The sequence below is a fragment of the Lygodium microphyllum genome, chromosome 6 (genome assembly GCF_053477565.2).
Source record: "Lygodium microphyllum isolate KBCC chromosome 6, Lygodium_microphyllum_v1.1.10, whole genome shotgun sequence".
In the NCBI taxonomy this organism is placed as follows: Eukaryota; Viridiplantae; Streptophyta; class Polypodiopsida; order Schizaeales; family Lygodiaceae; genus Lygodium; species Lygodium microphyllum.
Genome location: NC_141140.1, coordinates 103591382 through 103663470, shown reverse-complemented (window position 1 = coordinate 103663470; position 72089 = coordinate 103591382). Strand labels below are relative to the sequence as shown.

Here is a 72089-nt window from a genome sequence, read left to right as displayed (position 1 = left end):
TAGTCAGTATCAGAGCGAACCAATAAGATCTAAAGATTATAAGGGAACTTAATGGAGGAAGAATAAAGGGAATAAGGGAATAAGCAGGGGATGGTGAGTAGAATAGAGCAGTGTTTTCTATTGAAAACATTTCTTTACTCACTTATGGATGCTGGGTTGCAAAATTGCGAAGCATAGAGCAAGTTCTTGGTGTTCCAGGTCATGTTCATGATTGCAATGCATGCTTCGAATTATTGTCAGAGGCTTGGCATGATGAATATTCTTGACCGCATCTATAATCCTTCGCCTCTGTATTAGGAGCGGAGATGGACAAGAGACTAAGGAATATACTACATAGCAGCCCACCTACTCTAGCATCAAATCAAGGGGAGGAAGACTTGGACTTGCAAGATCTTGTTGCAAGATCTTGAAGATCCCAAGTTCAAAGGGTATACTAAGTCGCCAAATCACCTAGTATCTCTTAATACTAATCACATAGTGCTTCTTGGCAATTGTGCTCAACTAAAATTTGGATTTTTTGGAGCTATTTTGCTACTGATCTTGCAACCTCAACATGGGCAAGGATTCACTGACATCCCGATTCAATGGTGTCGGATTCCATACATGGAAAACTAGGATCAAACTGATCCTAATGAAGAAAGGCTTGTGGTCAATCACAAGTGGTCAAGAAAAGAAACCAAGGGAAGCTACACTTTCATTTGTATGGGATAAAAATGATGATAAGGCTCAAGCTATTATCAAGCTCGAACTTGATGACAGCTACATTCATCATGTTGATGATTGTGAAACCTCTCACACGACATGGGATAGATTAGAAACCCTATTTGGAGCTCATTCAAAATCTTCCAAATATGGCTTACTAATTGAATTTTTTAGGCTTTCCATGCAAAGTAGTACCTCACTTGCAACTCATTTGAATTATGTGGAAAGCTTGTTGACACAACTTGTAGGAATCAACTTGAAGATGGATGAAGTCATTTGCATTAGAGTGCTTCTCAAGAGTCTTCCACCTGAGTTTGATAATGTGTCTACCACATTAATCAACATGCCAAAGCTGAAGCTTCTGGATATCAAAGCCTCTCTCCTAGAAGAGGAAAAGAAGATCAAGAACAAGGGAGAAACAAGCATCCCAAGAGGAGACCAACAACTCCTCTATGTGAAAGGGAAGAAGAGCATAGTTTGTGACTTTTGTAAGAAAACTAGGCATATTGAGAAATTTTTCTATGCTAAGAAAATGTCTCAAAGAGCATATCTTGCTACATTCAAAGAAGATGAAGAAAACATTGAAGAAGAAAGAGAAGAAGAACCCCAAGAAAAAAAGGATAGGACTCACCATTCCCTCTTTTGTAGCTCATTTTCTAATAGACTTTTTGAAGTTTAACATGTGGACTTGCCTAATATTCCCACCATAAGCTCCTATACTCCTCATGTAACCTCTGCCTCTACACACTTAGTGAGGCCTTGTAACAGCCTCTAGCTTTGTATGGTTGGTTCTTTCCATGTCTACACTTAGCAAGGTTCTACTCATGATAGCCTCTGTATACTCAATGTCTTTTCTTGGTTGTGATTAAGGAGGAGTGTTGAGAAATGTGCAATCACATCCACCAAGCCTCTCAGTATGGAACAAACAAGGCAAAGAAACACATTGTAAATAAAGTCTTAGACTAAGTCATGTATGCATGGTTTATTAAAACCACAATTGGTGAATACCATGGTCCCTTTCCACTTTTTTCCACCTACCAATACCACCTACTGTAAACCTATTAAAGGCACTCATCCCCACACTCATTACATCAGTCATTCTCATCAGTTGTACTTGCATTATGCTTGGATAATATCAGTTTTTCTTCTTTGTCAATGTTTATGTCTCATTATGATAGTTTATTTGCTCATCATAGTGATCCTCCTTAGCATGCATCCTCAATATTTTAACAACCACCTCAGTAGCTCTAAGCCTAGGAGATCTACATCCGACGTTATGGCAAGAACTGAAGCAGTGAGTTGAAGGACCAATGGAGCAAGGGGCAACTAATCTACACAATCATGATGCGGTAACCGAGATACCCAACTTGACACTGCACTCAATGACAAAGTCCTTATATGTTAATTCTTTTTGGGAAGGCACCGAAACACATGTAGTCTTATCAGTCCTAGCTCTAGGAGACACCACAAGAAAGGGAATTGTGGATACGGGAGCATGAGTTAGTGTGATGAGCCACGCAGTACTCCAGGACTAGGGTAACCCATCTATTGAGAATTCTAGGTTCAATGTCACCCTAGCCAATGGAATGAAAGTGCGGCCATTTGGAGTATTAAAGAACTAGCCATTGAAGATCGCAGGGATCCAATTCACTATTGACTTTGTAATCATGAAGGGAGTGGACTATAACATCCTATTAGACCGGCCCTAAATGCGCAATGCATAAATCATAGAAGACTAAAGCAACGGTTTGATCTTCTTAGAAATTGAACAAAGGAAATAAGAGTAGAGATGGATACATGAAAGACCACACCAATTGACATGGATGCCATCTCCACCATGCTGAAAGGTGATGCACAGATTAGGAAATCTTACAGGCCATTGACCAAATATATCCCTGTCCCGAGGATGAGCGAGATTGGATGCACGTGCTTGCCACGATAGATCTTTCATTCTCAGACCATGAGGAGTACAAGCAAGTTGATAAGCCTAGAGATCCACCCTTAGTGCCAATTTGCACGATGGCCAAAAGCTCACATAGACAACCCAACCCTATCAACGTACGAGTGACCACCATCACAGAAACAGAAGATGAAGATGAGAAAGTGGTGGCACCTGCCTACGTACGCTTATCAGTGATGACTGACCAGAAGATGCGCGTCTTCAACATGCTCATTGATGAGGGAGTGACTTTAATATATTGACTCACAATCATTGGACTCAAATCAGCAAACCATAGTTACAACACACTAATGCCAAACTCGGCCCATTTGGGGGCCAATTATATGCACTTCTGGGAAAGTGCAAAGTTGCAATCTCTATCAAGTCTAAAAGCTTGCCCATGGTCTTTTATGTGTTTCCAAACACAAAATATGCAGGCACGAAATCATTGTTTAGGATGCAAACCTTTAAGAAGTAGGCTCACTATAATGTCGACTACCAGCCACAGCGTATTCACCTAGCCATCGGCAATGTGTGAATCGTCACAACCTTTAACAAGGGCTGCATGACTCCATCATAGTCTACCAAGCCACTAGTAGAGAAACCCACCATCAAACCTAAGGAGGGTGGTCGTGATTCATCACACCCCGCCAAACCTCAGTACCACCAAAAGTCAACCACAAAGCTAAAATCTTTGAACACCAATTCAAATGGGTACTGAAACATCCAAGATTGCTGCCTAGGAGTACCCAACCATGAACTCACAAGGCTAGGAACCTTCTCTCAAAACCTAGGAGGCCTAGAAGAAACTACAGGCATCGATGAATGGTCAAGCCACGATGAAATGAAACGCACGGATGAACCATCCATCAATGTCCAAGAGCGAAAGAGAGAATAAAAATAAATGACTGAGGGAAAAGTTGTAAAGTTTTGGAATGAATGGACTGCTTGAAGGAAAAAATGCTCTTTTTGTATTTTAACATGTTATTCTTCCTAATAAAGCATAATCAATTCTTACTTACTTTCCAATAAGAAGTTACCTCAAGGACACTAATGGCGAACTATGGCATCATAATAGGTACCCACAATGGTAGGTCAAGAGAAAAGCAGCAAACTTCCATTCTCAAAGGAAGAGCATGCAAAGTACAGCCTCATTAAAAACAAGGGCTTACAATCAATTTAGATTCCGGCATATTCTAAATTTAGAAGACCTAGTCATGGAGGAGCCCGCTATCGCACAATTGGTAAAGTAGTGCAAGCTGCACAAGTACGTGGAGAAGGTGGTCCAAGCCATTGACTATGAGAAGTGTGTAGAGTTCCTTCGGACCTTCAAGAAAAACCACGAAACTGACATGATGCTCCTAGAAAAAGAAGCCTGCCAAGTAGAAATTGAGCTGAGACCTGAGTAGGTACAAAAAGCACTGTGTCTACCAAAAAAAGTGGAAAAATGGCCAAAACGAGATGTGTACACATGTTGGGGATGGACAAAGTGATAGTCCACACCAACGATGACATCAACTTAGCAGACATCCCCAACCCTGAGGTTCAAATTTAGGCCAAAAATGGTGCATTCTTTGTCGATGGTATAATGCTTTGACGAAAAAAATCAACGTACCAATGCTGAAGAGCATTGCTACTTGGTAAGGTAAACCTTAATGGCTTTGTGAGAAAGACGATAGAGACATCAACAAAAGCATTAGCCACTAGCAAAAGACCCACAGGGGGAGAGTCCCCGACCTCCAAAACTAGGAAATCATCATCCTCAAAGGCCTTCACCATTGGCTTCGGAGGAATCTTGACAGCCATCATTTGAGGCACTAGGGAAAGCATAAGAAGACGAGGCAGTCAGTGGGATGCCAGACAAGTTTCCTCCGCACCAAGGACATGAGCAGGACTGTGAGTCAAGAAAGAACGATGAAAGAAAGAAGAAAGGGACAAGGCAAAGAGAATAAAGGAAGAATCCAGAAGAGCTAAGGAAGAAAGAAAGAGAAGAGTTGAATAGGAAGAGGCGAAGCTTAGGAAGGAGGAAGACGACATAGCTCTCGCTATCCACCTCTCAGTGGAGTAACCTTCAAGACAAGAAGAGTTGGCAGCCATGAGCCTACCCCAATATGAAGATCAAAGCACCAACTCTAAGACACCCAAAAGCCTACCACCCCCAGTGACAGAGGGAAATGGCAAGGGTTTGATCCACCTATCCTACTACATGCCACCCCAGTCACTGCACCCACTCAAGACTCCTCCACCATGGTAGATGCTAGCAATCTTATGGATTGGGTGCAGTTCCTAGTCAACAAAGAGGAAACTCAAGGCACAAGTGCAGGAACCCCTGTGACATGTGCAAGAAGACAGGCAGCTACTTCAGAACACGAAATCTAGATGAGACCTCAAACAATTGAAGATAGAGGCATCTACAACCATTGGTCCCTTTGCACTCCCGTTGTCCATAACCTACGATGCCTATGTGCAGGAACTCTTGTCACAACTAGAACGGGCAAAGGAAGATAAGAAGATAGTCATAGCTGAGCTCGAGGCCAAAAGGGAGACAATGGCAATCTCTTAGCTAGAGAGAACCCGTCAAGTGGCCATCTATCAAAGAGAGATCAAGGAGCTAAAAGTGAAGCTATAGTTTTTGTATAGAATACAAAGGTCCTTTCTTTATAGAGAACTATCATGAAGAGTCATGTCAATGAAAGGTCAAGAAGTGAGTGCCTTAGTGTGTCGACTAGCCCTTGCAAAAGGTGACAAGGTGCTAGCAAAGAGCAAGGTAGAGACCACACAGGTGACCTTGGAAGCCCAACAATGCACCTTCCTCTACATTCTCCTAGATGCCACGCAAATTTGAGGAAGAGAAGGCCATTGAGTCCTTAAGGAAAAAGTTGGCAATCACCACAGGGCCCTACAGCATGGACTCCACATCCAAACGCAAATTGCCAGGCCCATAGAAGCAGAGCTACTAGAGCATAGGGAGAAGAGAAGAAAAGGCCCCAACTGAAGACACAAGACCAAGTTTTGAAAGGGGGAAGCAAGCCGTCGCTCCTTAGTGGGAGGTTTTACAACCAGGATGCTGCCCCTTCCCCTCTTTTTGATCTCAAGCAGATATCTGTGCAATGACTAGATCAATGTGTGGCAAAAAAAAAAGTTAGCTCCACATGTCATAGTCACTGCACCTAGGGGTTCTCAAGTAAGGTGCGTCTTGTGGCTTCAGTCGGTCGGCTTTGTCTCTAACCCCCTAGCCCATTTTGATGCACCACTTCATGCTTAGGGAACCTCAAGGGCAAGACTTCCATGCCTATATCCCTAAGTTGTGCATTGCTTTTCCAATGTTGCATGAACTGGGTCCTTAAGTGTGGGACAACACCCAAGTGACCCAACTCCCAGTTACACTCGCACGAGCACTATGCCCTGAACGATAAGGCAGACACACGTCCAAGTAGTGCACCTTCTTTTCTTTTCAAGTAAAAACCAATTTTGCAACCCACCAACTTCGAAGGCCCCATCATCGATGCAATATACTCTCGACCCCCACCACTTCAACCGGTTGATTAGTTTCCTCCAAAGACCAATCCTCCCACAACCACATCGTCATCAACTTACACTATCATTGTTGCACATGTCACCATGCAGCCAAAACGAAGCAAAGGAAGATTAAGGAAGCCCCAATCAAAAAGTGAATGAAGAAGCTCATTAGGAACATTGTAGGAAATGGCAATCTCAGAAACAATGTGGTGGAGCTCTGACTACTTTGGTGAGGTCCTCTCAAGGATGAGGGAGGTCCTATCAAGGATGAAGGATGCTCTTTCAAGGATGAAAGAAAGCGCTGGATATTCTAGCAAGGCCCTCTTAAGGATGAGGGAGAGCCTCCAAAGGCTTCGGCGCAAGGAAAGCGTAAGGTGCAATGTAATTTATTTTTTAAAGTGCCAACTTTCCTCGTGTGCTAGTGGTAAAGTCTAAATGGACATAAGTGAAGGGATAAAGCAACTTGAAGGGCATCTGAAAAAGCTACGCCTAGGAGGGTGAGGGGAAGGATCTGTCCAACACGATCTTCAATTTCAAGGACAAATTCGTCCCTTCGCTATTCTCCACACAGGATCCATCCAACACCATCTACAATTTCAAAGGACCAATCCACCTACTGTCAGCATCAGCAAGGACCAAGCCCAACATCATCTTCAATTTCAAGGGCCGATCCACCCAATGCCATCCCCGCAAGGGCTTGTATACAGACTCAAAAAAGCCATCTGGCTACACCTATCCCACCTTCCAATTACTTCCCATCAATTCATGGGACTGGCACTAGACTAGGAGGGGAGTAATGTTAACCACAACTAAGGTGGCCTAGAAGGAAATCGGACACAATGGAAGAAGTAGGAAGGGAAACGGCCAAAAGCACAAGGGCGGCCTCAAAAGCTAAGGCAAATGCAAAAGTACTTTTAAATGCAAGGTGCCCCTAAAACTTTTTGTAAAAGAGTGCCAAGCTCCCTCCTGTGCAAACTATAAAGGTAGACGGGCAGTAGGAAGGAAGCTAGGAAGATAGGAGGACAATGGGAAAAAAGGCCTAATGGCCGGCCATGTAAAAAAGGGGATAAGGGGCCCAAAAGGGATTTAGGGTTTTGTATATAAAGTTGAAAAGTGAATGAGGAGCTCGTTCTTTGGTGTGTGGTAATCTGGACTCACATCTTCTTCTCTCCTTCTTACTTGCTTGTGTGTGCTTGAGAGAGGGAGTGTGAGAGTATAAGGGAGTGAGTGTGTGAGGGTGAGGGATCAAGAAAAAGAAGCTCTCCATCATCTCCTCTCTTCTTCTCTTCTCTTCTCTTCTATTGTCTCATGCGTGGCTATGGAGGATGGAGCTTGCAGGTGGAGGCTTGAGGTTGCTTGAGCTTGCATCACGAATCGTAGAGCTACCGATGTGCTTGAGGGAGGAGGCAACTCGTTTGGGCATCAAGGTAAGCTTACTACACCCCAGTAGGATCGAATGTGCATCGGTTAGGTGAGAGATAGCCATAGGTGTTTACTTGAAACACTTGAAAGAATAAGTGATCCGTGGGCCTTGGCAATTGAGCTTGCCTCTACAAAACCACTTAAGGACCTTCTGGATGTACTCCTTCTGTGATAAGTAGAGGAGTCCCTTAGAGTAATTGCATGTAATGTACATCCCAAGAATATGTGAGGCATGCCCCATGTCCTTCATCTCAAACTCCTTCTTGAGATGACCTTTTAGCTCATCATGAGCACTCCTAGAAATCAACATATCATCCACATAGAGGATCAAAATCATAAGGCTGCCATCATGAGCCTACTTCTTGTATAAACACAAATCCATATCACTACTGTGGGAATATCCTTATGAATGCATAAAGTTATCAAACTTGTGATACCATTCCATGGGTGTCTACATAACGCCATAAAGGCTCTCACTCAATCTACACATTAGGTGTTCCCTACCATGTTCCACAAAGCCCTTAGGTTGCTCCATGTAAATCTCATCATACAAGTTCCCATGAAAAAAAGCTATCTTGATATCCATTAGATAAAGATCCAAGGCAAGCTGAGTAACCAAAGCTAGTACCTAGCATAGTGTAATCATCTTCACAACAGGAGAAAATACTTGATCAAATTCCACACCATGTTCCTGCTTGAAGCCCTTAGCAATCAATCTGGTCTTGGCTTGGGGGATCCCAAGGGTACTTTTCAACTTGCACATCCACTTGCATGGCAAAGCACACTTGCCACTAGGCAAAGAAACCAAATCCCACATAATTTTTCTACACTGAGTCATACTCTAACTACATGTCCCTTTTCCAAGAGTGACTATTATCTCTGCACATGGCCACATCATAAGTAAGAGGCTCACCATCATCTATCCAGAGAGGGCTCAAACCACATGGACTCAAGTCTGTCTCTAGTAGACTACCTCAAAACTAGATATGGGGCCTATACATCTTGGGGAGCAACAGAAGGGACCTGGACCACTAGGCATCAACTATTGCTACATGCTGTCTAGCTGGTTGCACTGTAACAAGAGCTCCTCATAAATATCACCTTGCCTACCTCAACAACATGCTCAAGTTGCTTATGCATTTTCTCCTCATGGAAAACAACATCATATATGTGGATAATCTTCTGATCCTGCAGATCCCATAGGTAATAGCCCATCTCTCCTGCATCCCCATAAACAAGGAAGATACATTTCTTAGACTTAGGATCCAGCTTATTGCACTTATCCTTGGATACATGGCAAAAACCCTCACAACAAATATATGCAAATGAGAATATGAGGGAGGTTTTCCAGACCATACCTCCTTTGTAATCTAATAGTCAAGAGTAGTACATGGGGACTAATTTATCAAGTGTATGACAATAGTAACTGCCTCAATCCAAAAATGATGTGGTAAGCATGTCTGGCTAAGCATACTGCAAACTCACCCCTAAATTGTCTTGTTCATGTGCTCAATCATTATACCATTCTGGAGTGGGATGTATGAGGCGGTCAACTGATGCTTAATATCCCTCTCGTCACAAAAGTGCTCAAAGGCTTTAGAGACATACTCATCCCCATTATCTAACCTTCGGCATTTTAGCCTATACCCAAAGAGGTTCTCAATAAAAGCAAGCCAATGCTGAAATGTAGCCAAGACTTCCAATTTTTGCTTAATAGGATGTGCCCAGACCTTATGCATATAGTCATCAATGAGAGTAATGAAATACTTCACACCACCTATTTACTTTCAAGGCATGGGATCGCATACATCCAAATGAACAAGAGCCAATGGCTCATCCATGCATGTCATACCAGACTTTTTATGCATATTACATGTTTGCATGCCATATAAACAATGATCTCAAGACTCAAAGCACTTATAGTCAAGGGAAAAGAGATACTACAAATGAGTAAGCATTTTTATTCCTTTCAAGAACATGTGCCCAAGGTGATAATGTCAAAGAAATACATGTGGACTACATCCCTGACCAGAATATGGTCAACTGACTCAAATACAAGTAAGGGGTAGAGAGTATTAAACTTAGCACCACATGCAATGCAAAGATTCCCACCAGTAATATTCCATGAGGAATCACCAAAAGAAACTAGATAACCTGCATCATCCAAAGTGCCAACAGAGATAAGGCTCTTTGTGAGATATGATACATGACATACATTATGAAGAGTAAACATGCAACCTAAACCAAACTATAGCTAGACATCACCAATACCAACTATATCCAATGCTAGGTCATTACCCAAATAGACAGATCTAGTCAAACTATGATAGGAGTAAAACTACTCTCTATGAGGGGTCACATGAAAATGGGTATATCCTAACAAACTTTGCAAAACATTAATCTCTTCAATCTGAACACTAGACTTGCTAGGGACAATGCTACAATCATCATTTTTGTCTCGAGCTTTGCCCTTACCCTTTTCTTTGCATTGTTCTCTTGCATTTTACAGCACTACGGCCAAATATGCCTACTTTTCCACAATGATGACAAGTCAATGAGGACTTGCAGCCCATGAGACTTACTATAAGACTGTCCACATGGCTGAGACTGAGATGATTGAGAGTCTCTGCCATGGTAATCAGTACCATACCTACCATTATTGCTTCTAACTATCAAAGCATGAGAGGTGTGAGAAGCATCAATATTCTTCTTGTTATCCTCTTCAGTCTCAAGAGTGCACCCTCTACACTCCCTCTACATCCTACAACTATAACCCATCCGTAGGTATGTTGGCATACATAGTAGCACAAAATGTATCCCATGAATTAAGTAGTGTAACTAAGAGAAATAAGGGAAGAAGAGTGCCCTTGAATTTAATCCCTTACGAAAGACAAATGGTTGATAATGGAATGAAACTCATTTAAGTTCCCTCCTTCATGCAAAGGCCCATGAGTTGCTTCAACTAATACATTTGAGAAGCGGGGCTCCATTTATCATAGACATTGAGAATCTTTTTCCATAATTCCCATGCTGATTACCCAACAGAGACAACATTATAAAACACCTACTTTTAGAGAGGGATAATATGATGGTGGACTTACACAGCTCATCTAATAAAGCCCAATCATCTACATCAATAAGTTCGAGCTTGACACCCTTTTGTTTCAAGAGCCTAACCCACATTTTTTGCACTAAAACTTGCTATATTTGGGTCTTCTAGTAGCTGTACTTTGGTGCCATCCAACTTGTCAATGTTAAAGATAGCACTATCAGTCAAGCCACCAACCATAATGAAGGCAAACAAGTGCACAAATTGTCAAAATAGGCTACTCCAATTACTGCAAATAGCCCTAAGACCACTGCCAAATCAATTTAAAAACAAGGGGTACTGACCAAGTAATAAACTATCCATAAATTCAATACAAATAATTGTCAAATGAAGGTGACTACTCGCATAAATAGTGAAATAAACTACAATTACAGCATGCTAAAGATGAACATTAATAAGAGATCAATGCAAAAGAGAGGCAATCACTGACACAAAACAAACTACAATTTCCAGGGAATAGCTCCAACTAGCAGTGAATGAATATGCAACTGGCACTAAGAACTGTCAAAGAATCAGCATGTCAGACTAATGTACATCCCATAGGCATAACCATCATGCATAGAGTAGGGATCACAAGTAACAAAAGAGACCCAACTAGAGGCACAACTAATTGAGCAATGTAACAGAAGCTCATTACATAACTAGCCAAGATATATCCATCACTAACAACATTGTAACAAAGATAGGTGCCGGCCAAAAGTAGTGTTACATTATCCCACAAAGCATCAACTACATACATAAAGCATAACAATAACATGTACATATCGCCAAGTTCCATGGCCTCACTCTAAGATCCTCGAGCTTAATTGCATAACCAAAAGCTCAATGTAATATCCAAAAGTCAAGAAGTGGCTCCCACTAGAATGAAAGTCAAATGCTAAATAAGCAAACAAAGCTCAAAACATCATGTGGAAGGCATCCATACATCCAAGATCCAAGTAGCATACATCCGAAAGTATCTTGCAAAGCTCTTACTAGAGCATCAAATAACCAGACATAATAGTGAATGACAACCAATAACAAGATTCAAAGCTCCAATATTAGCTCAAAGGTAATTTGGAAGCATATCCAAGCATGTAACATGAACCATAAGCATCAATACATCACCTAGAATAATCTGTAAGCACCCAAGAGCAATAAGCATATACTCTCATCACCTTTCAATAAAAATTTATATAATGCATTGTGATTATGCAAGAATGAGAAGTGGAAGAAGCAAGTAAGAGCTATGGAGATTGGAGCAAGAAAAGAGAGCAAGACCATATGTGGGAACTCCAATAATCACAATGTGTGACCTACCTCCCCTTATTTTGTTGTCATAGAAAAAATAAAGAATAAAGTGACAATGATGGGTAGCCACCACCTACTAAGTATAAGTATGAGGGCCCTTATGAGGATTTGGTTTAATGACAACATTACTTCCATGCAAATTAACTGAAGATAAAACTTTCTCAATCTTAGTTACAGCATGGCTTCAGCTTCCGAGCAAACCAAATGTAAAGATAAACAAGCTTTTTAATCATTTTGCAAAGTACATGAAGTGCACAGATGTGAGAATTGGCCAAATGAATATCTAAAACATGCTTAAAGTGTGGAGCTTTGATATACCTAAAGGAAGCTCTATTATAATTTCTTAGATTTGACATATAGTATAAATAGGAACATTTGGAGTTGGCTCCTTTGACACATTATACATGCATTTGAGTGTCTTTAAATCCTAGCTTTATGCCATTCCGTCTTGTAGTTTCGATATCCCTTTTAACAAATAGCTCTTCTCCTACTCGTTGGCTCATAATCACATCAAGTATTGAAGTCTGATGGAAGACCCAATATAGTATATCAAAATTCTCTATATCTACCTCAAAGGCTCCTAACCACAAGATATAAATTAAACATTAAATGACATTGAATCACTACATGGACTTGATGAAACTGCTCTATTCATCAAGGTAATAGAGACCCTTTCTAGCTCTATACACTTCAAAATCTCACTTTCATTGAGCTTAATCACAAACCTAGCTGCTCATTATCCCTCTTCTAGAGACAAATCATAGAATATAATCATTAAACATTGCAAATAGACAAGTCAATAAAAATATTGCTAAATTCATTAAAAAGAACATATGTTCTCTTGCCCTTGAAGCTAGCCTTGATATGGGAAGGCTCGCCCAAAACTTTCATCGCTTTATCATTAACTCTTTGTCTAATAATCTTTAACACAAATAATCTTGAAAGTAAAAATTTGTATACATGCTTCATATTTGATTACATTAGCTAAAAAATTTGTGTACGTGCACCCTAACTAATATTAATACTACCTAAAGTCTTCCTACTAGCTCATATCCAAAGAATAATGCTTAATGAAAGAATCCAAGTAGTGTCTCTTTGCTTTTTAGAGTTTTTTTCTCTCAAGAATAACATTTGGGAATACTGAGAGCATAAGGTGATAATAAATCTCAGATGCCTTTGAAACATTTCTCTAACTTGTGTTGATCGAATAAGAGACATGAACAGGATTAATATTATGAATTATATTAAATTACAAACAAAGTCATATTCAACATTTCTCAAGGAGAAAAAGGTAGCTTGCTACTTGGATTCTTTTAGTGTAGCCACCTTCTCCTCTTTTGAGATTCTCAATGTTCTTCAAAGATCTTTGTTGATTTTAAATATCTAAAATATTTTGATTTCACTAGTATGATTTGATAAGTTTCCCCAATGAATGGATATTTTGTTCATGATCCTACAATTTCTACAATGACTCATCCTTTTGCTTTATTAATATCTAATTCTCCAATCTTAGAACATTCTTCTCTGTAATAAGATCAAGTGTATAGCCTAAAAATCCATTGTAACCATTGCCGAAAAATCTAATCAATTAGGAGCTATTCTAGAAAGGAGAGGTACTATTTTTAATGGAAACTTCGATGTATAACCTTCCATCCAACCAAAGATCATGATTCTTTTTTCCTTCAATATTGAGCACATGTTTCATGGACTCTGAAATAGTGTTAGGTTTTGTCCACTCAATGTGAATATGCTAAATAGATATTTTACTAGCACTACAAATATAATTCAATGATTGATCCACAGCCAACAATGTGATATGAAGATTCATATGGGAAAATTTGTATGAATTTAGAGAAGAATAAGAATGAGGAAGAAACTAGTGAGGAGGAGAAGAAAAGATGAACAATGAGAATGGAGGGAGGTAAGCAAAAGTCAAAAAATTTGAAACGGAGTATTCACTTTTACTTTTATGAAGACAAGGTGGGATCTTTATTAGGGCAATTAGTGTCACCTTTATGGATACCTAGATTTCTAGGTTGATATAAACCATGACAATGTGATGATAGTGACATTTGAAAGATTTTAGATATATTTACTTATCAAAAAATAAACTTGTTTAAAGACACTTACACATGTACACATTTAAGTGAGTGAAAATGATCAAACTAACTTACATGTAACTTATATAATTTAATTATGTTTGTATCATGTCTTCGGTTACAAATATCACCAACGATAAATTTTAACTACTATATATTGTGCATTTAACTTATCTATACATATATACATATAATTTTACACATATATTATTGTGTTATTTATGTAAATATATCTTCATGTAACTAATACATTTTTAATGTGCCTTTATAGCAATAGCATAGGTATACCTATATATCTATATTTGATTCTATACATGTTGTTGCAATGTGTGGTGCGCGCACGCGCACACACACACACACACTGTGTGTGTGTGTGTGTGTGTGTGTGTGTGTGTGTGTGTGTGTGTGTGTGTGTGTGTGTGTGTGTGTGTGTGTGTGTGTGTGTGTGTGTGTGTGTGTGTGTGTGTGTGTGTGTGTGTGTGTGTGTGTGTGTGTGTGTGTGTGTGTGTGTGTGTGTGTGTGTGTGTGTGTGTGTGTGTGTGTGTGTGTGTGTGTGTGTGTGTGTGTGTGTGTGTTATAGATTGACTTGCAATGATAAGTAAACTAAATTGTGGTATAAATGAGTGAAATAGTTAATAATGTAATGTAGTTGAAACACAAACATCTCAAATTCCTTTTACTTGAGCAATGGATGTATCATGTTATAACCTTAGCTTAACTTGTATATAGTATGCGAGTTCTATTTGAGAATGTCATTGATATATGCCATATGGTCAACTCAATATCCCTACAAACCCCAACCATCTCTCTTTTCCTCAATTTTGATTCTTACTATCAAGGTGCTCACTACAAGAACATTGGACTACCCCTTACCTTTTTATCACTAGAGCTATACTTATCTTAATATTTGGTGTGATCTTCTATTGAAATGTTGGAATGTTTCTACTCACAAATAATAACTAATCAATATCTATATAGACCTTAAGTATACGATGTGGTGAATCTTTCTATATATACCCCAAAGCTTATAAATATTGGGGCAAACTTCTTTGAATTTTTATTTCATATGAATGGGGAAAGATACTTTATAACAATAATATTTCTTAGAAATGTGGGCAAATAAAAAATCTCAAAATTTTAACTCAACCTAGTCAAATTTCAAAAAAAAACCTCAAATATATGAAAAATTAGCCAATTGAAAAATATTAGCCACTAAAATGAACCCTACTATCCACCTCCCCCTAGTAATGAAGAGACACCTTGATCTCACTTAAAACACCTCACCCCTTGGATCCATTATTGAACAGCACCCCCTAAAGCAAATGTGCATGATCACCACTCCCTTCGTCAATTGTGTCCTTAAGTACATTGTAACGAACCCAACCCTTGTGGGTAGAAAATTTGTCCATAATTTATCCAAAATCCTTTTGTATCTTGGAACTACCTCATAGTAGATGTCGTACATTTTTAACCTCTCGATTGGTTGCTGGTTAACCTAGGCTATTTGGTTTTGAAAAAGTTATACCATTGGGGTTGGGGCTGGAGAGTGTTTAGATTGAATGATCAACTCATACTTGGTTCATAAAGAGCATGACAGTTGCTTCCATGTCTTTGGGACTAGTATTCTACTACCCTATTCCCCTAGACCGAGTTGACTAAGGGTTCTTGTGCTAATCTACCCTATCAATTCATGCCATTTGAATCTTGGAAACTTACCCAATTAATTGGGTCCATCTATCTCTAGGGCACATCTATTGTCAGTGCATCCATCCACTTTCTACCCAACTCCACAATGAGGCATTATTTTAGTCTTCCAAACAAGGTATACTATCACACGGTTTGACACATCAAAACAACTTCTTGAATTAATCCTTTACATGAGTCCATTGGGACATTCCTTAAGCAAGTGACACAAAAACAATTCACAAACTCTTTGAGAACATTGTATTATCATAGAGTGATTCTATATACATTGCTATTTTGGAGCAAATAGTGGTTGACCTAGTTATTTTCCCCCTTACTATTTTTATTAGATTTTAGTAGCCTACCATTCCTATAAGGGTTTATCCTACCATCTAATTCTATCTTCGCTAGTACATGTTTATCCCGTTCTCAAAATGTCCCCCTCTTTGCAACACTTCTTAGAGGTATATATGTGCCCTTTTGGGAGTTTTATTATAAATTTTTGCTACCTTGCTTAGCAATAATTTTTAGGATATCACTATAAAATATATCATAGTTTTTTCTCCTTGAATTTTTTTTTTACAATTTTAATAAGGTAGGCTTTCACTATTAAACCCTAAGTTTTAAGTGATGTTAAACCCCAAAAATCAACTTATGTGAACTATTTCAAATTTCATATGTATTCGACCTGGTTTGTTATTGACTATATCTACTAATAGTATCCCAATTTACTTCTCTTATTTGTCATAAATTTGTCTTAAAGTGCCCACAATTGGAATTGTGGCAATAAGATATCTTCGTTTGGTAAATTCATAAGCTACAATTCCTTGGACCAATGAACTATTTCCTAAGTCCATAATTAGAATTAAGAGTGCAATAAGGTTTCCAGAGCTAGGTTAATTTAGGCCAACTTTATTTGCTCAATGTCAATGGATACTTAGCTGTAGTATCCACTATATATTTATTATATGCCTAAGGTTAAAGGACGTTTATTAGCTACTACATTATGCTTGCAATTGTATTACACAGAATTCAAATCCAGCTATGAAATAGAGGGTTGATGGTGTGGTGCATGTGACAATGGTTTGCAATAACACGATGGCTAAGACCAGATGTGACTTCTCAATTATAAGGAATTTCAAAAGGCTTTCCTATTGATGGTATCTGTCACCACTTTTTTTCCTTTGATGATATTTAAGTTCAAAATCAAACAATATCTAGTGTGCTTTCATCCCTTGGAAATCACCATTTTTGCTAAGCAGCAACAGTCATTGGGAGTGCATCTTTTGAGAGTCACAAATAGATACTAGTACATCTCCATGGTTAGTACTACTACTTCAACTAAAGTAACTCATTCATCTTTATAGATTCAAAAAGGGGTGGAAGGTATCTCCCTCATACAACTCCTTTAGTCTACTCCCAAGTCTACAATGCCTCTGGTGCCTCTGTTACCAGATTGTTCCAACACCATTGTTTCCGCCATAGGTAAGCTTTTCCTATCAAGCTTGGAAATCATTGTTTCATTTATAGCACTAGATCCTACCATAGACAAATAGTCTTCCATTGTTTTTATCCAAACCTTGGTGTTGGTCTCTTCCCTAGAGCCTCCACCATTTAAATATGATGACTTGAGTCTCTTAAGAAAGAATTTTTCTCGCAGAAGATCTTCCAAGTCATTAGGAAGGACAACTTAGCTAATACAACTCATTTAGTCTACTGCCAAGTCTACAATGCCTCCAATGCCTCTATTACTAGATTGTTCCAACACCATTGTTTCCACTATAGGTAAGCTTTTCCTATCAAGCTTGGCAATCATTGCTTCATTTATAGCACTAGATCCTACCATAGACAAATAGTCTTCCATTGTTTCTATCCAAACCTTGGTGTTGGTCTCTTCCCTAGAGCCTCCACCATTTAAATATGATGGCTTGAGTCTCTTAAGAAAGAATTTTTCTCGCAGAAGATCTTCCAAGCCATTAGGAAAGACAACTTAGCTATTTTCAGAGCCCTTAACAAAGATGCCCACATCTATAAAGCAGCAACTAGGAAGTTGACCACAGTTTTGAGTCTATATGATGCCAACTATAAATGTCCCCTCAAATTTTGATTATTACATGTATCACATTACCAAAAAGTAATGAATTTTTTTCTTGGATCTCAATTGCATTTTTGGTGGTGAAAGGTGCTTCAATCAAAGATTGATTTTGTTCCCTTCACCTATTGAAGTTGTATTTACAAATTGAGCTCACTAAATTGCAATAGTATAATTTTTTACAAGATTCATAAATCCAATTAACCATGGTATTCTTCAATGTCAATCATTCAATTTCTAAGACTTTATATTGGCTTTGACAAGTTGATAGATTGACAAAAGTTCCACACTTGACACCAGTCAAAACAACCTATAAGTCATCAAACATTGCTCAAGTCTTTATCAAAGAAGTATTCAAGTTACATGGACTACCCAACAGCACAATCAGTGAGACCAAGACTCCAAGTTCACCTCTAAGTTCTAGACTTGCCTATTTGAAGTGATTAGAACATAGCTATAATTCAATACTACTTGTTATCCACAAACAGATGGCCAAACTAGGAGGGTGAACCATACTATCGAATATATTCTAAGGTCTTATTGTGGCAAAGAACTAAGATGGTTGGTTGAACATTTAACTCTTGCAAATTTTGCTTATGATGTTGCCTTTCAACAAACATTCAAGATGTCACCATTTCAAGCCTTGTATGGGCAAGAATGTCATAAGCCCCTAAACTTCTTAGATCACACTCTCAAGTTAAAAAACATCTAAGGCCATACTTGAAGAGATGGACCAAAATATCTAGTTGATCCAACATGGCATCCAAGGTGCTCAAGATTGGCAAAAGTCCTATGCAGATCTTGAAAGATTCGGAAGAATATTCAAGGAAGGTGATAAGGTATTTCTAAGAGTGAGACTTGAAAAGAGTTCACTATCCTTGGGAAAATACAAAAAGCTTAGTCCTAGGTGGATGTACTCGATAAGTTGAATTGATTAGATCATGACCTACACAACGGAATCGTGAACAGGTCACCCCTAATAGCAATCTAGTGTCCACATAAGGAAGATCATTTTGTAATCACCAAAGCTGAGAGCAAGGTTAACACTACACTCGATTCAAAGAGAGTGAGAGTTAGGGGAGCTTGATGCCCCTACCCATAAGGTAAAATCTTAGCTCCAACCCCCAAAAACTAGACCTAGAACTAGTCCTCTTGACATTTGGATAGCAAATGGACAAAATGCTAAGGAGTCTAGAGGCACATCTAGAAGAGTCAAGAGTCATGTGTAGAGTTGTGTCTATTGTCATGTGTACCAATTGAGCAGAATGTATTCATGTATACTAATCTATTCTAGTATATCAATGATAATGATTATGTTGTATTCTGAGAACAATAATGAAGTGCAATGAACCTTTTGTTCTGAATTCTATCTTTACTATATAATATTTTTGTTCTTTTATGCAATGAAGTAATGGATCGACAATGTGTCAAGTATGAGTATTGTGGGGTTCTGTAATTATTAAGTGTATTCAAACTCAATTACAAACAATTCTTTAGCTTTGAATCTTGACAATATTGTTAAGAAAGGCTTTCCAGCTTAAAGTATGTGCTACTGTATTATCCTTTCCAATACCATTTTTTGGATTTCAAAATCAAATTCTTGCAAAGTCTCAATCCACCTTCTTTGCCTCATGTTCAAGTCAGTCTAGGTGAAGATCCACTTAAGACTCTTATGATTTATCATTAGAGTAAATTTTATTCCTAGTAGATAGTGCCTCCACACTTTTAAGAGACAGACCACTGCACAAGCAACTCAAGAGCATGAGTAGCATAGTTGGACTCGTAGGGTTTCAATTTCCTTGAAGTACATGCCACTGATCTTCATTCCTGTACTAGCACTTCACCAATTGCAAGTCCAGTTGCATCAATGATTACCTCAAATGGTTAGATGAAGTCCAAGAGTTTTAATAAAAGGGTAGTGGTTCCAACTTTGTTAAGCTTATCAAACCTTTCCTTACTCTCAATGATCCAAATGATTACTATATTCTTCTTCAAAAGATTTCACAAGGGTGCAAGAATGAGGAAATAATCCTTGATGATGATTTGGTACCAACTTGTCAATCCTAGAAATCCTCTGATTTCATTTACTGTTTTAGATATTGGGCACTCTATGATATCTTTCACCTTGATGGGGTCTACTAAGATTCTATCAATAGAGACATTTTATCCTAGGTATTCAATTCTATTAGCGAAGAGTCTATATTTTCTCCCCTTGGTATAGAGCCGATTCTCATGAAGTGTTTGTAAGGCAATCTTGTTCAAATATCGAATCTAGAGCATGGCAGGAGCTATGGAGGTTAGAAGATGAAGACTAAATTCATGTTGACATAGACAATTAGTAGACAATTGTTACACAATGAATTAGGTTCCAAGATGGAAGCTTTGACTCATAAAGACAATCTTGTGTATTGGACTGACAATGACACTAACTGAAAGAGGAAAGCATCATGATATTGTGTTCACTATATGAAAGTGATAGTCAAGTACAATGCTTTATAGAAGTTGGGTTGTTCCACTCTCCTCACTATGCATATGGGATTTAAGATATCTCTTCCTGGAGCATACATCATTTGTCTATTTCTCAACACCCCCTCAAATGATGAGTCCCTACACTTGTTGGCTTTTTCCCCCCTACATGGTGACATAGCCCAGGAGACTAGCTCATAGACAGCCTATTCAAAATAAATCTTGAAACTTTACATCTTTGGCAAGGGTTTTTGCAAAGCAAATCCACTAAGGGAAAAATAGAGATCCACTTTGGAAAAAACATATGAAAGATACAATGAAAATTCTTTAGAACAATCTGTCAGAGTTGTTGATGGTAGCGGAAGCATCTTCTTCTTCTTCTTTCATAAACCGGTTCTGGTGGTGATCATTTTGCATCTGTTGTGCTCTTTTCTTATGGAAAAATTCACTGGCTATATGGCCACTCTTGCCACAGTAATGACATATAATCTGATCCTTGTTGTTGGTGTTGAGTCCTCGACCACGGTCTCTTACTCCATAAGCACCCTTGGTGTACAAGAGACTGTTGTTGGTGGTGTGTTCCTTTGCATCCTTGCTTTTAACTTTGCTTTCTCCATCAAGTAGTGAGTGCTCAATATCTTTAAGTGAGAGACTTGGAACATTACTTAGGGTGGACACAAGTTTCTCATATGGATCCTTATTTACACTTGCAAGCAATACGGCTATTGCTTCATCTTCATCAATATTCTTCTTAAGAGTTGCAAGCTAGGTTTTTAGGCTCTTGAACTTGTTAATGTGTATGGTCATAGAAGCACTATCTTTTATATCCAGTTTATAAAGCTGCATGAGTGATTTTACCTTTGAATTCTTTGCTTGGGTACCAAAGATCCTGTAAGTTCCTCCCAAGCAATTCTAGCATCTCTGATGCTAGAGATATGATGTAGCACATCATCACTTAGTCCCAAGGCAATGATGCCTAGTGCCTTGTTATTCATCTTCTTCCATTAATTGGTTTTTGATGGACCTACTAAAGGATCCCGCTTTTTGAATCTTCTTTCCCGCCATTTGCATCACCTTCATCATCTTCAAAGAGATCCTAGAGGTCTTTCCTCATGAGGTTGTACATGGTCTTTTCCTTCCAAGAATGGAAGCCTTCTCCGTTGAACTTTGATATTTTTTTTAGCTCTACCATTGTTTATCAACAACAAATCAGCCACCAACAAAAGATTTGTACTTCAATGTGTCAAGAGACACAAGATGATTGGTGTTTAACAACACTGCATGAGTATTAAAAAGATACTATCTTGGAGCTCAATGTTGGATGTTGATGCTTGATGTTCTTCTTGCTTGCTAATTTAGTGCAATGCTTTGTTGGAGATTAAGTGCTTAGTAAGACTGAGTGATAGAGTCTTCAGTGGACTAAGAGGAATAAGAAAATGAAAGGTTTTATGACCTTGAAGGTCAATGGCTATGGCTGCCCACAGAGATGACTGTTAGGGTTTCTCATATTGTGACCAACAAAGAGAGTATTTTGGGAAACCCACTTGGATGAGGTTAGCCTACTTGGGGGGCTACCAAATCCCTATGGTGGCAGCACAAATTGCGTAGCGTGGAGATGATGGCAGTTGTACGACCAGCATGGGTGCAGTTTAGGATAGCAAGGAATAATTTCGACAATGCTGGCTTCTGCAGTACTCAATGTCGACGTCTAAAGTGATAGGATAGTGCCCCCTAAGCAGAGGGAAAGATATCCTGAAGAAATCATGTGGAGATATTGACTATGGAGAGAGATCTAGGTGCTGCAAGTAGATAGGGTACTATTTTCCATGGCAGCCATGAAAGCTCTAGTGAAGGTGAAGCTGAAGCTGGAGTAGGAAATGAAGTCTTGAGTTGATACCAAGCTAGGAAGAAGGGAAAGGGAGTTGGAGAAGCTGAGTGAGAATATGACCATGATCAACTAATCTCTAATACCATGTTCAAATGTCAGATCTAGAGCATGGCAAGAGCTATGGAGGTTGGAAGATGAAGACTAAATTCATGCTGACATAGACAATGAGTAGACAACTATTACACAAGTGAATTAGGTTCCAAGATGGAAGCTTGGACTCATAAAGACAATCTTGTGTATTGGACTGACAATGACACTAACTGAAAGAGGAAAGCATCATGATAGTGCATTCCTCATATGAAAGTGATAGTCAAGTACAATGCTTTATAGAAGTTGGGTTGTTCCAGTCTCCTCACTGTGCATATGGGATTCAAGACATCTCTTCCTGGAGCATACATCATTTGTCTATTTCTCAACAGATATTTAAGTAGCCTTAGCATTCTGCTAATGACTTAGAGTACAATAGTATATCATCAAAGAATACTAGTACAAAATCATCTAGATATGGTCAAAAGATGTCTTACATCAGATAGTTGAACGTTGCCAGGCAAACTTAAAGCATGACCAAAATTTCATAATGAACGTACCTAGTGCGAAAGGCTGTCTTTGGGATATCCTTTTCCTTGATTCAAATCTAATAATATTTGGATCTTAGACCAATCTTGGAAAATACCTTGGCTCCATGTAAGGAATCTAGAGTTCATCTATCCTAAGTATGGCATACTTATTCTTGACTGTAACTTAGTTTAGAGTCGATGTAGAGCCAAAATGATCCATCCTTGCTCTATTAGATGCCTAAATTGCTCCTTAACCTCAATAGCTTCAAGCACAAACATTTTGTATAATCCTTTTGATACTAGTTCTTGGCTCCAGGAATCAATTCTATCTCATGGTCTATCTCACAATTCAAAGGTAATTGGGTTAGTTTTGAAAAGAATCCTTGAAGACATTGATCAAGAGAGAGTAAAGTCTCTTTTTTAGTCTTTTCAACCTTATTTTATTGAATCGTGTAGATTCCTGAGATGAATTGCACTGGTTGGTTGGATGTCCATCTTTCCCATAGGTGTTTATGATTTTCCCCTTCTGGGTCCTAGAAAATTATTTTCTCTTTGACACATAAAAATTGGGCTCTATTCTTGTTGAGCCAATCCATTCCCAAAATACAATTGTAGCATCCCATTGATGGTAGGATCTAAAATTATGCTTCAGTTGTCTAGCTATCTAGCTCAAATTGAAATTTTCGCTTGTGGCAATTTCCTTCCTCCTAGCTAGTTCTACTATCATTTTTTTGTTTCCCTAGAATCTAGATGCAATCTTTTAACTATTTTTGGTGCAAGAAAGGAATGAGTATTACCACAAACAATTAGGATTCTAAATGACATGTGCATGTATAGTTATAGATTAGATCACTAAACATTGGTAATCATCTCCTTTCTTGTCCACAATAGCATGAATGGATCCTCTTTCAATCTCTTTACCTAAAGTGCACTCCTCAGGCTGCCCAGTCATGGTGTTTACCCAGGCACTGATCAATCTTCCATGTCCACAATCAAGTCGTTGTTTCCTTTTCCTTAGTCTCTTCCACCAAGTTGGTTGGTTTAGGGTTTTGAGGACAATTAGGACATTTAGCTCTTAGGTGTCCAATCCTTCTACATTGGAAGCATTGCCTATTACGTAGCCCATTTGGTCCTCAAGTGATGGCATTTGCTCTATCATTCCCTTTGGCATTGCCCATGTTGACACTATAGCTTGGGTAGACCCTTCCATAGTTGTTGTTCGTTGGACAATTCCTTTGGTCATTCCGAGGAATTTCCTTGGCCATGGGCTTTGCTCACATCAAGGAATCTTTGAGAGTCATTGGTCTCATTGATTCAAAGTGAGTATCCAAGGGCGGGTTGAGTCCTTGGCAAAACCTTGTAATTTGCTAAGATGCTATCAATGGTGGTAGAATGTAAGAAATTATGATTAATAATGTGAGGAGATATTAGATACATTGGTTGGTATATAAGATGTAAGGGACTTTACTTTTGTACCATTTAGAATAATACGAAGTCTCTTTCATCTTCAAGCTTTCTCTCACCTTCTATGGCTTCCATCTCACACTTCCTATATTTCTCTCTCTACTTTTAGTCTTTCTCTCTCCTCGACTAGTCTTTCTCTCTCCTCTACACTCTTCCCCTCTCTCTTCTTTTCTCTCTCATGGCTCATTTCAGCAAGAAATAACCATTCATAGCCTCGATCCAAGCTTACATATCTTATTCCACCCCCCCCCCCCCCTTGGACCTTTCATTATTAAACCTAGATGGTGGTATCTACTTGAGAAGAGTTTCTTCTCCTAGAGTTCCTTGTATGTATCATCAATTTGCACTAGTTGGCAATTTTGACTATCACACAATTTGAATGTCAGATTTAAGCTCTCTAAATTTAAAGCCCCTACTCTCTCTTAGCCAACCCTAGAGATTAAGATTATTTTTCTTATCCAAAAGAAGGAATACAATGGATTTTTTAGTCATGGGTTCGTGTAATTGCACCTTTACAAAGTTTTATACCTTTTTGTAAAATACATTGAAGATCTTAACTTGGGGTGAATGATCAAAGAACCCTTTACTTTGTTATAAGGTTGAATAAACAAAAACCACATCAAAATCGCCACATGTCGAATGTAAAATGAGCTTTTAGGTCCAAAGAGTGGTGTGCCATAAATAAGACTTCAAACTTGAATGAAACTTCTACAATAAATCTCCACCGCCTGCAAGGAACTTATCAACTGCAAGCATCAAGCCATCACCACCACCTTGTGTTTCAACTTTAGCATCAAATAATTTTTGACAAACCTACATACAAAGAGAGTCATACATTAAAACAAATCCCACCACCACACATTCTGTAACACATAGGATTATCTATCCTTTAAATTCAAGTTCATGCCATAGTGGTTACAAGTATGTGCATTTTTTCTCAAATCTAGTAATACCACTATCCAAATAAAGACACAAAAGGAGTTATTTCAAAAGCTTAACACTCTTTGCTAGATCTTTGTTTGAGGTTGCTTTTGTATAGGATCAAATCTTTTACTTTAGCTTGTAATATCCCTTTCTTTAAATTATATTGACTAGCAAAGCTTAGCCATGCTTAGTAAATCTGGGGCAAATCATGGCTTGCACGTACACAATTGTATTTAGGCTAGACTTGATGCACATATAAGCTTTATTAGTTTAATTACCTGAAGCTAGATAATCTGCTTGTCATACATATTACTAAGCATGAAGTCATGATATCTTTTTATGCTTGTTACTTCTTGTCTCATGCTCATCTCATGTAAGCTTTATTAGTTCAATTACTCGAAGCTAGATGGCAACTTTGTCGTGTTGCATGTTGTATATGGTGCAACAACATTCTATTGTTTTGCCATACATGTTAATAAGCATAGAGTCTTAAATATCTTTTATGCTTGTTACTTACTATCTCATAAAACATTCTAGCGTCTCTTATATGTTTTGACAAATCTCTCTTTCACTTTTACTCTATTGTCACATTATTGTGACATGCTAGGTCACTTTGTGGCCTTTGTGACCTCATGTAATCATGCCTCTTATGTTAGAGCATTGGTTGACCTTTCTTCATGACATCATGTTTCTCACTATTTTACTTCTATATGTTCTTGGTACTTAGTAAACAAAGGCAATTGGTTTACTAAATCCCAACATTTCTTAGTGTATGCCATAGGTTTGGAGTTGTCACCTACTTTAGCATGGTTTTAAAATACACTCAACCAATCTATCATGCTTTCAATGGGAAAACTGGGAGCATGGTGCATGAGGAAACTTCGATGTCATATCATGCTTTCAATGGGAAAGCTGGGAGCATGGTGCATGAGGAAACTTGATGTCATAAGTAGGGTTAGTTGTGTATATCTCCTAGAAACATAGAGACATCTAACACAAAGACTAACACCTTTGTTTGTGATTGCTTTAACAATGAGTATAAGGGAGAATATGGAACTTGCAAAAACGATAGGTTTCATCACTTACATTCGTTCTGCTAGACCGTCTTGTAGAGGTGTGGATGCGATTGGTACTTCTAGTTGAGTGAGTACTTGCATACACTTGAGAAGGTGTGGGAGGGGTTGATGAAGAAGGGTTGATGCTAGTTGCTTGTTGATGATCGAGAGAGTGTACCGATTGAGAGCAATATAAACATTGAGGCCTTGCATTGGCATTTTGTTTTCGAGGAGTTCCTCTGATAGGTTTTTGCTTGAGCTCTTGCACCTGCATAAGCACATCCTATGCATGATATCAAATACATGTTGTCCCTAAGCATGTTAATTGAGACATGAAGATGCAGGCTTTGAATCCTTTGTGAGGGATCTGATAGTTTACGGCAACATACTCAGGTTTGCGTGACCTAATTACCTGTCGATAGGCAGCTCGGAGCTGGTCTTCCATGGCGTCCAGAAGCTGCTCTTCTGGCACCGCATCCGCGGGTAGGGCTACAACAGCGGTGACCATTAGCACACCAAACAGCAAAAAAATAACGAAAGCTCGCCGGATTGTTGCTTCAAAAATTAGTATGTGTCTCATTAAGCTCAGTCAATGGCGGAATGGTGCAGCAATTAGGGATTTATTCTTGTCTAAGAGACGATTAGGTGTGGCCATACCAGGAGGTGTGTGCATGATTAATATGGGGCCTTTGCTCCCCAGCTTATATTTGAGGTCATTACCGACAAGGCGCTTGGCGCAGCCACCACAATCCTTGAGGATTATGCAGGTCGATCGGTCATCTGGGCATAGGACAGTGCGAAGAAGAAGAAGAAAGCCAGATTTGGAAGGCAAAGAAGAAGAAGCACGAGAAAGGAGGAGGAGGAGGTGGAGGAGGAGAAGGAGAAGAGGAAGGGTTAAGAAGAAGAACGCCATACTGAATCGCACAAAGAAAGGGCTTTAACGTCTTTCAAACCACGCTTTGTGCCTCGGTTTCCAGTCTATCTATGCTTCTATACTTCTATACTATCTATGCTTCTATACTATATCACTCTATATCTATACTTCTATATTATCTATGCTCCTATAATATATTCTACTATATCCTATTCAAAGCTTTAGTTCGGTGATTTTGAACCAAGGAGAAAATTCCTGAGCCTATGTGACGCAAACTGGAAATCCTCAAAGCTAGAAAGGTCTAGAATGAAGGTGAGTGGATGAAGCGGTTTCTACATGATGAGAGTTACACCTACTATCGTTCTTCCACTTCTCAAGGCATCGTTTGGATGGCTCAAGAACCAACCCTTCTCTCTCTCTCTCTCTCTCTCTCTCTCTCTCTCTCTCTCTCTCTCTCTCTCTCTCATGTCCATGTTATGTCTTAGCAGGTAGCTATCATGTCCATGACCTATCTCAGCAGGCATATATAGATATACATATGATTATTGCTATTATTATTTTGCAAATGCATGGACGAGACCCCTATGTATTTGCCTTGCTCCTAGCATTGCCTCCTCTTCTTCCCTACATTGATTGCTCAAGTTTACCTATGAGAATCAATGTGTTTTTATGTGAGAGAGAGAGAGAGAGAGAGAGAGAGTGTGTGTGCGTGCGTGCGTGCGTGCGTGCGTGCGTGCGTGTGTGTGTGTGTGTGTGTGTGTGTGTGTGTGTGTGTGTACACATGCTTCCTATCACTCAATACGTGTGTGTTTGTGTGTATGTGTGTGAGTGCACTCACACCTACCCCTCACTTCCTATCACTCAAGTGAGTATAGGGAGCCAAAATTAATCCACTAGCACTAGCATGAGCATCCACGACAAATTGCCCCCTTCCTCTTTAATCCATTTTATTCTTCCTTCTCCTACATTTGCTTCACACATTACAACTCAATCCTCCCCTCTTCTCAACCCATAACATGTTTACAGTTTGCTGGTACAAAGGGAATCTTTTCAAGCTTCCTTTGTCTATCACACTCATCCATAGAGGAGCCCATATGAGTTTAGTTTCAGGAGTGCTCAATTTGTTCCACAACATTAGTTTAATTTGATGATCCTTGCCATTTTTTTGACAAGTAAACCGGAGAGAGAAGACTACAAAAGAGAGAGATGAAGAAGTGCAAAAGTGAGAGAAAGTCTAGTCGAGGAGAGAGAAATACTAAAAATGGAGTGAGAAAGACAGGAAAATAGGAAAGAGATGGCTGGCAGCCATGAAAGAACAAAAAGAGAAAGATGAAGCAAGAGAAGATGCTTGTACTAATGTCAAAACTGGATACAAAACTAGTTATAAAATGATTGGTACCTTCTCCTGCTCTTTGGATCCAATTTACTCCTCTTGTCCTTGGGCACATGGCAGAATGCCTCACATCCAAAGACACGGAGATGCGCATAAGAGGGTGGCTTACCAGCCCAAACTTCCTCTGCAACCTGGAAATCCAATCCACTGGAAGGCGATCGGTTTATGACATGCACTGACGTACTAACTGCCTCAGCCCAAAAACTCGGGGGTAGGCCTGCATGGCTAAGCATAGAGCGCACACGCTCCTGAATAGTCCTGTTCATGCGCTCAGCCAAACCATTCTGGGGTGGGGTGTAAGGGGCGGTCAACTGACGCTTAATACCCCTGTCATCACAAAACTGCTCAAAAGCATGCGAGACATATTCTCCCCCATTATCTGTCCTAAGGCATTTCAGCCTATACCCAGTCTGGTTCTCAACAAGAGCAAGCCATCTCTGAAAAACTGCCAAGACATCGGACTTCTGCTTTATGGGATAAGCCCACACTTTCCTAGAAAAATCATCAATGAAGGTAACGAAGTACTTCGCGCCACCCATAGACATGCAAGGCATAGGCCCACAAACATCAGAATGCACCAATGCCAAGGGCTCACTCATGCGTGGCCTACCCGATTTCTTATGCGTAGACCTATTCTGCTTACCATAAAGACAATGATCACACGAGTCAAAACATGCATAATCCAAAGGCGGAAGATACTGCAAACCAGATAACATTTTCATTCCTTTCAAAGACATATGCCCCAAACGGGCATGCCAAAGTGATACATGTGGGATAGAGCCCACTGCCAAAACATGGTCTACAGAAGACCCAGATACAACAAGAGGATAGAGGCTGCCAGCCTTGGCGCCTCTAGCAAGCACAAGTCTGCCTTTGGTAATCTTCCAGGTAGAATCCCCAAAACAGACATGAAATCCTGCATCATCCAACTGTCCTGCAGACATAAGACTACGCGTAAGCGCAGGTACATGACGTACATCCCTGAGCAAAAAGGAACTGCCAGTGGAAAACTGCAACTGAATATCTCCACAGCCCACAATATCAAGAGACCTGTCATCTCCAAGTTTGACTGATCCAGATACAGTACGGTAAGAGTGAAACCACTCACGGTAAGGCGTCACATGGAAGGACGCACCTGAATCCAATAACCAGCACTGTGCATACATACTAGGTGTCTCAGTCAAGTGTGAAGCATCAGAAGAACTAGCTGCAAGTATAAACTCATCACCACCATCGGACTCTTCAGTCTGCGTGACATTAATTTCCTCAATCTTGACGTTGGACTTCGCAGGTACTATGCTGCGATCAGAGGACTTCTCCTGCACTTTATCTTTCCCCTTATCCTTGCGCTTCTCATTGCGCAACTCATGACACTGTGGTCTAATATGGCCCTTTTTCCCACAATGATGACAAGTGACATTTGCATTGCGTCCACGCGACTTACTACGCGACTTGCCACCACGAGATTTAGACCGACCCTTCTGCGAGTCACGGCCTCGGCCATTACCACGGTCATACCTGTCATTCCTGCCTCTAACTGTCAAAGCATGACTACCACGAGAGGCATCCAAGTTTTTGCGATTCACCTCTTCCTGAAGAAGAGCACTCTCAACATCTGCCAATTTTAGAGTAGCACTAGAGGCACAAAGAGCAGTGCGGAATACATCCCATGACTCATTCAGAGTTCCAAGCAAGAAAAGAGGAGTTACTTCCTCTCCAAAGGTGATATCCTGCGAAGTCAGGTTCTTCAGTATAGCATGGAACTGGCTCAAGTGAGCAGACATAGTCGCATTATCCTTCATGCGCAGATCCATAAGCTGCTTCAACCAGTACATCTGACTCGCCGGACTTTTCTTATCATAAAGATTCTTGATCTTATTCCATAGATCCCATGCACTCTGTGCTTCCTCAAATACATTATAATGTACCTGTTCAGTGAGAGACAATACAATCGTGGACTTGCATAGCTCATCAAGTTCAAGCCAGTCGTCAATGTCCATAGTTTCAGGCTGCTCCCCACTCAACCGAAGTGGCTTAATCTGAGATTTCTGCACCAAAACCTGCCATATTTGACTCTTCCAGTAAGAGTAGTTGGTACCATCCAACTTTGTAATGTTAAAGATGGCACTATCATGCGAAGATGACGCCATTATGCAGGCTGGAAATGCCCAAACAGTCCAAAACTGCTTGCTGTTTTACTGCAGAAACTGCCCAAAAATGACCAAAACGGGGTCCAAAGGGTGAGCAAAGTGTGCCAAAAGTTGCTGCCCACTTAGTACTAGGTGCGGTACACCAAATCAGGATATTTCAGCATGAAAAGTACACCTCAGTCCACCAATAACTGCTTGCTGTAATAAATTGCAGGTATGCAGTCTAGAGAGCAAACTGTCCCAAAATAGGATCCAATGTCAAGCAAACAATGCTAGGTCCAAAGCCGGCATGAAACGGACATAAGCAAGGCCAATGACAGTGAAAAGAACATGAGCTCAACACCAAGCATGTCAAAATAACATCTGCCAGTGAAAGGCACACCCCCAGACACTCTAGGCAAAGTGTTCCTGTAACTGCCAAAACCTGACACAAATAGGTATCTGCTCAAAGAGAAAGATCCAAATATGAGACTCAGCTCATAAGCATCCTGTGAACCAAGAGTACATCAATGCATATCCATAAAGATCGGAGTATGATCCCAAAGTCTCAATGTGTATGTAGCTGCTCAAGACATAAACTGCTTCAAATACATGTAAGTGCTCCAATAGCATGCAACTGTCAAAGGTCAAGAAAGCATGTAAAATGCTCCCACTGGCACAAAAGGCGTACAAAGCGAGCTCAGAAGCTCAAACAACCCAAGAGAAAGCACCAGTGATAAGTGACCCTGTGAATGCATCAAGCGCATCCGAGAGAGCATGACATACATGAAGCACCGGTCGTATTAACCATGAAGCAATACATAAGCCCAAATAAGCTCTCGGTCAACTCAATGACATCCAAATAGCAACCAAGATCAGTGATCAAGTAAGCCGGGAATGCTCAAATACATCCAAATCCAAGCTCCAAATGTCGGTATGGCATACACGAACCAAATAGCATATGTCACGAACCAAAGCATGTAATGCAAAAGCCTAACTGTCAAGCAGAGACATGAGGCATAGGCGGTCCACGAGCATGCCGAGTCGGTCCAAATGCCAGTGAAGACGGAGCTAATGCGAAGCTCAAAAGCATCCCATAATCTCATACATATGCTCCAAGTCGTCCCCAAATGTCAGAGATATCATGCCAAAGCTCAAAGCATACATCCGGTATCGGTAGGTAAGTGCCAAAGCATGTAAAGTACCTTCAGCCCACTGTTATTCCAGCATGTATTTACTGTTCTAAACAGTAGATTTCAGCCCCAAATTCAAGCCAAAATCATGGTCAAACCAAATGCATACATCCCCAATACATCCGGGTAGGAAGTAGACCACATACGGGCATCAAACAAGGTAACCGGAGTAGAGTATAAGCATTAAATGCCAATGCCAAGTGTGGCTGCCCTATTTCCAGCACTGTATAACAGTAAATAACAGTCCCAAATCAGCCAATATTTCAAGCCAAAATCATGGCATAATCATGTGCATACATTCCCAAGGCACTAGGCATCATGTAGACCGCATACGGGCATCAAATAGCACAACCGGAATGGAGTATAAGCAACAAATGCTAATGCCAATGGTGCTGCCCTGTTTTCAGCCTGTTATGACAGTTTATGACAGTCCCAAATCTGAAGAAATCAGCCCCGAAAGATCAAGACCAATACCCAAAGCTTGAATGACATCAAACATGAAGTCTATAGCCCTCTTGATCAAGGTAGAGAGCAAGAAGCAATGGCCAAGTGTGGAGCTGAAGTAGATGAGTGCTCACAGCCTGGAAAAAATGATGCAATCTGCCCTGTTGGTGCTGAACTTGCTGTTGCTCCACATGGGCTGAAAAGGGGGTAATGGGGGGCTCAATGATGGCCCAAGGTAGGCACATACCAAGCCATGAAGGCCCAATGCAAAGGGGAGGGAAGATATGAGCTATGGAGCTCAAGAAGAGTGGCTGCCCTTTGTTCCTGCCCTGTTTCAATCTGAGAATACACTCAAATGCCTGCAAATGCTGAAGCAATACCTCAAGGGCAAGGGCCTGATGAAGCTCAAGAAGGCCAGGATGGAGCTCGGGAAGCCGGGGAGAGTCGGGAGCTCAAGAGGTCGGCTATGGCTGCCGGGATGGAGACCCAATGCGTGAAGCGAGTCGATGCGAAGGTCGGGAAGCACCGAGTCGAGCTCGAGCAAGAGAATGCCAAGCTCTGATACCAGTTGAAAGGTGAGAAGGATCGAAGCTTGCACGCGAGCTATGACGGGAGAGCAAGAGCAAGAAAGAGAGAGACAAGAAATGGGAACTCCAACAGTCACAATGTGTGACCGGGCCTTCCTTTATTCAAACTGTCACTAAAAGAATAAAGAATAAAGTGACGTGACGGGCGCCCGCCACCTGCAGTGTGCAGTGGCGGGTACTGTCAGTGTAGTAATACACGGGGCGGCACGGCGAAGGCGCCTTTACCCCCAACACTATTTTCCATCTCTTACATTCCATCCCCACTCAAAGAAGTTTTTGTCCTCAAAAATATTGGTGGACTGTTCACAATGGTTGAATATAAAAGAAATTAGAGTACTACTGTGGTATAAGTGGCTACAAAAAAAAATAGGAAAAGCACTAATATGTACTAAGTAATGGATGGAATTGGAAATGGAAAAGCAAATAGACCATATGGACATCCATTTGGAATGATAAAACTGAAAACTAAACCACCATAACTCCAAGAAAAGACACATGCAAACAATAGGTAGCTTGATATCTACTACTTACAGACCCTATTATAGTAGGATGAGATATCTTTTGATAGGCACATCCAAATCAAGTGTGCTATGAGTCAAAAGGAAGTTCATCGCACACGCTTTCAGCCCATATAGGTATAGTTCCTCTGTAATCAAATCAGAATTGAACCTCAGCCAAAACAATAAGCTATCCATAACCTTTCTACATTAGAACAAGAGATAAAATGACTAGCTTTCAGCCAAATAAACCTCTGAAAGATAAAGATTTGGACCCCAGTATAGATGTTGGCCTATTGAAGGTGTAAAATCCTGCGCATAGTCTCCTAGATCAAAAGGTATGCCATCATAACAATGATCAAGAGGAGAAAAACTATCATCAAACTTATAATCTTAACCACCAGGGTCAAATGGGTAGGAAGAAAGATCCCCATAATCATTACCATAAGTATGTCCATCATCCATCATCTTATAGCCATTACGAATCTCATGTACATCCTCATTATCAGCATACCATCCATCAAAATCATTATCCAAGTTTTCATAACCATGATCATATTCATCCAACTCCTCTTCTAGTTGATGTAATTCCTAATTGAGTGTGAGATTATGTATATCCTCAACTAATCCATCATAAGCATGATCAAGAACTTCAGAGTCTTCATTTTCAGCATGCCCATATTCTTCCTCAAACGGTCCAAAAGTGTGATTACTAACCAAGTGATCTTCATATACATTGTCTTCTACTAGAGGATCAACTTGTTGATCAGCTTGGTCTTCTTCATATGGTTGATCTTCATCTTGGTCATTAGCCTCTTCATGCTCTTCCTCTTGCCCATCATAGAACCCATTGTCCACTTCAGCATCATCATTACATTAAAGAAACAAAGGATTCACCACTGCATTTGGTTGATTCCCATTAATTTGCTATCCAAGATCTATGGAATAATCCTCTTCATCCTAGCTTTGTATAAAGTATGCTTGCTATCCATGATTTACTTCTGCAAATTTAGATATAAGGCCAGCATCAAAATATTCCAAAGAAGTAATCACATCTTGTAGAGTAGGCTGAGCACTATCCTTTTTTCAAATTCCATGAAGCATGTTTCAGCAAAAGATTAATAGCCATCTCTACACAATGGCGAATATCCTCATGGTAAATACAAAGAGGAATCAAGATGAAGGTAGCATATTCCTCTATCTCGGTGGAACATTTCCCAAGAAGTTTGACCAATGAAAGCATACCAACATCCAAGATTTCCCATGCTAGTTGTCCGTCTAATGAATCCCATGATCGCCTACCAACCAATGGAGGTGTATGAACCATCATAACCCACTGATTAGCATCAATCTCAACAAAGAGAGTAGAAAGCAATACTAATACATATTCTAACTACTGATGAGACGATTGATTGATGAATGATACCAACAAATGCAATGCATCCTTGCCTTGAAGAGAATGTAAAACAGTAGTACCATCACTGCAAAAATACTTCATTGATGCCCACAAATCAGCTTGAAGCTTCAGTTTTTCCATGGTTAGTAATCCCAACAACATGTGTTTAGCTTCAACATTACATATATATCCTCGTAAGATATTGTTATCATAGAGATTGATAAGAGCGTGCATTACACCTTGCTCAACCAACTGAGAGGTATGTGGTTGCAACTAATGGACAAGTACTATGGCTATGGTAGGAGCTTATCATTGAGCATTCAACATTAGAGAATGGCTCTTGACACTTCACTTATTGAGGAAGTTGAAGAAGAAAATATTTGATGCTTAATTCAATAAGAGAAGCTCCATGTTGCTTCAACGAAAGAGAACTAACCTTCAATCTTCAATGTATGAGCATCGATGTTGGCCATGAAGAAGCAAACCATGTAGAATCCTTGTAATGGGAAGACTTTAGCTCTCTTTATATTTCAGAAACAAAGAATGTCAAGCGTCAAGAAGAATCCCCAAATTTATCCCCCATGGAAGTTTGAATAGTTGATTGAAGAAAGCTCCAATGTCTCTAATCTTGCTCAAATCTTGAGAGAATCTTGTTGTAGATGAACTTCAGAGATGAAATGAAGCAAAAGCTCTTTGAAATTGAAAAGCTTTGTTCAAGATGTAATGGCTACCCATGGATTGGAGAGTTAGGGTTTGGAGAAGAAGAAGAAGTCCATATTTGAAGCAATAGGAAGCTCCAAAGCTTGTCAGGGATGATGATCTTGATTTGAAAGAAGAGTAGAAGTGATCTAATCAACCATTGAAGGAGAGTTTGATGCCATGTTTGCTTATGTCCAGGACAAAAAATTGACGCAAATTTTGGATTATTCTCTTGCTGATGTGGCTCCACCAAGAAGGGCCAAATGATATGCAGTTTGTTGTACTTGATGCCTAGAAGCCTTCTCCATGGTCCATTGTTGGAGAGAGGCAAGATTCATGGAGAAAGATGAAGTTGAAGGGCTAATGGTTCCATGGAAGTCACAGACATGAAGAAGGAGAAGCTCTTTTCCAAAAAGTAACCACATTCTTCTCTTAAGTCCAGTTAACCCCTATTTTACCAAGTTACCTTCAAAATAGCCTATAATGGATGCACGATCTGCCATTTTAGCCACGGTTTGGCCAAATCTCTCCAAGATCTTTGTCAGAGCCCCAAATTTAGTCTCTACTCCAAGTAGAACTCCTGCAAGTACGTGCCATGTGGCTCATGTATCTGCTGTCCAAGCTTTAACAGTGGAAATTTTGAGAAAATTATGTCTGAAATGAGGAAATTAAATGGACCAAAAGCCTAAGCTCTAATACCATTTGTCGAGAAGTGAACTAGAGAGAGAGAAAAAGGAGAGGGAAGACTACAAAAGAGAGAGATGAAGAAGTGCAAAAGTGAGAGAAAGTCTAATTGAGGAGAGAGAAATACTAGAAATGGAGAGAGAAAGATAGGAAAGTAGGAAAGAGATGGCTAGCAGCCATGAAAGGACAGAAAGAGAAAGATGAAGCAAGAGAAGACACGTGTACTAATGTTAAAACCAGATACAAAACCGGTTACAAAATGATTGGTACCTTCTCCTTTTATACCTGCCCCTATGAACCCTATTTTCCATCTCTTACATTTTTTGAAGCATTAATGGTAGGGCATTGTTGTTCCATAATAGCAAGATCTGGATTTTAGATGAATTTTTTTCCACCCTTAAACACATGTCAGTTTTTAAGGAGTTTTAATGTTCTTTATAATTTGAAGCTACTCCAACATCCATCAGTTTTTCAATTCACTACTACAAGCTATTGATCTTGATCAAAAGGCAAGGTATAAAAAAACTTCTCTAGAGACATAATGCAATGGCTTCAATCTTTCTGACCCTCTTAGTATACAAACACACGCCTATTTAGATTTCTACCTCTCCTACAACAAAAGATAAGTTCATAGTTTGAAAGCCATATCACAAGATTAAATATATGGTGGAGACAGGAAATACATTATGCTAAGAGAAGTGTTTTCTCCAAACCTAATGTCACTAGTAGCAATGAAGATTTCTAAGCTCAAGTTCAGGTACCTAAAACTTGCTTCATGGTGCAAGATTTGATTGTTTCAAATAGTATTATTTAATTGGTTAGGTTGATAAGTTGCCATTGCAATGTGGGCTACCACATGACATGCATTGTATGCCCTCAAATTCTTAATAAAACATTTTGAGGGGGACCATGTGTCAGCAAAATACCCATGGGTGTGTTCACTCGCTCACATGTATGCCCATCCATGTGCATGTCCACCTGTCCCTATGTTTAGCCACCAATGGCATTTGTGTGTACCTACCCACGCCTAGCTATTTGAACCTCAATGTGAGGTATCGCCTTGGTATCGTACTTCACATTATGAAACGTATATGAAAATCTTACAATCACAAATACACACATACACACACACGCATTCTCTCTCTCTCTCTCTCTCTCTCTCTCTCTCTCTCTCTCTCTCTCTCTCTCTCTCTCTCTCTCTCTCTCTCTCTCTCTCTCTCTCTCTCTCTCTCTCTCTCTCTCTCTCTCTCTCTCTCTCTCTCTCTCGTGTGTGTGTGTGTGTGTGTGTGTGTGTGTGTGTGTGTGTGTGTGTGTGTGTGTGTGTGTGTGTGTGTGTGTGTGTGTGTGTGTGTGTGTGTGTGTGTGTGTGTGTGTGTGTGTGTGTGTGTGTGTGTGTGTGTGTGTGTGTGTGTGTGTGTGTGTGTGTGTGTGTGTGTGTGTGTGTGTGTGTGTGTGTGTGTGTGTGTGTGTGTGTGAACATCCATCACATTAAAATATGTTTAGGCATAGAGTGTGTGCATAGGGTTAATCTAATCCCTAGAACATCACCTTACAATACACAAAAAATATTGACACTAGTGCCAAACACTAGCCTAACATTAGTGTTGGAGCACCAACCTAACACTAGTGTGAAGCATTGGGAGAATCTAGGCAAAGAGTGCCTATTACTATATTATAATTGAACAATTATTAAATCTTCTTCATTTTTATACTCGAGCCCCGTCTCCTAATTTTTCCCTTCTTCTTTAGTTATTTTCCCCCTAACCACCTCAAACCAAGTTGCTTGGTTCATCCTTAGCAACATCTGAATATTCTCTAGGAATAGCACTCCCAAGCTCCACATTTAGAACATGCACTTGCAAATTTACTCTATGTGATCCTAAGCTTAAGGGAACCCATAGTTGGTACATCAACCTCAACATAATCAGGTTTAACATCATTTGTGTTCCAAAGTAGTCACACTCTAGTCCTGTAAGTGTACACCAATGGTGAAACATATAATGGCCTTCCCAAACCTCTCACCTTATTAGGTAATAGATTTCAACACATAGTCAATTCTCCATCTTGATTGAATCCTTCCCTATCTCAACCAACTAATGCTAGGGCATCATATATACTACATTAAGCCCCCAAAAGTAGACTCTCTATGCTAAAAGCTTCTTAATTACTTGAACATCACTTCAAAAAAATCCTTATCCCCTATAATAAATATGATCCACCATACCTTTACCTCTAAAAATTGTCTTGAACCAACAAGCAACATCCACTATCTTTTGGGTGGGTTGCCCATGATGAAGACAAGCATTGCCTCCGTTTCTGAAGCCCTATACGCCTTCTCTAATTCCAAGCCAACCTTCTTAGAAAGCCTTATGATGATCATCTATGTGCCTTTGAAGAGAGTAGCAAGGATATCTAATATCAGATGCAGGTTTGTTGCCTTCCTTTGTGTCAAGAGACACTTCCTCCTTTAATTTATTGTAATGGGTTACTTCTTTTTACGATCTTCAATCAATTGTGTTGCAAAATTAGAGAAACCACCTTCAATCAGCATTTCCTCCCACTTCTTTTTCTATGTGTTTCTACTCTTCTCCTCTCTTTAGAGCATTCACTTACAGCTATGTCCACATTTGTGCTAATGCTCTCAATGTCATGTGATCTCCTTCCTCCACCAAGCCTTCTTAGGACTTGCTCAAGATTGCATGAGTGAGACCCCAAATACTACATTGCATGCAAGTGTGCCACATATGCCAAGTACAAGTCATGCCCCCTTATTTTAATTAGACCTAAATTCTCTTAAACTATTTTAATTACATTAGTTAACATCCCACGCTCACCTCACTCTCAGATTCAAGTCTTTTTCATGATGCCATAGACCAAAACTTTTGAATGTGCTCTCTCTCTTTCTTTTATAATGCATGATTTGGTTCTAACAAGATATATTTGATTCTAAAAACATAAATATTTATGTCATCCCTTAGGAGTAAAATTTATAAGCTCTTCAAGAGCCTTGCACTAGCTTAAAAGTGAATGGTCTTATTATAATAAGCTTCTCACCAACAATTTATATAATCTATGTTATGTCTAACATGATTGCAACCACAAAATCAGATAATCAAAGGTATCCAAAGTGCTCAAGCAATGACCAAAAAGCATGCACCAATATAAGTGTCAACTACGAGATCCCAAGGGCATTAAACTAGCCATTACAAATACATAACATGAAGTCCCAATTTTTTACATGTTGTGAATACCACAAAAAAAGTTTCCAAAATCATCCCAAAAACATGCCAACATCATGTACATTAGCTATCCAACATGAATTGTCCACACAATGCTCATAGGTGCCAACATAGTCAAAACTATAACATTTATGGATCCAAATAACATGAAGTATACTGATAATATAAAAGTAAATTTTTTACGCAAAAATGATGCTCAAATTTTTCCAAATACATGTTTTTTTTGCAAATTTTCACCCTCCAAAATAGCACCCAAAAGTTGCATGAAAACCACCTTTTATCTCTTCAAAACAACTTGTCCTTCCTTTATAATGTAAGCACATAGGTTTGTGAACCAATTCAGATTTAACCAGTTCAAGGCAAGCATAGTGTGAAAATAGTATCCAAACTATCCAATTCAATGGACTGTAATATGAACGTAAAGTAATTTACAAGGCTTAGTTAAGCCTTTAGCTAAGGATTAAAAAAGCCTTTAATAAGGAAGAAAGCATGAGTAAGAAAGGCTACCACCATTTCATCATCTACACACTATGGCATGCTCTTGCTAGATTTGACCTACTGCAAAATGTCCTCAAGTCCTAGATGATTTGATGCTAGAGCTTTAAGGCTCATAACCCATGGATATAACCTTGTGTATTCTCCCTCTGCAAAATTAGAGCATGAGCTAAGCCAACCAAGACTCCATGTTGATCATTCATTCTCTAGAATGAAACTTTGTTCCTCACTTTCCACATTCTCTTCAAGGCTATAGCCCTCCAATGCTTAAGGAGAGTTAATTCCTTATTAAGATTTCCTTTGTCTCTTATTAAAACTTGTTTTCTGACACACCAAATGATGTAGGCCTAACTCCTTCATCTTCTGTATTAATTGAGTTGATAAAAGCCTTACCTCCTTACACACCCAAAAAAGTTAGAAAGCTTCTTAAAAAGATAACCCTCCACAAGAAAGCATTGAATTGATAAGAGTTGGTTGCCTTCCACTTAAGTCTTTTCTTTTGAACTCACAGAGTGTCCCTTGGGTCTTGTTTATTCCAATTGTACATAGCCTTCAAAAACCATCTTGAAGAAACTTCTTCAAATTTCACCTCTACTTGAAAGTTGACCAATGGATTTATGATTTGGCAATCTCCATTGCTTCAAAAATATTTTATGATATCAATTAATGGTGATTGGCCATGCTTGTTTTTTCTTCTCAAACGCATGCCTAAGCCACACTTTCTATGGGGTATCCAATTCAAAAACTTAAGATTTTTCTACATTTGACTAGTGATGGAAACATTTGGGGAAAATGGCATGGACATACTTACATTATCTTCAATCGAATAGCAACATTACTCAAAAGTAACAACTGAAACCAAATTACACAAGATAGTGAGTTATCACCCTTTCTACTTGGACTAGACCACATACAATCTTGAGTTACTTGCTTCCAACCTATAATAAGGGATTGGGATATGGTAGACTATTTGATTTTGAGATTGATACCTCTAAAGAAAGCATATCCTTCTAATCAAGGCTAGCCTACCTTCTAGTTGGAATGGGAAAATAAACAATCCAATATCAAATGGTAAAAAACAAGTCGACTCTCTTTAACTCATTTTTTTCTTACTATATTGACACACCCAAACAACCACAAGGGGGGTGCCTCCCCTCCAAATATTAACTATGAAACAACATAGGTGATTTTGATGGACACCAAGGATTATCCACAGCCCAAGAAAATGATGAAGCTTGATCAAAATTGGAATCCTCCTACTCACTCCACCTGCCAAAGGAGGAGAATACACCCAAGTAATCAATTCTTTTGAACAAAAACTAAAGCATATCTCTCTAACTTTCCATCGCAAGGATTTTTGAAACAATTTAGAGGCTACATAGCCTTCTATCGAGCTCTCTATTTTGGATGCTTACAATAAGTTTTATGCAAAATAATTAGAGAGCCTGATAGAGAGAGGCAAACTCATTATAATCATCCAAAAGAGTAAACAATGAATTTTAATCAATATTCAATAGATTTGAATTATCATTAGCAAACAATTGTGTACAAAAAATTCACCAATTAGGAACAAACAAACCTTGAATTAGGCCTTGCTAATCCCTCTTTTCAATCAAACACAACAATGAATGGGTAATTAAAGCAAAAATCAACAAAGTTAAAGGATAGCCCTATCTAACGGACCTTTTGATCTCAAAATTTCTAGTAAAGTAGTCAATTGATTGAGACAACTACCAAAGCATTCACAAGTAGTGATGAAATCATTTTGCAAAGAGAATCTAATCCCTCCAAGATAAACTACCACCATTTTCTATCATAGGCTTTGTCCAAAACCATCTTCACCAAAAGGAAGTTGCCACCCATACTCAAGGCATAATCCATACCTAATATCCAAAATAGCATCTTGAAACTTTCTTCTGTGCAAAAAACAATATTGAAGCCCATGAACAATTTGAGATAAAATAAACTTGATCCTAAAAGTAATCATTTTTTCCATAAACTTGTAAGGGACATTAAGCATAGTGATAGGCCACCAATGATTCGTTTTGATCCTTTCTTGGCATTTTTCCCCATGATAGAATTTAAGGGGGAAACCACTAGGCCCTACAATCTTACCTTTATTCATTTTCCTTAAACCAAACTCCATCACCTCCATACTTCATGGGTGCTCAAGAAAAAGGGAAATATCTTTATCGATCCTCAAACAAGAGCCTTAAATGAAGCCCACAATTTTACCATCATAGATCTCCTCACTACATTGAGGGACTAACCCAACAATTATAGAGAGATGATTGTTAAAAACCATTGCAATACCTTCTTCATTATCAAAAAACTAGTGATCAAGATCCTCTACCCTTGCCTTCTCTATTGAGAATTTCGATTATAATTTGACATCCACAGTGGACACAACACTCCCTTTGCAAGAACCCATTTGGATAAGGCATTTTACTAAATGTATCAATTTTGGATAAGGCATTTTACTTAATGTATCAATTTTAGTAGTGTTTTTGCCACTTGTTACACAAGACATATGATTGTCCATATAATGATGCTTCCCTTCATGCACGATCATAGTGAGATGGAACTCTTGCAAAATCTTTAGTCATCTTGAGAACTTTCTTGTAGTGATGTGTTGTTTACCAAGTAAAGAAATTCTTGATGGTCTATGAAAAAGATAAATAGTGTTGCAAGCAAGTGGTGAAACTTGTTTATCACACATACTATGTCGAGTCCTTCCCTTTCAACCACAGACTAGTGCTAATAAAGCTTACAAGAAAGTCCATATTGTGTTGATGAAGTTGGCCAAATAAAGCTCGAAGTGCCACTTTGGATGCATAAACATGAACATGGGACATTATCAATCGATTTGGGGCTCATAGCATGTACAAAGGTCTTGAAATTATTCTATAATTCAACGAAAAACACTTATAATAACCCATGTGGGCTAGGAAGCACTAAATCCCCTTGGATTATTTGGTAAAGTCCATGGTAACTCAAATTTTTGTTATGCTAGTTATGATGTTGTTCTTAGAGAACACATGGCCCAAGTTGATTCTGTGATTTATCCAAGATTCTAATTTCAAGAGATCCAATGATAGCTAGGATTGCCAATATCTTTTAGAGACTAATTGAAATTTCTGCAAGTGTTCTTGCAATTCGAGTTGAAATAGAGGTGATCAATTAAAATTTCTAGCCATTTCTTCAACATGTCCTTAAAGATGGTACACATAAATCCTAGAAGGCCATTGGATGCATTAGTCAAGCCAAAAATCATAACGACGTGTGCACAAACCTAATGTTCAAAGGCTCTCTTATGCCAACCATTCAAATGAACTTGATTATATCCAAATCCAAAGAATTTGTCTAAGAAGTTAAAGGTATCCTTGCCTGTGATGCATTCATTCATGTGTTTAGTGTATGGAAATAAGTGATCTCTCTTTGTAGACATATTTACCATCTTCTAGAATATACATACTCTAATGTTGTTGTTATTTTGCCACTACCACAATGATGGGCGATACCTAGTTCACATACTCATTTGTAGATGGATCAAGCCTTTAAGAGCTTATCAACTATGTGGTGCACGTATCTAGGATTTATAAAGTACGGTATTTGTTTTATTAGCTTGATATTATGGTAATCAAAAAGTACTTGTGTAGTCTAGTCAATTTCTAGCTAGGATTTTCTAGCAACTCGTTGAAAAGCAATAGATTGGTGTCAAGATTGTCTTGAAAGCACCAGTCCATTTTCTCTTCCTTTCTCTATCCTTTACTTTTTGCTTTTGAATGATGGTGGTTGAAAATCAGAAGAAGGTGAGGTAGAGACTTAGAATGCATGCATCACTTAGATTGTGAGGCCACCAACAACTGCTCTTGCTTTTGAACTACAACATGGAGGAGATGTAACAAGAAGGCGAGCCTATGACATCCTCTTGGAATTCTTCCCTTTCTTACTTTCATAGTGAGTGAGCAAGGAGAGCTTAGATGGTTTAGATCTAGAGTACATGCCAATTAGGTGGAAGGTAGTTAAGACATTGGTGATACAAGCTCTTGAAAGAATAGTTTTTGTATCCATGTCCCATTATTGAGCTCTGTGTTGTGCCTAACATTCTGGTTCCATTATTGGGACCAACATAAAATCAAATCTCTAGAGGTGAACATACTCTTACCATGTAGCAAAATAGAGGGTATTTTTGTGGTTGAGAGGGATGAAATAGTGAGGATCTAATCTCCCACTCATACACTTTTCTTACTCCAAAATACAAGCATCTAGTTAAGAGGCCAAATTGGTGACAATTTGATTTGAAGAACAAAGATAGAGTAGAGCAAAATAGGTTAGATTGGGTTACTATTGAAAGAAAAAAATAAAAACGCTTTAAAAGATCAACTTCTCAATCTTGTATTAGCCATGTTTTGCATTTCAATTCATTAGATGGCTGCTTGCATAGGATTAGGTGTGCTTCATGGTTAATCTACTAGAGACAAAAGAGGTTTGTGATAATGTGATTTTGATCGACCAAGACTACTGAGTAGAGAGATTTCTTGACTACTTGATTCCCTACTTATGATGGTGACTAGTAGTATGTACTCATATTGGATGCTTAAACCTAATCATGAAGGCACTAGAATGCACAACTACAACTAAGTCTTGGGTTGGACCACACAAATGACTTGCTTTTTGGTAATATGACCTTGCTTTTTGAGTTTCTAGATAGTGAAGGATGACCATGAATGTGCAAAACTAAACCCATGAATTGTTTTTTGATGACCATGACCACTTTAAGTTGATAATGATTACATGTAAAGACTAATTACAACCTCATTGTGATACTGAGTGTGACCACATACTTGCTGAATATGATTGATGTTTGAGGCACAAACACTAATTAGATGATTCGGAATCACTTGATGCTTTCCATGACAATGTGCTACCCAAACCTAACCATGGTCATTATAGCTTAACTATAACTTGCTATATGGAGTCACCACAAAGAGAGAGAAAGAGAACTATGTACATAAGAGATGATAAAATGAGAGGCACATGGAGTTATCTGAGAGAGAGAGAGAGAGAGAGAGAGAGAGAGAGAGAGAACTATGTGCATGAGAGATGGTGGACAAAATAAGAGCCAACAGGAGGGATGTGTGTGTGTGTGTGTGTGTGTGTGTGTGTGTGTGTGTGTGTGTGTGTGTGTGTGTGTGTGTGTGTGTGTGTGTGTGTGTGTGTGTGTGTGTGTGTGTGTGTGTGTGTGTGTGTGTGTGTGTGTGTGTGTGTGTGTGTGTGTGTGTGTGTGTGTGTGTGTGTGTGTGTGTGTGTGTGTGTGTGTGTGTGTGTGTGTGTGTGTGTGGTAAAGGAGGTGTGAGGTGTGGTGGTGGTACTACTGGTGCTGGTACTAGTGCTGGTGCTGGTGAAATTAGAAGTGGATGTGCCTACAACTAAGGGTGGATTAAGTGAGCTATGTGGAACAAGAATAGAGGGATTGCCACAAAAAACTCACTCAAAAGGTCACTTCTTACCTTCCCCCAAAATATGGAGATAAATCATCTAAGCCTTCCTTTACCTCTTCATCAACTACTATTACACATCCGCCTATATTTCTCCATATCCATGAGATCAAGGAACCTTCTTTATTGGCTATCTTGTCTACTATAAAGAGTCCTTTGCTCATTGAAAGTGGTGTATCGAGTCGTATGAATCCTCAAGGAGATTTATTGCAAGGTCTTCATACATGAGAGGGTATAGTCATTGTTAGTGACACTTATTTGGTGCCTATTAGTGGTGTTGGCACTTTACTACTATTGCATGACCATCCATCTAACTCCATTTTGAAAGTCCTACATCTTCTAGATTTGGGCTCTAAACTTCTCTCAATTCATGGACTTACTTGGTACCCAGGTTTTCTTCACCAAGTATGCCATCTTTATTGAGGACTTTTCTACATGAGCTATTTTAGCAATCAATGAGTTGGCAAGAGAGAGGGATTTATAGGCTCCCTTCCCCTTTCATTGTAGAAGGTCCTTTGAGGTAGTCTTCCATAGTCACATCTGCTCCCGATAATACACCATCTTTCCAATAGGTTCCATCCCATCTCCCACCATCTCCTCTCATGGTTCCCCCCGTACTCCCTATCCCTTTCAAAGGGGGATTCCCTAGCCCCTTATGTTTCAAATGGGGATTCCTAGGATCATGCAAAGCTTCTTTGTCAACAAACTTCATCAACATCGGTACTCCTTGCCACCCTTAGATCCATTCCATCTTCTTTAGCCTTTAGGCACATCCAAGATCTAAGAGGGGGTGTTAGCAATCATGCATGTCTTGCACAGTCATCTCCTATCTATGAGCCTTAGTTTGAGTCAAACAAGGGCATTAGGAGCTCTAACATTCAGTCTGTCATGTGTTTGATGGAGGAGATAGCTCTATTTAGAGCATGTATTTCTTTGTTACTTGGTTTTTAGGTGTATTCACATTAGCTATGGTTTATTTCAACCTTGCACTCCTTTTTTAGAGGAGTTGGACTGTGTTTACCCTTGCTAATTGCAATGACCAATATTTCATGATGGTGATAACATTTTTATGATTATTTTATTCATATTGTTAGATCAATCAATAGTTATGGCACTCCCCAAGCTTCAATTAGCCTAGTTTCTAGCATTTTTTGCTATCCATAGTTGCTCCCAATTGGCAGGTCGTTACTCAACATTGAAGGTTTTAGCACACTCTAATACTCAAGGACTCTCCTCCATCTTTCAATGCTACATTCCACCATCAACATGATCTAATGACCTCACAAATGCTTCACGTTGCATGCACAAATTGATTAGTCCACTCTTGGTATCCATCTTCCATTCAATTCAATGTAGATTTTCTTCTTCCATTCTCTTCTTTCATTGCAATCTTTCTCTTACCTTCTCTCTACATATTCATGTTTCCTCTTCTATGGTGCCCTCTCACAACTTGTTTGTATTTCTCTACCTAGTTTATTCATTCTCTCTCTCTCTCTCTCTCTCTCTCTCTCTCTCTCTCTCTCTCTCTCTCTCTCTCTCTCTCTCTCTCTCTCTCTCTCTCTCTGTGTGTGTGTGTGTGTGTGTGTGTGTGTGTGTGTGTGTGTGTAACACTCATGATCTAAGTATTCATTCTGCCAAAATGTACTCTAACATGGTATTAGAGCAGTCAAGGAGTTCATTAGGATAGCCTGAGCATCTATTATCAAATCAATAAAGGAATTGATCATGAGAAAACAAATGTGGTATGATAAAAAGTTGCATTTTTTATGGGCGTGCATCTTAGGCATGGCGCCAATATTTTGACGCACTTATTTATTGAAGCGCTTAACATTTATTTATTATTTTTGTATGTGCATGGACGCATGATTTAAATATTTGTATTGGACATTGTATTTGGGTACCGCACGACTCCTTGGGCGCCCAATAGCTTTAATTCTTTAGTGGAACAAAAGCAAACACAAAAGCTAAAGCGTGCTAATTGTAAATTGGGCTATTTTTTGAGCTTGGAGATCAATAATATATCAAATACATGCTTTGTGGATAGCTCACACAAGGCATGGGGGAAAATTGTACCCAATTAGTCTCTTGCTTCATGTCGTGCAAGCTTTCTTCCTTGTTCTTTGTGGAAAAAGTAGAGTTCTTTTGTTCTTGGGGACCTTCTGGTGCTCACTACGCGCGCATACAGTGTCCGATCTGTGCACCAGTGCTATCAAAGCGAAGCTGAGATCGAGAGCTTTCAATTGCTTACCATCTCAAGGCGCAGCTCCTGGAATGATCGAGCTCTATAATCAGTCTCGTGGAAAACGGTTGATACCAACGTGTTCCTGGCAGTCAAGAACCCCTTGCTATACACTTAGATCGCGAAGGACCGGCCTCTGCAACAAGGTGGAGAACCATGCGGGAATCTTCTACAACAAGTCGTTGATTTTCTCTGCTCAGATAAGCAATTTCCATCAATTTCCATTAAAGCTTAGAGTATAAGCTTAATAAGCTTTAGAGGAAGCTTTTAAAAGCTTAGAGCCTCTAAATTTTTCCATCGGTGACAGCAATATGTTCTGCACGTCGCCGAAATGGATCAGAACGTCCTCTTGTCCTTACGAAAAGATTACAAATTATTTTTAAAAAAACTTAAGCTTTAGAAATTCCAAAGCTTCTAAAGCTTCCAAGTTTCAACTTCAATTATTTACCATAGCGGCAGTTCTTATCCGGTTATACACGAAAGTCCAGGGAACAGTTTGCAACATGCAGTCTATACACAAGCTTATCTTCTTGGAAGATGACGATGATATCAAATTCCACAACCGCAAAGGAGAGATACTACAAAAAGCCAAATTTTAAAAAAAGAGAGAAATAAGCCTTGTAAACCTGACTTTGAGCTACGCTCATCCCACTAACAAGATTTTGAGTATGTGAGGTCTTTTGAAATTTTGCAGGATGTCTGATCAAACCATGGAAGATTTTATGGCTGAAGGTGACCTACCCGAATCAACGATGGAGCAAAAACTGGATTTGATTATGATGTAGCTTCAAGAGGAACGAAGAGCACGTCAAACCTTGCAAGCTCAATTGGCCAATCTGCAAGGATCTACCGCCAACCAAGATGGACTGTAACCTGAAGATCTTATACGATGTACGATCAATGCAACACTTGAAGCGCAATCTATTCGGAAAGAAACAAAGATAAGTAAAAGAAACTTCAAATTTCGTACTTTCAATGGGTCACGCGATGGAAAGACTGTACTTGCTTTTATCAGTCAATTTGATGATTATTTCCATGAAGAACCATATGCTGAGAAAGACAAAATTAAGTGTGTCACTAACCATCTAGTTGACCGAGCATTCCTATGGTGGACTGTTGTCCGCAAAAGCGTTGATTGTCCCACTACTTGGGAGACGTTCCAAAAGAATTTTTTGCAGAATTTCCTTCCACCCTAATTCCACGAAAAAGCAATCAAACAATGGGATCTTCTGCAACAAAGGGATCGTGAGCCTATTTCACAATATACCGAGCATTTTTGGAACGCTTTATTGCAACTACAAATGCTTGAAGATGTATCTGAGGCAACCCATAAACGCAAGTTTATGTTTGGCTTACTTGGACATTTTTATGCGGAGGTCAATATGTTCAAGCCAACAACTCTCGAAGATGCAATTTCCCTGGCCCATGACATTGAAGACAAAATTCAAGGGCGAGAGAAGCGACCACAACAATTTCAAACTAATGGTAACTTTGGTTCAAAACAATTCAATTCAAATTTTGGAAGATTTAATTAAAGTCTTTTCCTTCCATCTTCATTCCGTAAATCTTGGACATGACCACCTGCTTTGCCATCAAACACAAATTCAAACCCTAAGCCATCTCTCCAGTCAAATCCCAACATTCCTAAACTTCCTGCTATTACCAATAATGTATCCAAAGCAAAACCCATAGTCTGTTACAAATGTCATCAACCTGGGCATCTAGCGGCCAATTGTCAATTTAAAAAGCCAACTGTTCATATCAATTATTTGGGAGCGACAGAAGATGAAGAACATGAAGAGATGCCGGATTTCATGGAAGACGATGACGACATTGGTACTACTTCAAATACTTTACCAGGTATGCCAAATCCCCATTCCTTATTAGCAATTAAATGTCTTGTGCATGGTAAAGAAAAGACTATTTTACATGATGATGGAAGCACACACGACTTTATTTCTGCAAAATTGGTCAAAGAATTGAATTTACATACTGTTTCTACAAATTATCTCATCAAGGCTGCATTCCTAGGCACTAGATACAATGGAACACAAGAGGCGCATGATTTAGAAATTAAAATTGGTGATTATACTGAACGAAGAAATTTCTTAGTTGTGCCCTTGCAGTCTAGTGACATTATCTTAGGAATGCCTTGGTGACATCAGTACAATCCTGATATAGATTATCCTATGCATTCAATGAAAATCCATTCTCAAGGAAAACAAATCACATTGCATGGTATGCACACTTTCAATAATTTTCCATTGCTTACTCATACTCAGGCTAAACGTGCATTACCGAAAAGTAGCAAATCCTATTTAATATGGGTGAATGAAATCGAAGCTAAAGAAAATCATATGTATTCTATGCACGCACAATTTCTTTCCCAATTTCAAGATTGTTTTGCTACTGATTTACCACCTGGATTACCACCTATACGATCCTAAAGATCACGTGATAGACCTAATTCCTCAATCACAACCACAACCACCATGTAAAGCACCATATAGACATAACCAAATTGAACAGAAAGAAATTCAAGCCCAAAATTAAAGAATTGTTAACCCGATGAATTATTAGACCTAGTAGTTCTCCATTTGGTGCACATGTCATATTAGTGAAAAAGAAAAATAATTCCTATCACATGTGCATTGATTATCGTGCCCTAAATAAAATTACTGTTAAGAATAGATATCCGATTCCTAGGGTAGATGATCTTATGGACAAGCTACAAGGATCTGCTATATTCAGCAAGATAGATCTTAAATCTGGATATAATCAAGTAAGATTGGACACGTTTGATATATTCAAAACTGCATTTAGAACACAATTTGGACACTATGAATTCTTGGTTATGCCTTTTGGTTTAACTAATGCACCAGCCACATTCAGTCGTATGATGAATCGCATATTTTTGAAGCATCAGCATTGTGTCATTGTTTTCTTTGATGACATATTGGTTTTTTGTAAGAATGAGAATGAGCATTATGAACATTTGTCTTTGGTTTTTAAATTATTAAAAAAGAATCAATTATATGCTAATCCAGAAAAGAGTGAATTTTTCCAAACAGAAATTGAATATCTAGGACATAGTATTTCATCTGAAGGTATTAAAGTTGACCCTAAAAATATAGAAGCAATTTTGAATTGGCCGATACCCAAAAATGTGCATGAATTACGTTCTTTCTTAGGTCTTGCTAGCTTTTACAGAAAATTTGTGAGAATTTTCTCATTGCTTGCATTACCTTTGACAAAACTATTAAAGAAAGGCATTGTGTATCATTGGTCTGACAATCAACAAAAGTCCTTTGATTTACTGAAACATGCTTTAACTCATGCTCCAGTATTGCAATTACCTGACTTCAATAAACCATTTTCTTAGTAGTTACTGATGCTAGTGGTTTTGCAATAGGAGCAGTCTTATACAAGATTCTCATCCCATAGCCTACTCTAGCTCTGCAAACTTAAACCCTCTGAACTTAAGTATTCTACCTATGATAAGAAATTGCTAGCTGTAGTACAAGCTTTATGTCAATTTAATGGAATCTGAATTCATGATCAAAACTAACCAACAAAGCATTAGACATCTCCTTAGTCAACCACAAATATCTGACCGAAACATTAAATGGACTGCTTTTATTCAAAGTTTTCATCCACTTATACAATATCAACCTAGAAAAAAGAATGTTGCTGATGCTTTATATAGAAGGCCGACTACTCATAATATTTATGTGATATCATTTGACTCTCTTCTCCCTATAAAAGATACTTATGACCAAGACCTTACTTTTCAAGCTGATTGGAATAAACTAGTTACAAATAATTGGATTTCTATTGATTCATTGTCTTACACTGATAGATTCGTGTTTTATGAAAAAAGATTATGTGTGACTATTCCATTTCGATCATTTGTTTTGCATGAAATTCATTGTCCCCCATACCAAGGTCATAGAGGAATTATATCTACTTTGCATACATTTTTATTGGCCACACATGGAAACTGATGTATCTAATTTTGTATCGAAATGCCTAATTTGTCAAAGAGTTAAAAGACACCACGGCAAACAATATGGTTTATTAATGCCTTTACCAATTCCAGAACGACCATGGAAACAGATTTCAATGGATTTTATCACTGGTTTACCTAATACTAAAGCTAATCATAACATGATTTAGACTATTGTTAATAGGTTTAGCAAACAAGCATATTTCATTCCATGCAAGAAAACATTAATTGCATCTCAAGTTGCTCAATTGTTCTTGAAAACTGTTTTCACTAGCCATGGTTTGCCAAAAGTTATTATTTCTAATTGTGATTCTAGATTCTGCAATAATTTTTGAATTACTTTGTTTGCTAACTTAGGAACAAAGATTGATTTTTCATCTGCATTTCATCCTGAAACAAATAGCCAAACAAAAGCTACTAACAGTACCATTTTAGATCTTTTGCGTGCATACACAATTTCAAAACCGTAAACATGGGATACATACTTGTATTTATTTCAGTTTGCATATAATAACACACCACATACAACTACACAGAAAGCACTATTTGAAATTATTTATGGATATAGATTGCCTACACCTGTTATATCATTATCAAACAAAGTTCAAACTACTGATGATATTGCTAACATGCATGCTACTATTTTTTATGAAGTTAAAGATATGATTGCCAAAGCCCAGCAATGATACATAAAACAAGCTAACAAGAAAAGAAAAGCTATGAGTTTCAAAGTTGATGATTATGTTTGGTTACGAATTGAAAAGCGAAGATTACAAAGTGTTGACAAACAACCTATTGTAAAATTAGCCCCTAGATTTTATGGACCTTTCAAGATAATTCACAAAATCAATGACAATGCATTTAAACTAAAATTACCACAACACTGGAAAATCCACAACAACTTTCGTATCAATTTATTACAACCTTTTAGAGGACAATTACTTGTACACCCTGTATATGAAATCCCTCCTTTGCTGGAAAAAGAAACTGAAATCCTTAAGCCTGAAACTATTCTAGATACTAACTTTATGACCACTAGAACTAGCCGTAAATATTCTAGATATTTGGTTAAGTTTAAAAATCATCCTATTGAAGAGGCCCAATGGATGCACGCTCAAGACCTAAGTGCTTTCCCTACACTGTGGCTCCACATTGAGCTAATAGAAATTGAGGACAATTGCTATCCCACCCCGGGGGTATGATGCCAAGAGGCATATTCCACGGTGGATTCCGTGAGGTGTTGCAGTGGATTCTGTAAAATTTTATTGTCGGGGCTCATACACAAGATGGATTCCTTGTGCGAAAAGTCAATGGGGACGCTTGTCCTTTTCGGGCGTCTTGTTAATTTAATGTGCAAGTAGGTGATTTCATAGCGGGTAATTCCGCCAAATACATATTTAAATTAATAGACGTTTATGAGTTTAAAGTACGCACTCGTAATAAATTAAGATTAAGATTGAGTTCTAACCAATTTATTTATTTTGTAGCTGAAGACTGCTAGGTATTCACTTTTGTCGGTTTAATTTTATTATTTTCTAATAATTGTGAATGCTTCAGTTGATGTGTAGAGCAGGCAGCGGTGGCGTTGGGAAACACTGGAGAATAGCGTGTATTCAAATCATTATCATTTTTTATGGGCGCGCATCTTAGGCATAGCGCCAATATTTTGACGCGCTTATTTATTGAAGCGCTTAATATGTATTTATTATTTTTGTATGCACATGGACACACGATTTAAATATTTGTATTGGACATTATATTTGGGTACCGCCCGATCCTTGGGCGCCCAATAGCTTTAATTCTTTAGTGTGACAAAAGCAAACACAAAAGCTAAAGCGTGCTAATTGTAAATTGGGCTATTTTTTGAGCTTGGAGATCAATAATATATCAAATACATACTTTGTGGAGCGCTCACACAAGGCATGGGGAAAAATTGTACCCAATTAGTCTCTTGCTTCATATCGTGCAAGCTTTCTTTCTTGTTCTTTGTGCAAAAGTAGAGTTCTTTTGTTCTTGGGGACTTTCCGACGCTCACTACGCGCGCATACAACGTCCGATCTGTGCACCAATCTCCCTACTTATTGGTAGCAATTTTGTGGATATTACTTCTCCTTATCCTTTACGAGGGTTGGTCCCAAGCTATTGAGAGGTAAGAATGATTGTTTTTGAATACAATAAGGACCCTTGCATGGCAATGTACTTCATATTGAAGAGTAATTCCCTTTTGGTATTGAGCAATTACTTTCAAAGTACAAGGCTTGCTCAAACTTGAAATGGAGTCATATTCTAAAATAAGAGAGAGAATGTGACTAAAATCTCTATAAAAAGAGATATACTCTAACCAGTTAATTTACTCCTAAAATAACAAAGAAAATACACAAAAATGTAAAATTATGACCATGCCATGGGATCCAATGACCATCAATTCCACGACACAAGGTAGCCATGGCTACATACAAGAAAAGATTCTTGGTACACACCCTAAGCTAGTGCTAATTCTAGGAGATCAATATTTGTCAAATAAACAAAAGGTTCCACAAAGTGGCTTAGCTCATCCACTATTTATACTAAACCCTAATTCTAGGCTGTGTAAATGGGATGCTCTAAGTGGTTTCCCTTGAAGGGATTCATCATATTCATCCACCTCTTCAATGGCCCAAGTTATTCTTGCATTCTTAGCTTTGCTTTTGTCTTTATGACTGAAAAACATTTGTTTCATCACACTTGTTGCATAAATTGAGCATACAATTCACTTATCTTGTCACTGGTTAAGTATCTACTCCAAGTGACCTTGGTTGAAGACTTGCTATCTTTGTTTATTTCAGCAATATAAGTGCAGTTTGCATTGGAAGTAGATAACTTGTTCAATACGGGAGAATGTAGATGTGGCCTCTCTTAATGATGCTACCCAAATGCATGTGGATGCTATGCATCCTTCACATATGGATCAAATAAAGAAGACTGCTGTTCATCTGTATCATATACATCATGAACATATGCAGCATGCTGCCACAAAGAAGTATGGTCATAAGTACGTCCAAAAGAAAACTGCTCGGAATTGATGACCATAATGTGGTTGAGGATACCTATTAAATGGTTGATGACCACCATAAAACTCACAATAGGATGGCTGACCATCATAAGAATAATGAACAACATATTGTCCATTTCATGATGTTGTCCATAATATGCATGATCTTCAATTACATATACTGCTACCCATAAGAATTGGCATAATCATCGCGTATGCATGTTGCTATCCATAATATGCATGCTGCTGTCCGTTACAGTAAGCATGGCCATATGCATGCTGCTCATATCAATGCTCATGGTACCCACTATCATAATGCAATCGTTATAATCCCCATGCCAACCCTGTTGGGAACCTAGTGGCTGAAAAGATTATGACTAAAATAGAGTTTCATCACTTGTTTGTGATCTACTATATCCACCTGATCCATCTTTGGCACTTTTAGAATTTTCAAAGAAACCATGATCAAAACACTATAAGAAGATCCTTGTAAAATACACTATCCCAATTCACTTGAAGTCTTCTTCTCCTAACCAAAGCCACAATCTGTGCCAATTGGAACCAAGCAACAATCTGATGCTAGAAATGCCTTACCCTATCACACCTCAATGGCTAGATTTGATATTTGCATTGAGCATCCCATTTGGGAGCACCTCCAGATTTGCTATAACTATTGAAAATCAAGGTGAGCTTATGAGCCCCTGCTGCTATTGATACTGAAATGACCTTGAGCTCCTGCTGTTGCTGCTGTTATAGATCGGCCTATTGTTACTGCTATTGCTCACCATGATAAATTGTTGTTGTGGTTAATTGCTGTTGTTGCTACTTGTTCACTATTGTTGTTGCTAGCTTAGCATTCTTGCATTTGCATTCCCACTCACAACTGTTGCTGCTTCATTGAGGGTAGGGTGTAGCTCAAGACATCAGTTAGCATCCCTCAGTCATTCAAATCAACCAATTGGTGCAAGTTCTTTTGTAGCAGGCACTTTATCCTTTGCTAGGGCATGGGTATGCTTGGAAAGCTCAGCACCTGTTCCATTAAACACGGAGCCACCTTGCACCATTCCTAGTACAACCGGGCACACAATCTTGAATGACAAACAACATCTCTTGACAAATGATGCTGCAGGTTATGTGAAACTATGGAAAATTACACGAGGAGAAGCCCTTCTAGAGGCCTGGGTAGTTGCACTTGCAACAAAATATGCCTCATTGTTCTTTTCATCTGAAGCTTTGGAATAGATATAGCAATCACAAGTCCCCCAAGTACTGACAGGCTTGATTTTAAAATTGCTTTTGTTCTAAGAGGCTTGTGAGAGGAGGAGTGGATTTCTCCACTAGACCTTGCTGGGAAAACCTGAGAAAGATGAGGAAGTAGATGATGAAACCCTACTTAAAAAAGGTAGTGAGACTTTTAGTCTCCTCCAACCTCTTGTAACCCCATTTTAACCACAAGGCTTCAAAAATTTGCTCCAGATTTGATGACAATAGCTAAAATGATGTAGCCCCTTGCCAAAATTGCCAAGAATTTCTTGGAGTAGCTCCAAACTTCGTCACAGTTACCTGTAAAAGCCTACCCCCAACCAAGCTAGTCACAATAACCAAATATGAGACTCTAGTTAACCATTGCAACAATATCTAAGCTTGAAAATGACTTCATGACAGGACCCAAAACCTTGCTCTGTTACCAATGTAAAAAGAGACATAATCAGTTAATCCACTCCTCAAATAACAGAGGAAAGACACAGAAATGTAAAATCATAGCCATTCCATGGATCCAACTGCCATTAATTCCATGACACAAGGTAGCCATGGCTGCATACGAGAAAGATACAAGAAATGATGCTTGGTACACACCCCAAGACAGTGCTAACTCTAGGAGATCAATACTCGTCAAATGAACAAAAGGTTCCGCAAAAAAGTGAATTAGCTCCACCTATTTATACTAAACCCTAATTCTAGGCTTAGTGAAAATGACAAGATCTAAAATTCCTACATTACACACACATCGTAGTTCAACATATGGATTCTCTTCTCTATGCAGGTCAGTACTACTACAAGGTTTATTCATAGAGAACCAACAATCTACCAAGCCAGAATCAATTGAGATGAAACCTATGCTCATGTCCTGTTAAGTTCCCTCCCCCCTACATGAAACTGCAGGTCTGATATTCGCTGCCTCCAGGAGCTACAGATTTAAAAGTAGCTTCACACTACTATAAGAAACAGCATATCATCTTCACACCCATTGGTTGTCACTACTGGGAATCTCTAAGCTAGCAAGATCTGAAAACAACAAACACAGAAGAAGGATGAAAACTAATTGAATTACACCAAAATCTTTTGAATCTGCAGATATGTCAATTCACATAGAATTAAAAAAGTGAGTTGATAGTTCGATTGTGATATTGAGGATCGGTACAAGACATCTGAAATCTGCAATGAAATTCACCGACTGTTTTTAAGCATCTGATTTGACTTCACAATCACTAATATCAACTGCCTATTTTACATGCCACTGCATCCAATTGAAGCCTAGCCTGATTAATTGGTTATCAAAACTAAAGCCTATGTATGCATACCACTCTTGCATTCTCGATTGCCACTTGATGCCTGCCAAGCTACGCACCCATCTGTGTGCAAGTGTACAGTTGTGGTCTTGTGAAACTGTCACCTGCAAGAAACTGTCATATGGTTCATAAGTCATAGTCACACAAAGGTTGTTGCTACTGCAATAATTGACCCTGTGGTTCAATGCACACAGACACAAGGGAAAACATTGTCATCTGAATCAAAGTTGAACACACTCGTCGATACCAAATTATCATCCATATTTTGATACACAGGTGCAAGCATGCAAAAATCTGTTGCAAACAATACAATTCTCCCAGAACGACAAGTACGCCATTAGGAAGAGTTCCTCAGATGATAGACTCCGAGAGAATGAAATGACAAAGGGGTATCTTGAAGACCTGCTGTTGGAGCGTTCATAAAGCAAAGACGCAATGTTCTCTGTCTGCCTCTTCAAGTCTGGAAAACTATCACACCTATCTTTGGACACCTGCAGCCAGTTTTTGTTCATTCACAAGTTGACTTACAGATCCACATGTCAGAGCAACCGTTTTGCCACTATTGATTTACTTTCCAAAAGAGAAGAATTTCTCCAGTAATTTACAAAACATAGTTCTCCGTAATTCCATACACTTTGTTTACATCCATACATGATGAAATTATGGAAAAGGAAAAAATATCCAGGAAAGCGATCTGTCATTAAATGAAAATGGGCTTTCATGCTTCATTACAGCCCAGAGCATCTCATATCCTCCTGGTGGCCTCTCACAAGAGCAAAAGTGAAACCAAACCATAAACTTTGAGCTCAATACTTCAAGATAGGGAAGTCAGGTAAATAACGGTACAAGAAGTCAAGGAAGCCAATCCCTTTCAAGAACCCTTTCCCAGTGATAAGCTCAAAGATGAGCAGAACAGTAAATCCCACCATTGCTGACCGGCCATTGATGATCTCATTCTCAGGAGTAAATCCAAATCCCACCTCACCTTCATCAACCACCATCCGGATCTGCATGAAAAAGTGGAATAAATCGCAAATATTTCTGAGATGTAACAACACAAGTAAAGCGCCCTCTTATCAATTCTAAATTTGAGAACCTTTCTGCATACCTCATCAACCTCAATGTTGGATGCAATCTTGCCAGCTTGCACCTGCCCACCAAAGACTATCTCTGCAGACTCCCCTGCGGCTCTGGAATCTGGCTGCAACTGTGTGTTAATGTATACATACTCTGCATCTACCTTGACTGGATAGATGATCAGGTTTCGAAGTGGTGGTGTGAGCACACGCAGCACAGGATTCTTGGGGAACCACTCCCTGATCTCCCCAGTTTTGAGATCAAATGTGCTCTCTGTGGAGGGGCAAACAATGCATCCGTCCTGCCACACATACATGAGGTCTGGTTTGGTGTGTGTGTCTGATGCCCAGCTGTAAAATGACATCAGTTGAGATGCAAAGAGGGAAGATGGAGTGCTACCTGTGTGAGTCTTGCATTGATGAAACCCTCGCTGTACGCTCCCTCAGCGGGGGATGTGTTCTCGATGGCATAGACCTCGCTCTTATACCACAGCAGGAGCACGTCCTCACCATCCTGACGGATGAGGCGGCGCTCGCCCTTGGGCAAGGCAGAAACTGGGATCACAGGCAGCCAACTGCTGTCGTTCTCCTGTTCAATGCTCGTTGCAACCGGGGCCTCGGGCTCTGAGACCGTCACATCGCTGCCACCGCCGCTGCTGCCGTGAACCCTAAGGAGGAGGCGGCCATTCGGAGACGAGGATGACGACGATGAATAGATACGCCGCAGTTTGTTGCTTGACGAAGGGAAGCGCAGGGCGAGCCGGGGACGCGCTTTCAGCTCCAGTGCCTCGCAAGAGGTGGAAGAGGAAGCAGACGAAGGGGAGGGAGATGAAGGGGAGAATGCCTGGTGACGAGAAACCACGGGCTTGAGGGCCGATGTGGCTGCCATTACCCCTGCTTCAGAAAAGCACTGCCAAGGGAGAGGAATTTGTCACGTACAGTGTCACGTTCTTCTTCTTTGCCGTGAATGGATAGCTGGCGCGCCTCGTTTTCTTCTTCTCTTCCATAGCCACAAACTCGAGATAGCCCTCCACTATGGAAATTCACAGACTTTAATGTTTCTTCTTTGCACCACTCTTTTCTTTACAAGTGGACCATCCTCGATAGTTTGCCACGTGGCAAAACATCCTGATTTTCTGGTTTTATTAATCACACAAATACCACCGTTGCCAGCCCAGGCCTACTGGATTGCATGGTTACGGGCTTATGAAGCTCGCCGGTGCTCTTTCCACATTTGTGAGCAAAGCGAAGTTGTCGTGCTGCCTTTGCTCACAACGAATAAAGAAGACATGTTTCGTGTGAAACAATAAAGAGTTTTGCATGGACATGCTACAACATCCATTGTACATATGTGCGCACAGTTTTTGTGTGTGTCTCTGTGCTTGCACACACTCTTGGACATGAGAAGGAGTGCTCGCATGGAGGCATGATTGTGGGTTTTTTTTAATGTATGCATGTGTATAAGTGTGTATTGCAAAGGAAGAGCATGATGCAACCTATAACCCATTTTGCATATCATTTTCATAAAAATAGATTGATATAAATTTGATTGCATGCTAAATATTAAAGGGAATCGCATATCTTAAAGTAAGCATACTCCGAAATATAATTTGAAGAACTTATAATCAAAGAAATGTTGCAAACATGAAGCATTAAAGTATCTCCCTTATTTTACCATGTGTGAGTCTCCTTGCATGTGCATGCTAACTAATGATGGAGCTCACTTCTTTCCTTCTAGGCTATTTTTATTGTCTCTTATCTTTGCTAATATAATGAGACATTCTAGTATCCAAACTTGCCACAATTGAGGGTATTGTGAAGCGGCCTAGCATCCCTTACGTGTGAAGGAATGCTAGTTATCTCTTATCTTTGACAATACAATGAGGCATTATAATATCCAAACTTACCACAATGGAGGGCGGTCCCAACTTTCAAGTAGTTTCTCTTGGCTCATCTTTATTAGCATTGCCCTTTAGGGCATAGTTTATACAATGGTGCGATGACAAGGTGGTGTGGGTCCAAAAAATTTACCCACTACTAGCTTATACACAATTGTTAGTACAAGTGATATTGCAAATAAGAAATCAAGAAGAACAAAAGAAAAACTTACAAAGTTCTCCAAATAAGTCCTGTGGCCGCCACTCCCCAAATGATGCACGATCCCTGCCTCCAATCGTACCCTCACTGCCTCCCATTGATATCGCCAACATCTTGGAGAATCTGTAGCCTCCTCCCTGAGTCTCTACCAACAATCATCTATGTCTAGCCATTCAGACTTTGAGGCGCCACTCTTGAGTGCCTTACATACGTTCGATTATCTATATTACATATATGTACGCATACACTCCATCATCCACCCACTAGTGGAAAACCTCTATGCCGCAATAGGTACCGAAAACTCCTCATGCAAGGATGCCACTATATAGTCCTTGCTCCCCTCGGGTATATTCTTCCACTGGTCCAAGATGTTGTGCCTAAAAACTTGTTGGCACAACTCTCTCGTGCGAGACATCACCCTCCTTCCCTCATCATTCATAATCACAGCACATGTCCTATCATCTACGATGTATCCATACCCCTTTGGGGTACGTCTAAGGTGTGCCCTCACCTACGACCGTGCTCCTCGGCATAACTAGGAGACCCCTATATATCTATTGTACCCACAAGAGTGGTATCTCTTAGAGTAGTACCCATAGAAGTGCCACCTACTAACAACTAAGCAAAACCCACATTCACTGGAATGGATGTCCCCACAAGTGTAACAAATCCTAGAGGTGACAAGTATCCAGCAAAACGACGAGATGGAGACATTGCATCGGTGCTTCCACAACACCCACCTGAGCCACCCTCTTTGGAACCTATACGAGAGCAAGGAGTAGCATCCCTATCTAGAACCGACCACGGGCTCACAGCATCCACATCTCCATAGCACCCCCCAGAATCACTCCCTCTGTCCCCATCCCAATCTGGAGCATCAACCTCATCTACTGGAAATAGAAGCATTAGAGCATGCTGAAGTAGATTTCACGGAATGGCCCAATGGTGTTTGAGACAGCTCCACATCCGTTGTATCTCTAAATCAGGTCATCTGATCTAGAGACATATGTGTGAATATCTCCTACAACTCCTCGTCGCTCATCCCTTGACTCATCCTACTCTCCAAGTATCGTCAAAAGGTAACCTGCATAGACAAAAAATGATGTTAGCATAATCAATAGAAAGATTAAAGTAAAGCATAGTAATATAACTCTGAAAAAAATGATGCTAACTAAAATGCATATTCTAAAGTACCCTTAAAAGTGATTCATCAATGAATTGAGTAGGCAGATGCAGCAAGTATGACCTAGTCTATCATCCCATGTCAATCTCCTGGCACAACTCTACGTGCACTAAAAGGTCTATAGATAGGTCACCACAGAAGAAGGAGTCAACTTCGTTCTCAAAGAATTCCTAGCTTCCTATTTTTCCATCATCGTTACTTGTGTTTGCCTCCCCTACACGCTCACCCTCTTCGACCTCCACCCTCCGTAATATCGACCCCTCCACCTACATATTCTCCTCATCTATGCTGGAAACATTGCTTTCATCATACACTCTCACACTTCGAGGAGCTGATGGCACAACATAACACCATCAAGGTTGTTAGGGGTTTGAATAGAAAATTACTTGTTCAAAATCACATATAAGAGTGATTCAACATTTGTGATTGTTCTATGTCATGAAAATTTTTTAAAAAGTAGGTCATACGCCTGTTCACAATGGGCTGGCAAGAGAAACGTATCATGCTGATCCATCCATCTTTTCTCCGAATCTATTTTCAAAAATCTAGACGATCGCCGAACGATTGCCCCAGCTCCTTCCAATACCACCTTGAACCATTGTACATCGAATATGATCATGGAGAAGCTATGGTAATCCACTGAGATAATACTTTGCAAGTTCCCAAAATACTCCATCTCATCTATAATGGTGTTTGGATATGTGGCTCGATGTTGGCTCTCTTGCTCAACTTTGCCATGACACCACAATCCATTGTGGAGCGCATTTTGTCGATACACTCAATGTGAAAATGTCGTCCGTGCGACCACATCACACTATAGAGTTTGTATTGTACAGTGAAACAGTTAGATTAGTTATCGCTTATAAAATCTAGATACAATAGCTTATAAAACATGCAGTCACCTTCGAACTATATCCCCTTGAGTATTCCCACTCCTTAGTAGAGACCTCCCCCCTCGCAAGAAGCTATAATCAAAGCTTCATGAACCATCGCATAGACATAAACCGCGGCATCTCCTCCATGCCCTTAGGATATCGAATCGATCGATGGTGCGTACTACGTCGAAATTCCGATCGCGCTTATTTCCTATATTTCCTAGCCTACTCTTACAGAGCAAGCCACTTCTCAATGGTTGCATGATGCAACATACAAAAAAATTTCACTTTCTCCTCCATTGTGTTAACCCCAAGTCGAGATGGCGGAAAAAGGAAGGAAAAAGCAGAAAAAAACATGGAAAAAGAGCAAAGACATGCAGGCGACCTCCAAAGCTAAGACGGGACAAAAAGAGCAATTTTAAATGAAAGGCGCCTCAAAAAACTTGGAAAACTCTTGTAAAAGAGCGCCAGGCTCCCTCCTATGCCAATTGTAAAATATTAGACGGGTGTAGACTAGAGGCATGAAGCAAGAAGAGGGAATTAGAAAAAGGTACCTTGCCACAATGGCCGGTCATGTAAAAAGGGATGGGCGCCCATGGGGTTTTTAGGGTTTGTATATATAAAGTTTCAAAAAGTGAATGGAAGCTCATTCTTGTGTGTGGCCAAAAGTAGCTCTCGTCCTCTTCTTCTTCTTCTTCTTCTTGCTTGCTTGAGCTTGTGCTTGAGAGAGGGAGTGTGAGAGTGTGAGGGAGTGAGTGTGTGAGGGTGAGGGACCGTGGGGTGGAGAAGCTCTCCATCTTCTCCTCTCTTCTTCTCTTCTCTTCTCTTCTCTTATCTTGCTCGCGGCGATGGAGCTTGGAGCTTGGAGCGGAAGGATCGAGCTTGCTTGAAGCTTGCACTTGGATCGTGGAGCTACCGAAGTGTGTAGGAGAGGAGGCAACTCGATCGGCATGAAGGTAAGCTCACTACACCCAGTAGGCATGAGAGCACGTAGGCTATGTGAGAGGTAGCCATTAGCATTCGGCTTGAAACACTTGAAGCAATAAGCGGTTCGTGGGTCTTGGCGGTTGAGCGTGAGCTCCCACTACATTTTGGTTCCATTGCCGAAACTAATGGATTCAAGCTTGAGCACTTGCGCACCTCATATCGAGCATCGAAGTAAGGGATTCATCCCCGAAACAAAGCTTGAGATAGGTAGGAAGTTTGGGTGTTTTTGATCCTCAAAACAAGTAAGTATTTTGGGATATTTTGTTTGTTTGATGATTTGGAAACATGGAGAAATTATTTCAGTTTTTTGCTTTCGATTCTTGTTGCATTTAGCGTACGTTAGGATTAGGAAATCCCACTGGGAAGGGTAGGGTTTACTATTGCAAAACAGGGCAAAACAGGGCAAAAATTGTGCAAAAAGTGGTAAAAAGCTCGCTTGTGATGCCTAAGATCGGCAAGTGAGTGATTGAGGGCATCAACACCATACCCGAGAAGGGGTATAAGAGCCAAGAGACCAAGGGAGAGCTCATTTGTGACCATTTCAGTGAGAGAGAGAGAGAGAGAGAGAGAGCCATCGCATGATTCGATCCGATCGCACCATCGACGAGCCTACGCTCTATTCAGGTATATGAATCCCTTCCTCTATCCCCCTAGATAGAATCTGGAGGTTTATGCTTGCTATGATTGGTTAAATCGCAAGAATCGAGCAAAATCGACCTCTTGCTGTTGTCATCGTGCTGCGTTCGGCCCGTCCGAGCGGTCGCTTTTGGGCCGAGTCCCAGAATCGGCCCTTGGCCCTCTTTCGTTCGGCCCACTCGGCTCGAAACCCTAATCGGCCCTCAGCAGCCCTCGGCCCAGACCTACTCGGCCCGTCCGAATTAACCATTCGGACCATCGACTAATTCGGCCCTCGGCCCCGTCCGAGCCATAGGATTCGGCCCTCGGCCACGTGTCATATTCGGCCCTCGGCCTGTCCGAGTGACCTCGTCCGAATTGACCATTCGGCCCGTCAGAGCGACTTTGTCCGAGTCTGCGCCTCGGCCCGTCCAAGTCTACCCTGTCCGAGTCACGAATTTGGCCCTCGGCCCATGTGCCTCAGTCCGGGTCCGAGTGACCCACTCGGACCTTGCAATTCGGACCAACTGGGCCGAGTGTAAATTTTTATCAAATTCTCAGAAATTTGACCTGACCCGACTAGAGCTCAGCAGTGCAAACTGTTGAAAGTCCTTCTGACGCTCAGAACTTGATTTTGGCACACGGAATAGACGAATTGTAGGGAGCAGCCGCTTAGCAGCTTGAAGCAGGCAGCAACGAGACCCAGAGACCTAGACGCAAAGCGCTGAGCAGTAAAACCTTATTGGCCAAAAACAAACGAGGCAACATATTAGAAAAACCCTAAACCCTGTCAAGGCAACCAAAAAATTGACCAACAAGCCTATCAGGCCCGAAACAAAGCGAGAGTGCGTAAGACGCTTCGAGATTGTTTGTTGCACTCACCTTGAATTTCCGCACTTGAATGCACTTAAGGAAATTGAAAGCCTGATTGAGCACAAGTGCATGAGAAGCGACATGCACACTGAGTGACCATAAATTGAGGATTGTATTCAATAACTGAAGGAACTCACTCAGATAAACTACTCAAGAAACCCACCAGTAGGAGAGGACCCAAGACGTAGACAAACCATCAACGCGCGAAGTAGGACCAAGCAGGTGGCATCAACGACGTGGATTTGACAAATCTACTCAACCTGATCGACAGCTTGGTGGAGCACGACAACACGACTATGGCAGAAGGAGGCTCAGACCATAGGTCTAATGAGGAACTCGACTTGAATATCTTCCCGGAGGCTATTCAGCCAGCTGGTCAGCAGCTACGATGCACACGCCCGGTACGAGTACTGCGGCAGGACGGCAAACGCTATCATCGCAGAACTAGAGGAAGAGAGAAAATTACCCACAAGGTTTTGCAAAGCATAGTCGAATACAATAGGGACTAGCAGGCTAGGAGCCAAAGGCAAAGCATGGAGTTGCGTGAGGTACAATGAGTACTGAACTTAGCAGGTAGAAACCGAACAGATCACGAGAGAGCCCTAGAAGGAGACTTGACGTTGAGCGAGCTTCTCATTAAGCGATTGCTAGATAATATGGCAACAGAGCAAAGTGCCGCAGCACTAGCGACATCGCTGCTCGTAGGATTAGGAGCGAACCAAGGCTTAAAGAGCCAGTCTAAAATCCCTATTATTGCCAAGCAACTCGACAAATACCAACCTCACAATGATCCATACAGCTTTGTAGAGGAGTTCGAGCAAGTCTGCGAAGCCAACGGCCTCAACGACCTGACTCAACGCTCTCAAGCGTTCGGGCTCTGCTTAGGTGACAAGGGAAGGACTTGGTATACAAGCCTAGATGCCGCAGAACGAGCCAACTTCAGTGGCCTTAAGGATCTCTTCATTAAGAGATTTGTCGAGCTTGGATACTCCGATAATCTGCTAGTACGCTTGATGAACGTCAAGCAGAAAGAGAAGGAGGACATTCACGACTACATAACCCACATGAGGAGTCTCTTCGAGAGAATCCCTATGGGCGAGCAACCGACTGAAAGAGCAGTTTCGACTGTCATCAGCGGAATTCGAGACGAGGAGTTATATAAGGCTTTGGCAAGCAATTCGAGCTTGCAGCGAGACGTGCTAGCTAGAGTGTTTGAGGAAGCCATCAGAGTCGATGATTAGCTGAAAGAGCGGAGCTTCAGGAGCTCGAACCTAGAAGAGACTAACTCACGAAGCTCAGAGAGAGCGTCAGCCTCTAGTGAGCGATGAGTCCCATCATCCCAAGATAAAGGGAAGGCCACCGAGACGAACCAAGACTTGGCTGATGTAAAGATGGAGTTAGCCAAGTTGCAAGACATGTTGAGACGACCAACGCGCCCACACATCCAATGCGTGTACTATGGCGGAAACCACTTGCCAGCCGAGTGTCAAGACCCTAGATCAAGACCTTGTGCTAACTGCGGTAGGTTCGGTCATGACGTCGCGCTTTGTAGATTACCAAGAAGACTTCCGTACTCGCAACCCTATGGCCAGCCTTACCTAGCAAACAAGCCGCAGCCGTTCTTTGGAAGGGGAGCCCCATTGGCCCTTCCTGCGCCTAACGACATTAAGCCAGTTGTTCCTAGGGTGGACATAAACCCTACTGGCATACCCAGACCACCTGGTCCTTACATTATCCATCCACCGAGCGATGCTCCAGTCCACTACGTGGAAGAACCAAATGAGGAAGAAACTTACATATGCCCTTACGTCTCGCATGACGATGAGGGGAACGCTGTCCTCATGGATTATCGCCCCGTGCCGGTGATGGCGTTAGGAAAAGAACAAGGTAGAGGCCTAGGAGGGCAGACACGGATCCAATCACCTGTTGGACTTGTGGTCACCCAGGTCATGTCTCATCACGCTGCCCTGAAAGGGAGCAGCAAAACAGAGACAAGGCTGACCAAAGGTGTGCTGAGTGCGGAATCACTCATCTCTTCATCGATTGCCCAAAGCGAAAGCTATCTTCTAGCTCAGCCAACGTACCATCTGTCCCATTGGAGTTGTTCGGTGTCAAAAACCTCGATGGGGAGGCTACACCTATCCCATTGCGGGTCATGACCCATGCCCAGACAAAGCAAGCCGACATATCACTGCTAGGACCTAGCAACCTTGACGCAGCTTCGATAGGGAAGAAAAGTCGCAGGTGGAAGAAGAAGAGGTCGGAAGCTAAAATCGCACTAAAAATGGAGAGTGCTACAACTCTGCCTGCTGCTGGAAAGAAGGTCTCTGACGCAGAGGCAGAGACTTTAGCCCCTAAGACGGCCGAAAAGGGAAGTGCTAAGGTAGGGGAATACCCGCATCCGAAGCGACAGTTAGAGGCCATAGAAAAAGTGAAGGAATGGGTGAAGGAGGCTCAAGAGCATCTAAAAGACGCTGAGGCCATCATAGAGGACGAGATCGATGATCTCTCCAGCATAAGCACGCCAATCTCACCTCCTCAACCAAAGTCGAGAGAAGCAACTGCACCACAAGCAGTGCCGCTAAGGCCAAGCCTTGATGCTACAGGGCCGCAGACCAATCACTGCTATTGGCCAGGACAATCCAGGTTAGGAGAAAGACAAGCACCCAACGATCTCCTGACCACATTGGTGACTACCCCTATAACACTTAGCCTGGGAGATGTGCTTAGGCAGCATCCCACCCTATGGCAAGATCTTAAGCAGTGGGTTGAAGGGTCACGAGAGTAGGTCACAACAGACCCTCATGACCATGATACAGAGATGTAAATACCGAGTTTGACGCTGCACTCTATGCCTAAATCCTTACACGTCAATGCCTTCTGGGAAGGTTCCGAGATGCATGCGGTCTTACCGGTTCTAGCCCTAGGCGATACAACGAGAAAGGGAATCGTGGACACGAGAGCTGGGGTTAGTGTGCTTAGCCATGCGGTGCTTCAGAATTGGGGAAACCCGCCTATCGAAACTGCTAGGTTTAATGTCACATTACCAAACGGTATGAGAGTCAAGCCATTCGGCACAGGTGTCCAATTCTCTGTGGACTTTATAGTCATGAAGGGAGTGGACTACGATATCCTATTAGGCCAACCCTGGATGCGCAATGCTAGAGTCATCGAAGATTGGGGTAACAGCTTGATCTTCCTTGGCAATAGAACGGATGCCGTGAGAATAGAGATGGACACTTGGAAGACCTCACCAGTCGACTTAGATGCCATCTCTGCTATGCTCAAGGGTAATACCCAGGTCAAGAAGTCCTATGGGCCCTTGATCAAGTATATCCCATGCCCAGAGGATGACCGGGATTGGATGCATGTCCTTGCTACAATCGACCTGCCATTCTCAGATCATGAGGTGTATGAGCAAGCCATCAAAACAATCGGCAAGTCTAACGACACACCCTCCGTACCAGTCTGCATGATGGCAAGAACCCTTCGTGGGAAACCTAAGCGTGTCAACTTCCAAGTCCCAACCAACAAAAGGGAACTCCAGGAGATACTGGAATGCTTAACGGACAAGCTAGCTGGCAATCCAACTACAAACTTCAAACCACTCCAGGATCTCTTAGATAAATCCAAGTAGCAATGGACCAGAATGCATGACTTAAACCTCATGTATAACTGGGCCCTAGTTCCTAACCAATGACAAGAGATATACCAAGCCCTAGGAGACGATGAGCAGTCTGACGAAGAGGATTCTAACGATGAATACGAAGACTGTCAATCCTTCAGTGAACGAAAGTGAGGGTGAGGTAGATACCGTGGAATACGACACTGAAGGACAAGAAATAGAGCAAATACGAGCAGACTCCAAGCCGCAGAAAAAGAGTATCTTCAGGATAGAGCGAGGAGTCATGCGCATGAAATGTGATCATGCCTAGTTGGAACACGTAGGAGCCATAGACCTTGAGCAAGCAGGCCTAGCCCAGCCAGGAATGACATCAGTGCTTAAGACAGAGTCGATGTCCGAACTACGCACCCACCAGGGGAGACCACCTCTTCTAGCGAGGACGGGGAGTTCGACTCTGAGTCGGAGGTTAGTTCGGATAGTGATCCAGAAATCCCTAGGCCGCCCACGGCCAGATGCACCAAGGGGGACCTACCCGTCCACCTGAGGCGTAGACGATTAAGGCAAAAAAATGCAAAACAACCCAGAGAACACGAATGGAAGAACAGCGAAAACCACAGGACCTCCCTAAACGATTTATGAAATTCAAAAAAGGTGATAGGGTAGTAGTTGTGTTAGGTGCCAAGCATTAAGGGCAAACGAGTGAACTGATCGAGGGACCAGCCAAGGTCAAGAAGGTGAACCTAGCCCAGGAAGGGGAAACACCCCAACCAGTCTTCATTGCTGATGACTTGACTGAGGAAGAAGAAACGAGTCTTGCCGCTCTCTTGCGAGAGTACATAGACGTGCTCGCCTAGTCCTTAGAAGAGCTTAAGAGGGTAGATCCGAGTATCATGACTCACAACATACCCATGACGCCAAACGCAATGCCAGTTAAGCAACGACCGTACCCTGTGAATCCAAAACACGCTCATGCTGTCAAAGAGGAGATTGATAAGCTGATGAGAGAGGGATTCATTTAAGAAATTGAACACACAAACTGGGTATCGTCCATAGTCATCGTGATGAAGAAGAATGGAAAAATCTGAGTATGCATCAATTACAAGAAGGTGAACGCTGCTACTAAGAGGGACAACTATCCATTGCCATACATCGAGCATATGCTTGAGAGAGTGGCACGCAAGGAAGCCTACAGTTTTCTGGACGGCTTCTCAGGGTACAACCAAGTGCAAGTGCATCCTGCGGACAGGCACAAGACTGCCTTCGCCACTGAGTGGGGCGTCTTTGCTTACATAGTCATGCCCTTCGGGTTGACTAATGCCCCTGCCACCTTCCAATGCTTCATGTGCACCATCTTTAAAGACATGCTTCGCAAGGAGTTGGAAGTCTTTGTCGACGACCTCTGTGTCCACTCGACCTGGATCAAACACTTAGACAAACTCCGCGCAGTCTTTGAGCGGTGTCGCTTATATCGTCTCTCTTTGAACTCCTTAAAGTGCCAGTTTTGGGTAAAGCATGGATGCTTCTTAGGGCACGTGGTGTCGAAGAACGGCATTGCCACTGACTTCTCGAAAGTCAGGGTTATTGTTAACCTTCCACCCCCAATCAACTACAATGCTTCCTAGGCCATACGGGGTACTATCGGCGGTTTGTATTGAACTATGCATTGATCGCTAGACCTCTGTACAAGCTGTTGATCATCTTCAAATGGACCGAGGCATGCCAACGAGCATATGAAGAGTTGAAAAAGGCTCTAACCATAGCACCAATTCTACGAGCCCCAAATTGAACCATTACTTTCCACGTGCATATCGATGCTTCTAAGTTTTCCGTGGGGGCAGTGTTGTGCCAACTTGGCAAACACAACTTAGACTGTCCAGTGAGCTTTGCTAGCAGACAACTCACTGAGACGGAAATGAACTACTCGACAACAGAAAGGGAAGGATTAGCCATGGTGTTTGCTGTGAAGAAATTTCGGCACTATCTATTGGCCACGCCTTTTACCTTTTTTGTGGACCAACAAGCCCTGCTCTATCTAGTAAACAAACCTTGCGCTACAGGATGCATAGCTCGGTGGCTCCTTCTACTCTTGGAATTCGACTTCTCCGTGGTTGTACGAAAAGGAAAACAACACTACATGGCTAACCATATGTCACGCATTCCCACGGGAGAAGCCGCTAGATAAGGCATTGTTGACGAATTACCCGATGCCCATCTATTTAACCTATCCAGCGAGAGAGATTTATTCAAGGCTGATCTAACGCCATATTGGGCGGATGACATAGTCCAAGTGCTTGAACACGGACTGCCTGATCGACCGATAGCAAAAGCCCGACTTAGGCGATTTACCCTTAAGATCCAACCCTATCAGCTGATCGCAGGCCAACTCTATAGGCTGGGGCAAGACGGATTGCTGCGCAGATGCGTATGCGAACATGAGATGCACGATGTGCTCTCAGAGGCACACAACGGCATTGCTGGAGGGCACTTTAGCAGAGATACGACAGCATGAAAGGTATTGCAATCTCAACTGTGGTGGCCCACGCTTTTCCGCGATGCAGCACAATTCGTCAAGCATTGTGAGGAGTGCCAACGGACAAAAGTCCCGATTCGCAAGGATCAAATGGAGTTGACCCCAGTTATTACACGACAACCCTTCGAAAAATGGAAAATTGACTTCATAGGACCCATCAGTCCTGCAGCACAGTATTCACAAGCCAAGTACATCATTGTGGCCATGGACTATCTCACAAAATGGGCAGAGGCAAGAGCGACACAAAAAAACGATGCTAGGACGACTGCCAAGTTCTTATGGGAGCAAGTGATCTCGTGATTCGGCTGCCCCATCGAACTGGTCAGTGACCAAGGCACGCACTTCATCAACGAAGTGATAGCGCATCTCCTATCCACCTTTCTCATCATTCATCGCAAATCCTCGCCATACTACCCTCAGGCAAATGGTCAAGCAGAATCCACGAATAAGATTCTTGTCAATGTCCTGACCAAGGTGGTATCATCCTCACGTAGCGGCTGGGACAACAAGTTGATGGCAGCTTTGTGGGCTTACCGCACAGCTTATAAAACGGCTATCGGTCAAACCCCCTTCAGGCTGACCTATGGAACTGAAGCAGTTCTACCATTAGAATTCTTCGTTCCTAGCCTGAGAATAGCACTTCAAGAACGATGGGAAGGGAAGAAGGCATGGACGCAACGCCTGGTCGAACTCGAATGCCTCTCAGAGACTCGCCTTCTAGCCACCCATGCGCTTATATGTGAGAAGGCCCGACGCAAGAGTTGGTTTGACAAGCATGTCAAGCAGTGCGACTTTGAATAGGGCGACTTAGTGCTCCTCTGCTCAGTTAAGGGGCATAAAAAGAAAATGAAATTTAGAGGTCTTGGACCTTTCAAAGTTCGTGCGATCAGCCGCATAAGCAATGTCGAGCTCGAGACCTTAGACGGTGAGGGCATAGGCTTCTGCAATGGCAGTCGTGTCAAGAAGTACTACCCTCCCACCCATCCTTTGCACGAGCCCCCAATGTTAGAACCGCCTGTCAAGATACGAGTGGCCACAATCA

The 72089-nt window shown here is 40.6% G+C and overlaps 3 protein-coding genes across 7 annotated transcripts; all 3 read right to left on the bottom strand.

Annotated features, from left to right (window-relative positions):
• Nucleotides 1-24817: 24817 nt before the first annotated feature.
• On the bottom strand, nucleotides 24818-27065 carry LOC148034888 (uncharacterized). 2 transcript variants are annotated; one of them, XM_087680587.1, is made up of 4 exons: nucleotides 26867-27065; nucleotides 26622-26698; nucleotides 26241-26492; nucleotides 24818-25043 (listed from the first exon to the last, which is right to left on the bottom strand). In XM_087680587.1, the coding sequence occupies exons 1-4, from the start codon at nucleotides 26880-26882 to the stop codon at nucleotides 24939-24941; spliced, it is 450 nt and encodes a 149-aa protein (XP_087536713.1). In that variant the 5' UTR covers nucleotides 26883-27065; the 3' UTR covers nucleotides 24818-24938. The 2 variants fall into 2 exon arrangements, with proteins under 2 accessions (XP_087536713.1, XP_087536714.1); XM_087680588.1 differs by having other exon boundaries at nucleotides 26241-26477.
• A 27127-nt stretch (nucleotides 27066-54192) lies between these two features.
• On the bottom strand, nucleotides 54193-57709 carry LOC148034887 (uncharacterized). Of its 4 annotated transcripts, none has more exons than XM_087679823.1 (4): nucleotides 57589-57709; nucleotides 57199-57300; nucleotides 56130-56204; nucleotides 54193-55973 (listed from the first exon to the last, which is right to left on the bottom strand). In XM_087679823.1, exons 1-4 carry the CDS (start codon nucleotides 57696-57698, stop codon nucleotides 55901-55903), a joined length of 360 nt encoding a protein of 119 aa, XP_087535949.1. In that variant the 5' UTR covers nucleotides 57699-57709; the 3' UTR covers nucleotides 54193-55900. The 4 variants fall into 4 exon arrangements, with proteins under 4 accessions (XP_087535949.1, XP_087535951.1, XP_087535953.1 ...); XM_087679825.1 differs by having other exon boundaries at nucleotides 56130-56189; XM_087679827.1 differs by having other exon boundaries at nucleotides 56130-56179.
• Nucleotides 57710-57725: 16 nt separating this feature from the next.
• Nucleotides 57726-59297, bottom strand: LOC148034886 (Rieske (2Fe-2S) domain-containing protein). The gene is made up of 3 exons (XM_087679822.1): nucleotides 58663-59297; nucleotides 58295-58564; nucleotides 57726-58193 (listed from the first exon to the last, which is right to left on the bottom strand). The coding sequence occupies exons 1-3, from the start codon at nucleotides 59149-59151 to the stop codon at nucleotides 57993-57995; spliced, it is 960 nt and encodes a 319-aa protein (XP_087535948.1). The 5' UTR covers nucleotides 59152-59297; the 3' UTR covers nucleotides 57726-57992.
• Between the last annotated feature and the right edge of the window lie 12792 nt (nucleotides 59298-72089).

Bases quoted from the DNA above. Each gene is read 5' to 3' on its own strand.
- LOC148034888 (XM_087680587.1), bottom strand. The intron at 26,493-26,621 runs GTAATTAGGTCA...TATCATGCATAG, and splicing joins TCCGAGCTGCCTATCGACAG to GATGTGCTTATGCAGGTGCA. The intron at 25,044-26,240 runs GTAAGTGATGAA...CTTTGTATGTAG, and splicing joins GACGGTCTAGCAGAACGAAT to GTTTGTCAAAAATTATTTGA.
- LOC148034887 (XM_087679823.1), bottom strand. From the start codon at position 57,698: ATGAACAAAAACTGGCTGCAGGTGTCCAAAGATAGGTGTGATAGTTTT. The intron at 57,301-57,588 runs GTCTTCAAGATA...ACCATATGACAG, and splicing joins TATGAACGCTCCAACAGCAG to TTTCTTGCAGGTGACAGTTT. The intron at 55,974-56,129 runs GCAAGGGGCTAC...CATCTTTCTCAG, and splicing joins AGAAATTCTTGGCAATTTTG to GTTTTCCCAGCAAGGTCTAG.
- LOC148034886 (XM_087679822.1), bottom strand. From the start codon at position 59,151: ATGGCAGCCACATCGGCCCTCAAGCCCGTGGTTTCTCGTCACCAGGCA. The intron at 58,565-58,662 runs GTAGCACTCCAT...TATGTGTGGCAG, and splicing joins TCAATGCAAGACTCACACAG to GACGGATGCATTGTTTGCCC. The intron at 58,194-58,294 runs GTATGCAGAAAG...TTTTTCATGCAG, and splicing joins CCAACATTGAGGTTGATGAG to ATCCGGATGGTGGTTGATGA.